A 71,777-nucleotide genomic window follows, 5' to 3' on the forward strand; every position below is an offset into this window, starting at 1 on the left:
CGAGCGCGATCGGGAGGAATTAAACTAATAACAGACAAAAGAAAAGACAGTCTTGATGGTGGACACCTTTGCCAGCGCGAAGGAGCTATGACCATATTTGGTATCGGCGACGGACGCTGATTTCATTGACCTGCGTTTTGTTCTGTGCATCATGAACGGGGTTTTTGGAGATTAGCTTTACGACAGTTTGGAAACCGGCGATTGTTTATATTAGTATTACACTTTGATAAAAAGAAATAGCGTTTCTCAGCGTCATGATGTCTTTGTGGGTCGTAAAATAAGTAAAGGATATCGACGAAGCCTAATAAAAAAAAGTCGCGGAATAAAATTTTGATACCCTGCGTCTACAGGATCGTGTGGCAATGACGGCTGTATTTTCGAAGCAAAATAAAAAAGGACAATTACTGCTTTTTTTATGAACCACGAAAGAAGACAGTTAATTTGCGCTTTGAAGTGGCAATATTATCTCTCAAACAACAAAACAGCGCAGCTGACCGGCAAAGGTGGTTCCGGGGAATCATTGCAGCCGCTTCTCGGTCAGCCTGTCGTAAGAGGGTCTGCATTTCACGTTATCTTACGGCTTAAATGAAGGTGTTTTGCTATTAATACCTCACATGATTGAGACACGCGGCACTGTAGTAGAAAATCTGCGATCATACTTGGTTCTTGATGTGTCCTGCGGAAATACATGGACAGGGATACACAAAATTCGCGGCTTTGAGATGTCACCTGACATCATTGCCATGAAATAACGCTGAAAATGTGAATAGAGGGTGAAACAGTATTTATTGTCAAGAACTCATTGACCGCTGGCGGCTGGGCCTCAGTGGCACCCCCGTGGAGGAGTGATGGATGGCTTTGCTTAACAGCTTGGATGCCAGTGCCGGTTTTTCTTTCTCAGCTTGGTTTTTCTTTCAACCATTCTGAGATGAGTGCAAAACTTTTTATTTCCTGAAAGAACAGAAAGTGTTCCGCTTGCTGGCCCCTTGTGTGGTGGCTTTTTGATCCACTCAGGCGATTTCTTCTGGGCTGTGCAGGCATGAAAATCGTCATGGTGGTTCTCGAAGCTTCGGAGTGTATCAGAATCTCCGCCAGCTACTCTTTATGATTAAGTTGACTCGAGGCCCAAAATGTATTTAGTCAAAACTGCGGCTACGCCCTTGGCGGTCGTATCAGATACCGCAGCAGGAGCACATGTGGCTTTCTTGCTTCGCTTCCGTGTAGAAAGCTGCGGCTCTGAAGTTGCTATTTTGAGGGCGCTGGGTTCAAGCTGCCAGGTGCGTCTACATCGGCTCGCAAGCACCTTGGAGTGGCCATTCATAGAGAAGGAGGCGCGCTCATGTTGGGTGGATTAGTGGTTTTTCAGGAAATAAAGGGGCGCAGTAACTGTTTAACTTCTTGGTGGGCTCCTCTTCCGCGCTGCAAAGGAAGGAAGGAGGTGGATGTGAATGAAGAAAGGCTGAGATAGGCGCCGTAGCGGAGGGCTCCGAATTTCGGCCACTTGCTATATTCAACGTGAAACGAAATGACGCCGCCGTGGTGGCTCAGCGGTTCTGGCGCTCCGCTGCTGACCCGAACGACGCGGGTTCGGTCCCCGGGCACCGCGTTCGAATGTTCAATAATAAAATGGTTGTGGTGGGAAATGAAATGGCGCAGTATCTGTCTCACGTCTCGGCGGTCACCTGAACCGCGCCGTAAGAAAAGGAATAAAGGAGGGACTGAAAGAAGAAAGGAACAAAGACGTGCCGTAGTGGAGGGCTCCGGAATAATTTAGACCACCTGGGGATCTTTAACGTGCACTGACATCGCACAGCAGACGGCAGCCTTTGCGTTTCGCCCCCATCGAAGGGTGGCCACCGCGGTCCGGTTCGATCACAGGTAGTCCGGATCAGTAGCCGAGCTCCACCCGCCGCGGTGGCTGTGTTTAGGCCGCTCGGCTACTGATCAGGAGTTCCCGGGTTCGAACCCGACCGCGGCGGCCGCGTTTCGATGCCCGCGAAACGCTAAGGCGGCCGTGGGCTGTGCGACGTCAGTGCACGTTAAAGATCGAAGCCCTATAACTTCGGTGCCTGTTTCTTCCTTTCTTCTTTCATTCCCTCCTTTTATGCCTTCCCTTACGGCGCGTTTCAGTTGTCCGGCGATACGTGAGACAGATACTGCGCCATTGTGTTTCCCTAAAAACCAATTTCATTTCAGCCGACCGTGTAAATAGTTTGTATATATTACTTCTCCCTCTATCCTCTCTTCCTGTCCCCTCACCTCTTTCATTTCATTTGTCCATTCTACATGCTATCCTTTATTCCCGCTGCCCCAGCTCAGGTGCTTCATTATCGATGGCAGATGCCGGGGCTGGCAAAAATCTTTTCCTTCCTTTTTACTAATATTTTAAAGAAGAAACACTACCACACCCAACAGTCGAGCGCCCTAACCACCGAGACACCGCGGCGGGTTGGTGGAATTTTGATGGAGGCGAAACTCTAGATGATTGTGTACTGTGCGATGTCAGTGCACGTTAAAGAACCCCAGGTGGTCGAAATTTCCGAATACCCTTCACTTCGGCGTCCCTTATGGCCTGAGTGACTTTGGGACAATAAACCCCCATAAATCAAAACGAAATTATACTGGGCACTGTCGATTTGAGGCCACGATTGCACTGTGTCGTGAACAGGTTAAGCAATCTGAAAAACTACGCACGCAAAAGCAGACGTTTTATCAAGAAAGGTAACGCAATGTTAGCTCCGGCGAGGTGACGTGCGGCTATTCTTCTTGAAACGCGGCTTGAGGATTTGAGGTCGCCATGTTTGGCGCGCCGAGCAGGCATGATTTTATTTATTCAGCGAGATTGCCCACATTCTGTATTACTTTGTATAATAATATTCATTTTTAGGCAGATTGCGACAAGGCTAACTCGTTGAATATTGTGATTTTGTTAATTTCCTAATTCATTAAGTGAATAACTTGATTAATCATCACCGATTTATTTGACCGATCAAAATGTCGAACGATTTGTCGATTCATTGGGTGATTTGAATTATTGATTGGGCGATCAATATACTGATTGACTGATTAATTGTTGCGCAATTTAGTATATGGACATGGTTGAAAATGGACTTGTCCTTGTGTGTTTTTCTTCGGCCGTATGCCTTGTTTTGAACCGCTTGAAAACCCTGGAATCTTTCAAGTATAGTTAAATACAGTTAGTTGTAAGGCTCGATAAAAACCGGAGTAACTTCCCAAACGCCAAGAGATGTTCAAAACGAAAAAAAATATGAGTTCTAAGGCGCGTTTTCTATTAACTTTTTGTTACTATTTCAAGTCCTACTTTTATTTTGGGTAGTGTGTTAATTTAAAGAAATGCTTCAGCATAAATTGCACCGCTCAGTACTTCAGTAACCTTAGTATTATTGTTTCCAACAGTTGCCGCTATGGAGTCTAGCGGGCTTTGTTGTTGAATCTTAGGGTTAGTGCAGCTTTCACGATACTATCGGGTGAAAGGTTTTATTCAATTTCTGGGGACAAATATTCGTAGAGGCAGTAAAGAGCCTTCAGTTTTGTTTCGCTGGAAAATGTGTGAATAAATTTGCGCGAATCAATACTGTAACGCACACTGCGCTGCGTTTCCGCTCGTGGTAGTGTTGAGGAATCCTCCTCATCAGCCTATAAGGTCGGGAGTTGCAGAACTTTATTCAGCTTTCTTAGTCGAAGAAAAATAAAAAAAAACTTCCCAATTCTGAGGATTCAGCCTTGCGGCTTGTATTTTCGTGAACTGAATTGTGTTGATTAGTAACGCGATGCACTAGACTTCAGAAAACAGCGCTGATTTTTAGTCTTCAGGTCCACACACTACGAAGTGGCAGCCCTAGGAATTAGAAGCCCTTGTAAAAATTTTCTGGTCTTTCAAAACTTAGGTTCACTAAACATGATGGAGATTCCACCGCTTCGAAGTTTTGTTTATGAGCTCAAAAATTCCCCTTATAGGGTGACGTATCTAGCGTTTAAAGCACAGAGGAAAGTTTTGCGTTGCATTACCTCGGAATTGTACCTAGTGTTTCGCCTAAGAAGTTCCGCAAGCGTTAAATCTAGTGCATCGAAGTTCTTTTTGAGTTATACGGGTACTTTTTTTCGGCATAGCATAGTCAGTGGTGTAGCGCGTCAGAATACAGCTAAGACGTGCTAACTACTAGGATGGTTACGTGTCAACTTTCTATCTATTTTTCTTAGTTTCTTATTTATTGAGAAGCTTTTAGAACACCGTAAGGTCACTATCGATTTTTATTATTTCAAAAACGCAATTACCCTCGGCGCTGTTGCCCAAAACATTTTGCCCATTTCTGAAAGGTGCGCATATTGGAGGGGTTGCATTGCGTGAAACCTTCTCGAAAGCCGATGTTTTTTGTTGCGATGTCGGCAGTATTTGTTGGGCGACAGCGCAGTGGGTAACTGCGGATTGGAAATTATAAAACCGATATATATTTTACTCACACTGAGCTAGAAGCTCCTCAGTAAATAAGAAGACTAACAATAAAATCGAGAACACTAACTATTTAGTATTAATTAACCAGCCTACTAACTACCGCCTCTTGTGTCTAATGCGCTACGCCGCTTACAATGCAATGGTGGGAAAGCGCTCTACTAACTCAAAAGGCCATTTTTTTTAAAAGTGCAGAACATCTTAGGTGAAACACACAGTATATGTGTACAGCCAGCCCTTCGGTTCGTTTGTCTATACTGGACGCCAGTATTTGTTTGATCATGAAAAAAAAAAGATTCATTGGTTTCGTTGCCCGACGAGAAATATCGACGCTGAGAGCGCCTGTCCTTGAAAGCTGACTTTTCCTGACGGACTCTCTTCTTGATAGGAAGACCCCCTCCGGCTATGCGAGTCATTCGCAGCTACCAAACAGGTGCACGTGCGCAATTTATGCACGAGGGTTCGATGCCTCCTTCATCAAGTCTTAATAACATCTAGCCTATTGTTGAATGCTCCGTTTCTTCGCATGTCTGAAAAATATACCAAAATAACAGGCAGTTATTTTGTTGGAAAATTACAAGTGACGTCCTGTCAATAGGGCATGGGCCGGGAATAAGGGGGTATTTTGTATATGGCGAGGAAGTGAATTCATTTGATGCATAGGAAGGTAAAAATATAGATGCTACAAAACTAAGTCACGAGAGCATAAAATGATGCAGGAAATCATGCATGTAGGGGACAAAAAAAAAAAACTTCGCACTGCACCCGGACGATACCTCGGTGAGGGGTCTAGGGCCGCCGTCCGAGGGATGAGAGCAACAATCTCATTGCACTAAGTACCAGAGAACTCATCAGAAACTGAAATGATGGTGGGACAGTCACGTTGGCTGCACGGAAGAATCAGTAGCGTTTTTGTCCAGAATTGTTGGGTATTATTGGGGAATCTGCGCTGTCAACATGGCGTACCCGTCTGTAAACTGGGCTAGCAAAATCTGCTCTTATGGGCCTATCGGGTCACAATTCAAAGAAGGAAGTGACCTAGGCACACGGGTCTTATTCGTTGAGTTCTTTGTCTCGGGACGTTCCATACGCGGCCAGCTTGTCTTCGATATAGAGCACGAACCGGTTTCAGAACGGAGAGGAAGCTTCGGCACAGGATCCCTCCCGCACAGGGCGGGAAATAATATATTGTGGTGATATGTGGTACTGTGTTGCAATCTGTGGCGTTGTGTGTGGGGTAGCGTTTATTGCATGGCAGGCTGCTCTGGCGTTGAGTATGTCCTTGTCGCTTCGTTCATTCCTGAAAGCATGGTTTTTGCTTTTTCTTTGCAACAGTTCGCTGCAATAGCATTCGATACATCTGACTCTCGTAAGGAAATGAAAGAAGTACTTCTACACGTCGCGGTCCAGCGAAAAAAAAACTGAAAACGAAAAATCAGTAAAATAAATGAAGTCGTCATCTTATCCCATTACCACGCGTCTTTCAAGAAGGTTATGATGAAAGGAGAATAGTTCCGTGTTCTGTAAATTGTTTGAATTGTTAAGTATGTAGATACTAATTCAAACCTGATCTTTTGACAAAGCAGATGCGGAAAAATAGAAAAAAAATCTGTCGCACAAAACTACCTGCGATATTCCTTTTCATGGAATGCCCTAAATTGCGCTGTAGTTTACAGCCGTTTGATATTGAAAAGGACAAGCACTGCTTTTCTTGTATTGATCCCATTCGAAAGAGGTGACGGCATTCCTCTCTTCCCATCCTCCGCTTTTATTCATTACTGCAGAAAATTGCATGTAGCGAGGCGGACTTTGTCGTCATTTTCATGAAAGCCATGCCTCTCTTAATCGTAAACGTCGAAATAGACATTCAAACGAATTAGCAAAGCTACACTCAAAACATAAGAGGAGTGTAAAGGGAGTAAACTGTCTTCTAGCGCCCTCTAGGGGACAGCATACTTTCTTTTTTTTCCAATTAGGCGTATTCATGATTACAGTGTAGTACACGCAGGTTAAACTTCCCCGCAAACCAACATCTGCTATCCCCCGCATTGACGCCGTACGTGCAGAGAAGCCCCGCAAGAAAGAAGCCAAGTTAGACACTCGTGAATACGGCGAGGGACGTTCCCGCCGTGGCCGGGATGGCGCCCCCAAGAAGGCGAAGGAGGAGGCCCCCGGCTCCTGGGCCGAGGCCCAGCCGCCACGAGGCAACGTCGCCAATTAAGAGGAGCTGCCGCAAGAGGTAATGAGCCTGACGCCGTTCCTCCATCCCGCGTCCGGCGCCACTAGCCTTTGTCCAAAATGTAAAGCTCGGGAGGGTCGCGCAGTTCCCGGAATCAACGGATGGTTGACTTGAAACTAACGCCGTCCACCACCAGTGCGCACTGGCTCTGCTTCTGATTCGTTCAAAACATCACCGGCACTCCTCTATTAGAAGTGAAATCACCAAAGGGCTTTCCGTGGACACGCACGCTGAAGGTTCGATTTGTTAAAAAGGCGTGAATGGAGAGGAGGAACCGGTGAGGGAGACCAAGAGTTTGAAGGGAGGCAAGAATGGCAGAGTGAAGGATGTTATCATATGCCTTTGTTATGTCTGTAGCGATAACGGTTCGTACAAGGTGACTCTGCGGAGAGTGGTCAAGCACGTCAGCAGCCAAAGTAGCAAGGCCGTCCTCCGTTCCAATTTGTGGGCGGAAACCAATTTGGGAATCTGGGTAACAATCATGGGATTCCAGCCACTACGACAAGCGTGCGGCTAGAATGTTTTCATAAAGCTTGCAGATGGTAGGCGTAAGGGAAATTGGACGAAGGGCCGAGAGAGATACTGGACGCTCACCTGACTTGGGTATTGGAACCACAATAGAATGCTTCCAGTCTCCCGGCATGACGCCAGTAAGCCACACTTCGTTAAAAGTATCAAGTAGGGTTTGCAAAGCCCTCCCTTCCAATTTACGGAATAAGGAGTTAGGTATGCCGTCGTGCCCGGGAGTAGTAGTAGTTTTTAAACGTTCAATGGAGGCCAGCAGCTCTGCCATGGTGAGGTCAGAAGTAATCCCATCGGGGGGCTCTGTTACCGATAAGTCAGGTGGAGACGTAGCGGTGCAGTCATGGTTTGGAAAAAATTGACGGGCCGCTTGTTGTGCAAATGTGTCCTCATCCACATTTAGCGCGAGACGAATGCTCTCTGTGTAATCTGCAACCTGAGAAGGGCGCTCCATGGCGTGAAACACTCTTCAAAGATGTCGATTGCCCTGCGTAGAGGACAGGCGGGCACACCATGCAGCCCAGCGTTGCCTACCTAGCCGCTTTGCATAGCGCCGCGCACGTGCGGTAGCGCGGTGAAGAGTAGGAAGAGCCGAAGGGTCATCGGGGTGACTAGTAGCGTAAAGATCCGCCTGGCGACGAAGAGCCCACAGATTCAAGATATGTATGTCCGGGTTTGGGTCGTCTTCATTTACAGTAGTGGTAATAGTGTGAGTAGCGAGAACAGCAGAGAGAGTAGACAATGCTGAAAAGGGGTTGAATGTAGATAAATGATTGTCTGCGTGTAGAGAGTCCCATGATGTTATTCTTACAGTGCGGCGGATTTTCCGTAGCCACGTAGGCGTGAGGGAGATAAAAATAGGGCTGTGACCGCAACCCCAAGTATCATAATCAACAGCCCAACGAGGGTTACCGGGGCCTAACCACCAAATCAAATCAGGTGAATACGGGCCACCTCGTGGGCGGGTAGAAGTATTCGGGTGGTTTAAAAGTTTAAAGGAATGATCCGAAAAGCTCCCTTCGATGTGTGCACCCCTTGAGGAATCCGATGGGTAACCCCACGAAGTGTGTGCGCCGTTGAAATCACCACCAACTAGAATAGGGATACCCGAGTTGGTAGAACGTAGAAAACGAACCCATCCCAGATTGGGAGATGCGGAGCCAGGACGACTATAAAAAGAAACTAGAATAAGGGGTGTGCGTGCAGGTTTTACGAGAAGGGCGACAACCTCTTGACGTGTGTTGCACCACCGTGAAAGGTCGAGCGGTGTGTGTGGAACTGAACTGTGAATATAAATTGCAGATTTACCTGGGCTGAGGTAGGAGGCGGTGCAATGGCGATCAGGGATAGAGGGTGAATGGTATGCGCAGAAACCTGGAAGGCGTGGGAGTGCATTATGCTCTTTCAGTAGGAACGCCCATGCCCTCAGCTTTCCGTCGCGAAGGCGGATGTCCACTTCAGAGGCCTTGTCAGCGAATCCTCGACAGTTCCACTGCACCACCACCGATGATGATGCGCTATCCATGACGAGGCCGAAGAGCTTCCACGATGAGGGATGTCACCTACTTCATCAGCGCTAATATTTTATCCACTGTCGGGGTAGTCACGGCTAACAGGTGGTCGGCACCTGATTGTGGCCCAGTGCTGATGGTTGCTCCCGAGTTATTAGAATTCTTCGAGAGGATTGAGAACGACGCTGTTCCCGGCGCTGGGTGAGTTCGTCTAGTCGGCGGCGAGCCTCCGCGATTGCGTTGTCTAAAGCTGTGTCTTCATCTGTGGTATCCACATGTGATGGATGCATTGGACGTTTTGGCGTACCATTTGATCCGGGAAGGTGAGCCGCTTGTGCATATGTACGCTGGTGAGGAGACGTATGGTGAGCAGCAGGCTCAGATAAAGGAAGTTCAGGGAAGTCGTTGTCGTCACATGCGAAAGCTGCAAAGCGATTGCTTGTAGGAACATCCATTTTTGCAGGCGATTTGTGAAACTTCTTCGCTTGCTTCTTCTTTGGACAAGCGGGGGAGCGAATGTCATGGTTCGGCGATTTGCACAGGGCACAATGAACTGTTGGTTCATTCATGTCGGCCACAGCTGCTGGATTAGGGCAGGTATTTTGCATATGTCCTCCTTTGTGGCAGTGATAACAAAAAATACGACGAGGTCGGAAGGGCTGCGGTTTGACGATCGCACCGTAGTAGGTAAGGTACTTCGGGAGAGTCAACGGGCCTTGCAGGATGAGCAGGTATGAGCCTCGGCGACCCATAGGCCGTGCTTGCAGTACAACATGAGTTGAGCAGCGAATATTTGCGCGCACCTCCTCGGGAGGGCTCGTGCTGTCGACATGATAAACCATGCAGCGGAGTGTGTCAAGACCAGATGCAAAATATATTTGCACCGTGACATGCTTGCTGTCATCCAGGGGGATCCGCGTAACTGCGCAAAGTTTCTTGGCGTCCATCAAGGATGACAAGTTTACCGTGATGGTGTTCGATGGGCGATGGACGACAAATCCGCAGTAGTTCGAAGAGCCAAGAGCGTGGTCAATTGTGGCTTGAACATTCCGGGCAGGGATGGCAGTCATATCAAAGCGCAATGTAGGCTTGATGGTAACTCGGAACGAGTTCGCAGCAGGCGGAAGAGAGCCTTGACTCACGGGAGGAATCTGTGGATCAGGCTCAGACGCTGGTGACGGCCCTTGGTGAGAATACTGAACTGGCGCGACGGGCACAGTTTCTTGAGGGAGTGCCACGGGCACGGAGGCGGTAGAGCAGTCCATGTCACAGGCCAAAGTCGTAGCATCGGAAGACGGCGCAGGATGGAGGCCCAGAGGCGCTGACGATTGCGTGGACATGGAGGCTGCGTCAGGTGGCAACACAGCGGGCATCCGCGTAGCTGTCGTAGACAACGCAGAATCCATGCAGACGCGTAGCGCGGTCTCGCTCGGCAGCGCCTGGCTAAGCCTACCTTGCCCCTCAGGGTTCCGGTTGGGTTTTCTCACTTGAGAATGCGCCCACCGTGCCGGGAATTTCTCCGCAGGGGCGTCGTCAGCATTCGGTCTCACGAAGGGCACTGTCCGACCCACGCCACACGCGAGAAGACAGCTAAAAGCGAAAACACAGACCTAGAAGCAGACACGCAGCCACCCACTAGGTCTTCGTCTTCTTCCAGTCCGAGTAGACCTGCCAAGTTGGCGCGGAAAGCAAATAAGTTGTGCGGCAAAGCCGCATTTCACGTTAGCAGGAGATGCTATGCGGAGAAAATCCGACGAGGAAATCATGGAGAGATTACAGTCGGCAATCTCATTCCCCCATATTTTACCGTGGGCACTGCTAATTTAAGCAGCGTGTTTCATTTAATAGTTTACACACTTTTTAATAGGCTTTCTGAGTTAGAAGCTCGCTTTTTCGGCATAGTATTGTCAGCGGTGCAGTGCATCAGAGAACAGTCGAGACGTGCGAACTATAGAAGGCTGGGTAACTAATACTGAATAGTTAACTTTTTAACTATTACTGCCAGTGTACTTTGTTATTGAGATGCATGTATCCCACCGTTAGTAAAACCCATGCTATTTTTTTAGAATTTCGTAAAGGCGGTTGCCCTCGGTGGCGTGGTCCAACAAATTTTGGCTATTTCTGCGAGTTACCTGCACAGGAGCGGTTGCTTTGCCCGCAAGCTTCTCGAAAGCGCCTGTATTTTAGCGCGATGTAGCCAGAATTTGTCTAACCACAGCGCCAAGCGCAAACGCGCTTTAGAAATTATAAAAATTGTTATAGATATTTTTCATCGTGGGCTACACGCCTCTCGATAATTGAATCGCCTAACGTGTAAAGTTAATTGATTGACTATCGCAATCTTAGTAAACGAACCTGTTAGCTCGTATTAGCTTTATTCTGATTTACTACACAGCTGAGTATGTTATGGCGAAAAAAAGCCTAACTCAAGAAGCCTATTTTTTTAAAATTGTGTAATATCGTGAAAAACCCTGGCCGATTGCACCGATTGAACGTCTGGAAAATCTGTTCCTGCTCTGGGGGCTTTGACGCATGGCTTAGATGCTTTCTGCGCGAACTGTGCAGATCTACGGGGCACTCCAGGTACAGGGTTGGTCAAAAGTTCCCAGGCCACAGGGTCTTCTTTGAAGCGGTATAGTACGGACCTTCACACCGCTATGGGTCTAAGAAGGCTCTGAGAGGCGAGAATGATGCCTCTCCTACGCCATTAGGCTTCGAAGGTGCTGTAAATGCCACGCCACACTTGTAAAAGCAGACCACGTGGCCTGGAAACTTTTGACCAATAATAATAATAACAAGTACAGGCTTTGACCAAGCTTGTACTTGCAACTCTAGCTCTCAGTAGTGTTCCTGTATATGCTCCCGCAGGGAGCATATACTCCCTACGGGAGCATATACAGGAACACGAACACTAGCTCTCAGTAGCTCTCAGCAGCAACTAGAGCCATCTGTCGGCAGCATATTGATAGCATACACGGTTGCAAATGCGCTGCAAAGGCCTGTGCAATAGTTCCTCTTCTTGCGCCCACTAGTTCTGACGGACACTGAAATTCAGTGGTGAGTGCCAAACGTCCAGAATTCCTTGCGCTATTATAGAAAATTCAGCGCCATGCAATACGTTGTGGGAGCGACGCCGACTAAAAGCGGGTGCCCAGAGTGTCTAGGCTTACGCGGGGGAATGTTAGCATGCAGTGGAGTTTACCACCGCTGCCCACGTTCAGCGAAGCGGATGAACAATTGCGTCCGCGAAAATGCGGTATTTTCTTTGAGTGATCACATGGTCTCAAACAAAGGTTTTAAGACTTTTATTGGGAGATTTGTGTCGCGTGTTTGTTTTTTTCCTTTGCAGCAAATACGAAAAAGCTGTAGGTTATTAACTTAGTTAAACCAAGTAGGGGTGCGAAATCATGTGTTTAGCCTGGTTGGTTCACTGTTTTGCTTTGCTGGGTCGTTGGCACTTCTACCGACAGATTAGACTCAAGTTAAGCTCTGATCGAGGTTAAGCTGATCTGATCTCTTCGCGCCGCAGATGGAAGTTGATGAATATGGCGATGTGCAGTGCACAGCGTGAGAGTGTATTGCTGTTGAACACGAGGAATGGTAGGCTGCTTAAGTGTAACAAATATCATGTCAAAGAAAAGAGTGGTTTGCATAGTGCCCTCGTGCACACAAAGCACCACACAAATGTGACAGTTCACCGACCATGACACAAAACTCCCCTTGGCGAGAAGCCAGACCTTGACGGACAGAGTCGATGTGTGGAGTTTAAAAAAGGAAGATTTTGCAGCAGGTTGAATATACATCCCGTGAACTCGCTTAAATAAACTCGAATCCATAAAACCAAGGTAAGGCTGCCGATACACGGTCACAGGGAACAGAGATTCTATTAGTACTTCTGTTATCTGCCTCCTTTACAGGTCAGACGAATATTGCAACGAGAAGCGAACAGTCAGGAAATGAAAAATATCAGCAACGTTCTTCAGGAAGTCTCACAAAACGCCCTCTCGGCTATGACCAGTCGAAGCACTAGAGGCAACAACTCAGTCGTCTTCTAAGCACCGCTAGCATAAATGGGTGGCTTGCAGATTCGAAGAAGGAAAACCAGGATACAAGCTGATGGACAAACGAGTGAACAAGGCCAGCTCCTCCAGACTTGAGAAAAAGAAACAAATAGTCTCGACAGATAGGCTCGCGTTGAGAGCGCAGAACAAATGTCACGAATATCCTGCGCAGTGCTTGAACCCACTTCCTCGCATAGTGCGCCACTTGCAATGCATAGCCGTGTTTAAGAAGACGTTGCAGACTTGTGCCCGAGTAAAAATCGAAAGCTCACCGCTTATCCAACCCTGCGTTTGACGCCGAACAGAGATAATTAGTGACTCCCAATAAGGCCCATTATGGCGGACCTGATGAAGGTGTACCCCAAAACCGAGGGAATCAGAGTCCCAGCTAACGCCACCAAAACGTTTAGGTTTCATTTCGCAGTAACCCAACAGGAACCAGTTAATTTTTTTGATGTTTAGAGCCGCGCCAAACAAGTCAAACAACTGCGCTGCTAAATGCAAAGGTTCAAGCGCAGTCTTCTTATCTGAACAGAAAACGGCGACGTCATCAGCATATGCGAAAGTTCTAATTTCCGACTAGTCAAGTGAAAATCCTAGAATAGCTCGAGATCTGATGATGCTAAGGCACGAAGGTTCGAGGCATAAACCAAATAGCAGAAGTGAAAAAGGGCAGCCTTGCCGGACATACTAGATTAGTGGAATTGGTTTGCTCAATTCATGATTAACGATCAATCGTGTATGGGACGATTTCTGGCATAGTCTAATGCCCTTAAGCAATGCATCTCCAATGTGTGTACGTTTAAGGACTGCAAACAAGAACTCATGACTCAACATATCAAAGGCCTTCGGAATATCAATGTGAATTAGAGTAACCTGACAGGCCTGATATTTTACAGACTCCAACAACAAACGTGAAGTATGTTTGAGTTTGGATGCCCGGTCACGATAGACACGCGCCTAATGCGAAACTATAAAATCCAGCCCCTAGAGCTGCGAGCGGGATGAAACGATTTTTGCAAATATTTTATAGTCTACATCACACAATAAAATTGGAAGTAGAACAAGCCAAAAAGACAGGCACCAAGAATGAAGGAAACGTTTTGTAGAATTCGCAACTGAAGCCATTCTGTGATGCAGTGTTTTTATGGGACATACTTCAGCGAATAGTCAAACGGGGCGTTAAGATCTCGCCTTACCGTATAAGGCTCTTGCCTGTCCTTAAAGACTCCGGTATTCCGTGCGATATCATTAATGCTGATTGAACTTTTAGCTTGTGGAAGAGCCGCATGATGGATCAACACGCGGAACCACCTTGTTCACATAAGCCTCTGTTCAGTGAAAAGTGCGCCTTGGTGTGGGGTGTTTGCGCTTCATTTTGGCAGTAAATGCTTGGCGCTTTTTGCTTCGCAGGACCGACCGTCTGAATGGTTGCCGATTTTTGACGCACGTGTATGTCTACCACAATTTTGATGTGCTGGTGAAGTAGCAGTTTAGGAAGACATGAGAATATGTTTCGGTATTGCATAAAGTATGTATTTCCGAAAGCACTTGGTAGCCTAGCGGATTTTATTTCGATGCAAATAAAGAAAAAAAAAGATAGAGCTGTCGTGCAGTGGGCAGCGAAGCTGATCTATTCGCGCCGCCAAAGGTTTGAATCCCAGTGGCGGCAAAATTTCTTTTAATGTGTAATTTTTACTAGGTAAAGGTCAAGGCTTCAGCGTTGAATCGGCTTTTGCAGCTCTGATCGGGAAGATGAGCTTCCGCACTAAAAGGCAATAAGTGCACCATCTGGTTAGATCTCACGGAGAAGCGCTTTAGCTATCTCATTCTGGTCTGTTACTGTGCGTCCAAAGAACGAGAGCCTGTGTCTGCTTCAGCGAATATATAGGCTAGAAGACTAAGGTCACGATGCCGAGTTCGTCTAGCATATAACGATGCTAATTAGAAGGAGTTCTCCAGACCGAGTTTTACGCGTATTATCTAATAAGAGAGACATTCTAAGAAACTTTTTTTTTAATCCATTAGCGCCCAGTTTACTTTACAAAGTACACTTGGTTTTTGAGCTATAAAAAATTTTAACCGAATATTCAGATTTGGCTAGTTTGCATGTAAGGCACCAGGTGTTACAGCAAGACACTCCTAATCTGATATATTGGCTCGGTACCCTTTCTTTCGATCTACGAGTCGTCATCATCCCGGAAAACGTGTGCTGTTCGAATGGATGCGGTGGGTACTGCTTTTTTTCTGTGTTTTCTGCTGTTTTACGCCGTATATTGTATAAATAATGGCATATTCAGCATTATGAGGCGTAAGGTAATCGCTACCAAGCACAGGAAGCATCTAGAATGATCTATTTTGATTAGAGGGGTAGATAAATCGCGGTGTACTTTGTATAGTACAACGTGCCTTCGCTGGAGCTTAGACTTGTTTGTTGTTGTAGGTTGCCTCAGGATGGGTCCCGGTGTTTTCTTTGGAAAAAGACCGTTTTGCCGGTTGTCTGAGGCTCTCGAGGTTGCCGCTGATGTTGCTGTGCATGCGGAAGAGCCTGTAGATATTGTTATTGTGCCTCCTGAGCCTAGCGTGGATACTGATGTGGAGGAGGGAGACGACGACGGTACAACTGATACGGTGGTAAACGACGTCTCAGGTGACTAGAGAGATCCTTTTACATACCTTGATTCAAAATCTAGAGAAACATAAGCCTTTATATTGCTTTCTAGGCACGCTGGAGTTACATTGCGGTGGATGTGAGGAAACTCGGGACGATGCAAGGCCGCGCAACAGAAAAGCAAAGGTCTAGCGTCCGCTTTGGAAGAACAGCCAGCCAGAGTATCACTGGGCCACTCCAACTAGGGGCACTAAGGAGAGAGAGTTGAACCTCAAGTCTTTATTCTTTGGAAAGTCTCCGAATGAGGTGTTCAGCACAATACTCGATGATGAAGTTCTGACTCATATTGTAGTGCATACCGGAAAATATGCGAAGGAGAATAATGAGCACGGTTTTGTCATCAACATAGAGGATGGTAAGAAACTCATTGGAATTCTGTTGCTTAGCGATATCACAAGCTGCCCAGCCAGCGAATGTACTGGTCCCTTGACGAGGACGCTTTGGTTTCGTGTTTTGCAAACTGCATGAGCCGACAGCGATTTCTGGATATAAAGCGCTTTTTGCACCTAGCAGACAATGATTTGATTCAGAGCACAAGTGACAGAATGTTCAAGGTGAGATCGCTAATGGAGCTCCTGAACAAAAAGTTTAGACAGCACGGAATTTTTCATGAAATCCTGTCCATAGATGAATCAATAGTAAAATATTTTGGGCATCACTCATGCAAGCAGTTTATCAGGTGGAAGCCAATACGCTTCGGCTACAAAAACTGGATGTTATGCAGCACCAATGGGTACTGCTATGCATTCGACACATACTGCGGCAAGTCCATTACACCTGATACAAGGCCACTGGGCTCGCGTGTCGTTTCTTCTCTTCTTGAAGTTGTACCGACGGCAAGCGAGCATGCTGTATTCTTTGAGAATTTTTTACCAGTCACAGCCTTCTCGCGTCTCTTTACACTCTAGGATTTCGAGCAACCGGGACTATTCGAGAGAATCGTCTGAATGGATGCCCTCTGCTTTCTAAGAAGGAGATGGAGCGAAAGCAACGTGGAGAATAATGCTTTTGTTTTGATCCCGAAAACGAGGTTCTTTTAGTGAAGTGGAGAGACAGTATCATAGTGACGATGGCGACGAATTATGACACCATTGAACCCCTGAGCTCGGTCAATCGATGGTCATCTTCCGAAAAAAAGAGTAAAGGTTCTGCAACCAAATCTCTTCAGCAGCTACAACAGTGGCATGGGAGGTGTGGATCTTAACGATCAAACTGTGAACAACTACAGAGTTGGCATCCAAGGAAAAAAATGGTGGTGGCCCCTATTTACGCAGATGATCAACATGGCCGTAGTCAACGCATGGATAATTTACCAACTTGTAGGAGATTCACAGCTTGACTTACTCGCATTCACCCGCATCATAGCGAGGCACTACCTGCGTCTTGGTGTGCCTCACTGGATCACCAAGAGGTCTCCACTATATGTCCTATCTGCCATTATTCTCAATCCACACGGACATTTTCATAACAAGCTGGACAAACAACTCCGCTGCACTGTCTGTCACAAAAGGTCGAAATGGTCTTGCGAAAAGTGCAGTGTTACACTCTGCATAAAGCATGGTTGCTTCAATAAGTTTCATGCACCGTGCAAACTTTCACATTTGCCATGGGAGCGCCCAGTGTACTTTCTAAAGTACAGTATCATAACTTGTGAACTAATAATGGTAAGGCCATGAAACTTTGCACGTGTTGTTATTTACTTCAGGTAATAAGGTGTGCAAAAGATAATTGAACTCCTATTAGTAGTTTCTCCGTGGGCCTTAATGGGTTAACTTCAGATCGCATAGTACAAGTTGACAGATTAGAAGTTTTACATGGCTGTTGTACATTATTCTTGCATCGTACTGTCGTTTCTTTACATAGTTGTGGCATTTACTCAAGTGGCACCTGCACTCTAAACACGAATACTCCTACCGAGAAATAAACTGGGAGTAAGCGCTCTTATGGCGCTCTTCCTTTTATGTAAGCGGTTGTAATGAGAGACAGCTTACTCCCTTCTTACTCCTTCCTGTTTATAGTGTGCCCTTGGGCACATTTCAATTTCGGCACTGTGCCAGATCCCCCGTGTTGACAAGGCCGGATTTGTGAGACGCTGTATAAATCCTCAGTTACAAGTGGTGCCAGTCTTGTCATTTTCACATGCCTGCTTAGTCCCCGTTTCCATTTGTGAAGCCTTCAGAATATGCTACAAATATGAACCAACTGGTCCAAACCAAAATATTACTTAAAAGCTTAGATTTTTTATGTTAATACCAGTCAGCTTTTTATTACATCCTTCACTGCTCTGTTCAGCATGCAGCAGTGTATCACAAAGTAGCACAACAAAAAATATCATAGGGTCATGCTTAACTAAAAAGAATTGCTCCTGCTTTTCGATGAAATTATTAGCTAAAGGCGCACAATGTCAAGCTTTTACCAGCAGCACCCATATATCATTTCCATTTTTTTTTACATTACTTCCTAACTGCTTAACAAACTTTTTGACAACTATTGCTAGCAGCGCACAATGCTGCAGCGAATGGACATGAAGCGCAGCATAAATTCTCGTGGCACTCGCCTCTCACTGGCTGATTTTAGCGAAGTAAAGCGCATTTTTTTTCTTCACGGTCCAGGCTTCTTCTGGAGCTTTGTTATAAGCATTAGAAAGCGATAAATAGCCGGGCATCCTGACTGTAGACCCGACGCACGCGTGCCGCGAGCCGCACAGGAGCTTCAGACTGATTTGAAAGTGACGAGTAGCTGGGCAAGGAGAGCTGCTGGCTTACAGGTTGAAGATCCCAGCCCCGCGCGCGGGCTGCGAACCACTTCGGAAGCAATGAAATATCCTTAAAAAAAGTTTTTGAGGAAAGGAGATGCCGCAGTATTTGTCTGACATCTCAGCGGACAAGGGAAGGGAGGAAGGTGGGAGTGAAAGAAGGAAGAAAGTGGTGCCGTAGTGGAGAGCTCCAGAATAATTTTGACCACCTGGGGGTCTTTACTGCTTGTGTTTTCGGCCGAGTCGAGCTGCGTGTATTGAGTGCACTGAAGAGTTCTCCGTAGCCGAGAATGGCACCGAAAATTATAAAAGGCATTACTCTCACGTCACACTACGCAGCTGATCGCTGGCAAGTGCCCAATCTCAATCCGGCGGTCTCAGCTACTCATCACTTTCAAATTAGAGTTTGTTGCTAGATTGTCAGGGGAATCAGGGACCATGAAGGAAGAGGAGAGAAGGTGCTCTCAACTAAGCACTCAATCGGAGGTGAGTGCCGGGAGAATTTCAGTCCGATGATTCTCGCGACTGCCGGTGGAACAGACACTGCCTTTGTTTTGGCCCTTATGCACTACCAACAAGGAAACTAAGCGTCGTGGGACAACGGTCGGGCTTAAGTAACTTACTCTAATATGACGCGACTTCGGTTTAGTGTCTCGCAAGGGAAGCGCCGTGCTGCACAGCCTAACGAAAACATGTTCTCTGGACGAAAAGGCGAACAAGACACGCGCAGCAATCATCGCGTTTGTTCAGTTGAAACGGTTTCCATCAAAATAACAGTCACTGAGTTCTCCTGTAAGGCTCACTGATCATATCTCATGCTGGCACAGCTTCTGACAAATGTCGTACACAACAAGCGCAAAGGAGACTATTTTGTACTAAAGAAATGGTTATGAAACACCATGATAGAAACAGCGAAACCAGAGAGAAACCCGTGTGAACATGAGCGTCGCCATTAAAAACGATGGACTACTGGCTTCTTGGCTACTTCGGCACTTCGACCATGTACTGCACTTTACACTAAATTAAACTATACAACAACATATACTTATTTTATTTATTTATTAATCCTTAGCCCTGCATTATAGCTACTTTAAATTTTCAAACCTATTAGCGCTGCTCGCAACTAGAAACCGGAGCCGCGCGGCGCCAACGTCGGGGAAAGCGCGATAGATAGCGCCAACAGCGGAAATAGATTGCAGCATGGAGGAAAGAAAAAAAAAAAGAGGCCGTCACGTGACATTTTTCGAAGCCGAAACGAGCTCGGCGCCAAATTGTCCGGGCGCGCTTTTGTTTATTTTTATTTGCGCTCTTGTTTACGTTTCTCCTCGTGCGCGTTTCAAACCACGCGAAGGAGCCAGACTAGAGAGACTCCAGTGCGAGTGCCGCTTGACTTCTGGCCGTTGTTCATGTACGGGAGACGTCGGAAGCGTTCGTTTGAGACATCCAGCTGCTTCCAGTTATTGCTCTTTTCCGTGTCGTCTCCGCGCCGTCCCCGCTCTCTCGTTCGAACGAAACAGTCCGGCCTTGCATGGCCATAATCAAGTAGCATTCGGTAAAGGCACTTATCGCAACTGTGGCAAGCGCGGGAAGCAACTTTATTACGGTGGTCCACCATGGTACGTCGTTTATTGCCACTTTTGCCTGCTTCGTTTTGCGAAGACGGAGATATGTGTCCGTGGGTTTCTTCCAGGCTGCACTTTGCGAAATATACTGGTATACTTACATCCGGCTCATCCTAGACTCGTACGAGTTAATAGCAGGGCTTGAAGGTTAATTTCACCAGGTAAGGTGAAGGACAAAAAAACTAGTTCAGTGAAATTGTGTATAAATACACAGCTGCTGCCAAAATATAGCAGAATAAAACAAAACCAAATCTTCTATATATATATACTTTGAAGAGCATGCTTTTTGTTCTCATTTTTTTATATAAACTGTTACACATGGTGCCACTGAAATAGAACTTATAACTCTGTGCCGTGTATCATCTTTAATTCTTTTTTTATTCTGTCTGCCTTGGATTGCGCTGTTTATTTCATGATACTTCTGAAAGAACTATCCCACTTTAATGCAATGTAAAGTACTGCCTTTAAATTTAAGCTTCCTGAAAAGCTTTAGAACATGGCTACCCTGGAAGCTTTCCGTGTCCAGCTTGCTGGCACAAGGCTTATATTTAAATGGCCCTCTGCAATACTTTGTACATGAGAACATCATGATTTTCGAATGGACAGCTGTCAAACGTGCTCATGAGGTTTTAAAACAATCTTTATTTGCTGGAATGAATTTAGAGCTTCATGCCTGAGATCCCTGAGCAAGGTTCTTGATGTCGAGATGTTTGCATGCTGTGTTCGCATAAATGTGGTCCGTATACTGGCCACACTTCAATCACGCTCTCTGGCGGATAGCACAATCCTCTCAGTATTATGCTGAATGAGTGTGCGCGTCCATGCTTTTGGCTAAGTCGTAAACAATGCTTCCATGCACGATAACACCGCAGCCTAGTGTTCAACCCGCCTTTTAATGCTGCTCTTGTTGATGAATATTGCAATCTCTATATTGCATATGTTTGGGAAGCTGGCTGTTTCAACAATGTCTCCTGCTGCAGCAGTGAGTACAAAAAGAATCCTGGAGTATTTTGTTTTTGGTCTTGAATACTGTATTTTTCTTCATAGCAAGTTTTCGTGTGGCTGGCCATGCCGGGAAAGCTTTCTCATGCATCAGCGAGGATTGGCAATTATACTGAGAAGTCTGAGTTCTTGACCCTGAATGCAAAACTTAGCATCATAACATATTCATAATGATGACCGCGCCAACAATGACATTTGATCCACAACTTCAAGAGCCACTCATAGAGGTGACAGAAACAGAGAGTGCCGACAGTGGCTATAGGAGCACGGCAGGGAAGGATTTATGGTGGGGGGGATGTCATCCCCATTCAAAAACCTGACATTTTACATAGGAAAACCGTGCCGAGCCCCTATTTCTCAACAAAAAAATTCCAAGAAATACATGTTTCATATGAGTGAAAGCTCGGAGCGTAAACGCAGTGAAAGCTCGGAGCGTAAACGTCCATACTATTAATACGCGAAGGGTGGCAAACGAAACCATATGGGGAGTTGAAACATTTTCGCTGTCATGAAGTGCGAAAATGCTTCGCCTTTTTCGCACTTTTTTCTCATGACCTCAACAAAGCAACTGCTGAACCTGCTACAGGAAACGGATCTAAAAACAGCGTGCGACCAGAAATACAGACTTAATCTCGATATGAACGAATACACATGAGCCCGGCACGTCCCAAAGGCAAATAGCGTGCACGACACTTCAGACAGGCATGCGACAAAGTTTCTATATACTAAGAACAAAGCGAGCGCCGCTGCTTCCTTTGCAATATCGCTCTCCGCCCATGTCATGAACCCCGCCGCTCACACAAGCGCAATCGTCGAAAAACAAAAATACCAGTTGTATTATAACCAACACCAGTTGCAATCGCTGGAGCGTTGCAAGAACACACATAACTAGCAACGAGGTTTCACTGCTGATCGAAACGGGAACGCGAATAGCACACGGCACGCACAAGGCACGAAACATTCGCACAATACGCCGACGACCGCTCTGTAGTGCACGCCGTTTCGAATCACTGGTGAACGAACAGGGCGAGTGAACAGCGGCGGCCTCTCGACGGCTCCGAGCAGCACTGCAGTAGACGTTGTCGTTGAATGGTTGTCGCCGAAAGCGTTCAAATCCGGGCACGCAACAAGAATTTTGCACTAAGATATAGTTGAACGCCGTCAACGTCAGCCTGTGAGCACCACCAAAAACATAAACTCGAGCAGTTAACGAAAGTACGCCTACGCTGCACCTCAAATGGTATGCCGCGGCCAGCTGCTGCCGCCCGGTTTGTAAACAAGCTGCCCGGACAAGATCGCCTCCCGAGCGAGAAAAAACCCACGTGATTTCCTCCACACTTTTCTCCCGTGTTGTTGTATAGAAAGTGCCTCTCCTGAGTTTTCCTTCCTCCATGGATTGTAGCATAGAGGAATTTTCCTTCCTCCATGCATGGAGGAAGAAAGTTTTTTTTTTTTTTTTCCTCCATGCCTCCATGGATTGCAGCTTCTGAAGCGTTTGGAAGTAGGTAGGCTGGAAATGCCGATTGGTCGATGGGATTCGCTTCTCCGTGACGTTTTTTTGCTTCGCTCTCATTCTCAACCGGATAAATGGATGTATGGGTGGATGGATATGGATACGGCTGAACCCTTTAAATCGGGCGGTGGCTCAAGCCACCTAGCCATGACTTAAGAAATTTTACTCTTGTCTTGATTTTAGCCACCAATCAGATAACCTTCGCTTGGTTACTTCTACCCACTTAAAATCTACTTCCCCTTCACTGTCCTTAAACCCCAATGCCTTGGTTATATCAGCCCCGCTGCTTTTCACTGTAGGGTGAAGCCCTTTACAGAAAAGTATCAAGTGTTCAGCCGTTTCCTCCTCCTCTCCGCACGCAACGCACGACGTGTCTATCACGTGGTACCTAACTCTAAATGTCTCAGTCCGCAAAACTTCATTCCTGGCCCCAAACAACAAAGAGCTTCCCCTACAATTATCAAAGATATTTTCTTTGGCAATTTCCTGCTTGAAGATCCTGTATGTTCCAAGTGCCGATTTCGTCAGCATCCCTGTTTTCCACATTTAGAGCTCTCTCTGTTTCTTTAACCCTTTTCTTAGCCGATAATTGCTGATTTGCCCCCCCCCCCCCTTACTGCTGTCCAGATATTTGGTTCTCAATTTTCTAGTTCGCTTTCTCCATTTCGTGTCAACATTCTTTATATACAGGTATCTGAAAACTGTCGTAGCCCACTGCCCATTCGTAGCCCGTCCATTTGAGCCGTGACGTTATTGTGACTCCTAGTACTTATATTCTTTTACCTCTCTGACTGCATTGTTATTTATGTTGTATGTAAAATTAAGTTGCGTAGTCTTTTTACTGATGCAGAGATAAACTGTTTTGTCGAAGTTAATAACCATTTCCTATTTGTTACACCATTTTGCTAATAATTGTAGATTTTCGTTCAAAGTAAGCTAGTCAGACACAGATTTGACAGAATTAAATATAGTACAATAATCCGCAAACAGCGTTTCGGTCACAGAGGGTTAGAGAGCTTCTGTGAGGTTTTTTATACAGATATTGAAGAGTTCTGGACCCAAAACCGATCCCTGAGGCACACCTAAGTAAACTTCTAAGAATCGAGAGGTTGCTCCATCGATGTCGCAAACTGCTTTCGTTTTGATAAACGTGATGTGACCCAACTGATTATTTGGTCCGGAATGCCTAATAATTTCATTTTTGTTGCTAGTTTATGATGAAGAACTTTATCAAAAGCTTTGGAATAATCTAAAAAATTATGTCGACCTGGCGACCACAATCAAACACTTTGACACTTTTACCTACAGTGACCCCTAGTTGTGCTGTAGTGGAATATCCTTGACGGAAGTCATGTTGGGCTTTGGTCATTATTTCCGTCTGGTCCGAAAAATTGTTGTGATATTTGGTGAATAAATGTTCTAGCACTTTTGTAGGAGGTGGAATTGAGAGAAATAGGGCGGTAATTACCAACTTGCAGTCGGCTGCCATTTTTAAAATCCGGAATCACGTGGGAAATTTCCCATTCATCTCGTACTATACCCGATTCAAGAGTCTCATTAAATATTATTATCGAAAACTTGGCTAGTATTGCAGCGTAAATTTTAAGAAAGGTAGTGGGAATATTATCGGGGCCGGGGGTTCCTTGGTGTCTAGCCGCAGGAGTCATTCTACTATTATTTCTCTGCTAATGGTAACACTTCTTTCGAGACTGTTCAGACAACAGTCGTTAAACGTTGTATTAGATTTAGTAAATACGCTTTGGAAGTAAGTATTAGAAGCATCAGCTATCCCCTTTTTTTATCTGTAATGGCAGAGTCGTTGATGATAATCTTGTCAAGTTTTCTAATTCCTTTGTTTGACAGAAACTGCCAAAATTTACTGGGATTTTCTGTCACGAAAAAAACCAAGTGTCTCACCATGGAAGCCAGGTTGAAACTCTTAGTCGTAGCTGCATGTTTGCCCCTACCAAAAACGCACGGCACCATACTTCTGTATAATGACGTGGTATGCAGCACTTTTTGGTTGAAATCAGCTTCACAAGATATGGACATTGTTGCTGTCTTCTACACTTTAGCGTTAGGCTAAGATTAATGAAAATGACTCTTCAAACATTCTTTTTGGAAAGTTCTTTCGATTCTTCGCTCTGTCAGCATTTTTCGCAGCTTGTGTTGCCGCACAATGCCTCTTCTTGCGCTATTAGAAATGAAATGCTCACACAGCTGGACAGTTTCTGTGTACCTGAAGAGAGGAGAGTGGTATTCTGGTGCATGGCCTTCAAGAACTGAGACGACTGCCAGTCGAGCTCTCGAGCAAGGAATCGTTGGTCGTGGCGGTAATTTCGATCCATCGATAGCGGACCACTTCTGCAAATCTTTTTGTGCTTGGCGAAATGTCTCCATGCATCAATTCTTTGTGGACAAAAAGTATCTCCTCTGGACGAACAGTGACACGGGAAACGTTCAATGCACCATGCTACTCCTGTCCCTTTCACTTTGTATGGCTACGGACTGACCATCCTCGCAACAACTTCAGGCTGCAAAGCAGGTAATACCATCAACTCAGGATACACGACACATGAGCCTCATTTTAACACCACAATGTTAAGGATCCCATTCGGCAGAAAATCCGTTGTCGAACGGCATTGTGAGAAAAAAATCTCAGGAGAAGCAGCGTAGGTGGGTTACCCAGGTTACGTGGCCTTGTGGCGTCGTCACAACCTGCCCATCGAATTGTAAGCAAACTGGCTACCGTGGTAGGTGGCAGTTAAATTAATGATTGGTCGTGAGAGGTTGCTTGGTAAGAGCAACCTCGGTAGCACAAGCCCCACCAGTGGCAGCACCTGCCATCGCAGGGCAGTGGCGCATCACTTAACCGTTGCACAACGGTGCCAGGACTGATATAAGGACTTCCAGGGGTCTATGAATCTAAAGTCGAGATTGAGCAACTCAGCATATATGGGCATTAACCGATTACAGCTATCGCGCCATACTCTTAGGGCAGAGCCTAAATGTCCTCTGCAATTTTTTAAGGCTAATTTATTTTGGTTCTTGGTCATTGTGGCCATCCAGCAGGGCCTGCGTCATCAGTGGAAAGCCATGAATAATGATAAAGGACTAAAATAAACAAACTAAAAACGAAATGTCATAAATATAAGGTCCCTGTACTGTCCTGTAGCTTTCATCAGGCTAGCGGTGGCTACTGGAGACTGAAAGGCAAAAGCTTAGAATGATTTGAGAGGGAGTATTTCAGAGCGCCCTGAAGCTAAAGCTGCACAGAACATCCAGCTGAGTTTGTTCCTGTTCTGTACGCAGGTTTTCAAGGACGGGGAGGTGTTCCTGGTGGACGGTCGTCCGCTAGACAGATCCAACTGGATGCGCTACGTGAACTGCGCAGCCAGTCCACAGGAACAGAACCTGGTGGCCTTCAGACGTTACGGCAACAAATACTACCGGACACCCAAGGCCGTGGGCGCCGGCGAGGAGCTCCTCGTGTGGTACGGCGCAGCGTTTGCTCGGGAGCTGGGGCTGCTCGGCAAGCCACGAGGTTCGGGGCCGTCCGCGAAAGGTGAGGGTCACGTCTTTTCATGCGTGGTACGAGCAGTCGCAATTGGATGGGGTGATCTGATTTAGATTTTTCATGGAGAGGCTGATGAGACACTTTGCATCCCGAATGGTCATAAGAAATGCATCACTCCAAAAGAGCTGTATTAAAAGGATAGGGATGTCAAGCAGAAGTTGGCTGGAATGTACAATTAAACTCGTTCAATCACAGAGACCACATTCACCAGCAACGGAGCTTTTATAATTTAATAATGAAAAAATACAGGTGTCGCCCTCCACTGCCGATTTCGCAAGCATAATGCATGCGTCAACACCGAATTCCGGGGCGGATCCCAGAGGCCACACCACATCACTATTCACTGTAATACAGAGGTAACCCGCTCTTTTCGGTAAAGACATCTTGAGTTTAAATGGATTGGCGGGAAGGCTTTTAAATACAATGTTCTCGGCGATGAATGCGTTTTTATGGGTTGGTAGAGCGTATTTCGGACGCGTATTTCGGAGGTTGTGGGTTCGGATTCCATTGATGACATGTCGTTTTTTCTTCTGCTTTCTAATAAATTATTTTAAAAATAATTACCCAGTTAATCTTCCGTCGATGAAGATCATAAATTAAAAAGACACTCCTTGGTTTCAGTGAATGTTGGCTTCTTTCATGTGCGTTAATTAGAGTGTGCGAATATCTGCGGTGCTCACCGCTGCTTGTTGCTTTCGCAGCGCTAGTCGAGGCATGGCAGAGAAGGCCAAGTGGCCCGTGCGCCGCGGGGATAGAAAATCAACTATTACAATTTAGTTAATCAGCTTACTAGTAAAAGCAATTTACCAGTTGGGAGTTGAGTTGTACGCTGCAGGTGGTATTAACCTTGCTTGTTCTGCGGGCAATCTCCACCGTAGCGTGACTTATATGTTAATAATGACATAAACCTTTCGGATCAGTTGTCTGGTGTCCGCTTTAACTCGTATTACTACGCGTCAAACGCCATACTGTTACCTCAAAAAGCCTATTTTTTAAAAAATTAGTGTCAAGCATTCCTGAAAGACCTGGTATATTGCCTGCCACGTGGAGCACCTAAAAAGCCCCAATTATCAAATAATTCCCTCCGCGTATGGATCTCAAGGAAGCGCTGGGCAAATTTTTAATAGGTCCGGTAGGTTTTCGGGGTCGCCGCCTGCAATCATCGCGTCCCGTCGGCATCATCACTGGCATGAACGCTTACTTTCTGAGCTTTTTTGTCAGCTTTGGAACAATCGAACCTTGAAGCAAGTGCCAGGTATCGTAGTAGCTTATAAGAACGGTCAGCGTTCATGCAGTTGTCCCCGATAGTACAGAGGCGCGCTGGTGGTCCTTCGCACAAGCAACTGCACGATGTGATTAAAACAAAGCTCCTCCTGCGGTAGCTCGAAAGTGGCCTCAATTTCGAGACATATTCTCGCGTCGGCTGTCCAATCTGCAAATTCCGGTTTTTGAGGCTGATATCCACCATCAGCTGTGGGTATGCCTGGCGCTGGAGCCGACGAGAATCTGGCACCTGGTGCGGCAGCGGGTCTCTCGCCGGCCAATACTTCGTTATATATCGCTTGGAGTCAGGGACCGCATCATCAGCTTTATTAGAACTGCCAACATTTTTCCTTTATTTAGCCATCATTATCTTTCAACCATCATTACATACCCTTTTTATGCCCTCAGGAAATAAACAAATATCGATTTGTAAAACGAAAAGACAAACAAACAAGAAAGCCGTGGTAACTCTTCTGTGCATGTCTGTAGACGTGAGTTTGAGATGGCTGGCGATTAGTGCTGGAACTATAATTCGTTTCAGAGCTCTCCACAAACTATCTGCTTTTTTTCCCGCAGAAGGCGGAAACAGCGAGGTCAGATCAAAATGTGTCTTCTCCTGCGGTGCATGCGGTGAGCTGTTTTCAGCGCAAGATCTCTTGGAGAAGCACAGGCGGCGCAAGCACCCGCAGAGGCTAGAGGGGAGGCACCGCTGCGCCCACTGCCCCTATTCGAGCGATCGAAAGTAAGACAAGATTTGAACTTTCCTCTCGTATTGGTTTTGTTATGTGAGGTTTTAACTGGGGGATAAATAAGTTATCCCCGATTAACCGCGGCTCATACGGTTCAAAACTGCCCGGACCCTACCCCGTGATAGCTCGCGCTACCGAGCGCACGCCGACCACGTTGGGCCTTGCTCTGTGTGGGAAGAAAGGAGCAACACTCTGGCTGACTCAAACAGGCATTTATTGGTACAGCAACAATAACGTCGGCTAGCAACAAAATATGCGAAGGAATTGAGGTCATCCGACTCACCATCATGGTTTCGAGCGAACATTCGCCCACGCTAGGGCAAGCGAGAAACTCCGAGGCCAATAGGGACGAGCTAGCGGGAGGGTGTTCCCAACACGAGGCCTCGCTCCGCTAGCGAAGAGCGGAGCGCCGCGCCGATCAGTCGGTACGCGTCGAGTTCCCGAGCCGAAGATCGGGTGCTATATGCTGTTGGAGATGGCGCTTTGCTCCCACCACTGGACACCAGTTGTTGAATGGGGGTTCAGTGTCACTCCCGACGGGACCACAGGTCAGGAACGACGCTTGCTCCGAACTGCGCCACCACCACCAGGATAGGACTGCCAACGAGGTTAAGGAGTTGGATGATCGGAGGAAGGTTACTGGAGGGTTCATTTACAATATTTACATAGATAGAGTCAAAAAGAACTTCTCTCCGAAGAGAGGATACTAAAAGGAGGCCTAAGGAGCCTTAAAAGGGAGCATGATCCCTAAATGAAGCACGATTCAGGGAGCGCCCAAATGGTGCACGATTTTTACTGCACTCGCTGTCCAGTTTTATACTGTTCTTGGTCCCTAGATTCCCCAGGTTGAGGACGTCTCTGCCAGGGTGGGAGTGGTCTGTCTTATATTATCACGCACAAACACGCACCACCGCACACAGGGACATGCCCTCGTCATGTGTTGAGCCAGGGAGAGAGGAGGATGCCCTCGGGTCCACTCCGACTGCGGAGGGAGATGATCTCGTAGCCAGCGGAAAGATTCCACGCACCGCCGTCACCTGTTCTTTAGATGTCAGTCGACGCCCCGGACAAGAACGCATGGTCGGGTCCAGTAGTCGGAAGGGTCGCTTCGTTCCTGGCGACGCCTGCGAAGGCTGGCGGACGACGACCGCTAATCCGCCGCCGTTTTTTCACACAGAGCGTCTTCTACTGGGAATGAGGCCGCATTAGTTCCCTCAACTTAGTCACGGGCATTTGGGAAAAATAGTTGCCGTTGGCTCGCTGCGGCGGCCTCTCCGCTTCGCCCGGAGTCCGCCCGGGATCCGGGGTACTCGGGTCGGAAACGTGGGAGGATTCTTATCGCGTGGCTCGGGACCATCCCGAAGAAGCTTAGTGATGGCTTCCTGCAGGTGAACCTTGCCGAAGACGCTGCCAACCCAGAAGAGCGGGCCCCCGAATGTAACAATGTAATGCCCCGCGCGCACGTGCAGCAAATACGCAGTTTGTGGCACTCGTTTCGTTGCGACGGCGGCGCCCTTCCTTGTTATTTAAAGTAACTAGAAATTAATATAGAGTTAATATTAATATATAGAGTTAATATGCAGATACACCTGCGACTTGCGACAAAGGTGCTCCAATATTTATATTCAAAAATGGCAGGAAGAGGTGAGGGAAATAGCTGGGTATTACTGCAGGATAATGTTACAACCGGATGGTGTTGCATTATTGAAAAAAGAATACTCCCTTTCTTTCTTCTCTCCTTCCGGACGAAGCAGTGTCGGTGAGAGGTGGATCCGCGGCCCCGTGTGGTAGCATATACGCATGCAGTGGGCTTCTTCTAGTTTTTCAGCTCTGCGTCATCAGTGTGGTTAACATGCTCACAGTGTCTACTTTTTAATGCCCCTTTCATTTGCTTCCACGTAGACCTAATGTCGTCAGACACGTGCGGACCCACACAAGCTGGCGGCCCTTCTTGTGCCAGGTGTGCGGGAAGGGCTTCGCACGGCTAGACCATCTCACCGGCCACCAGCTGGTCCACTCGGGGGAGGGTCCGCACGAGTGCCCGGAGTGCGGACAGCGCTTCAGCCAGGCGTCTTACCAGACTGGCTGCTCACCGCAGGGTGCAGCACTGTGTGGACGGCGGGGGCTGCCTCGCACCTGTGTCCCCGCTGCGGGAAGTGGTTCAACCATAAGGGCCACCTCAACACCTGCTGACAAACACGGGGGAGAGGCCCCACGTTTGCTCACAGTGCGGCAAGAGGTTCACGCGACTTGTTGATGTCGTGAGACATCAGAGGGTGGTGCACGGCCGCCAATACCAGCTCCAGTCCCCGCTCTGCGTGAAAGGCATTGTGAACATGGCCAACATGAGAATACATGTGTGCACATGGCACAGCTCTGCTAGGGATAACGAAGAGCTGTGCAGCGATGAGTGAGGGACTCGGTGCAGGTGGAGGCATGTAAAAGGCTCCTCTTGAGCCCTGTCTTGTGTGTTTTTTCGTGAAATTTTAACATCTGTGAAGAATTACACAAACTAGAATTTGTTTTTAGCACAGAAAGACACCACACGAAGAAACTAACTTCACAGTACAAAGCGCTAAGAACTCGGTTTTTATTGACAGATCGCTTGCTTTTATACAGCAGCTGCTCGTATCACATCACATCACATCACTTTATTTTCCTTAAAGACCCCTTTCGGGGTGTTACATAAGGGGTGGGGTTTACAAGAAGCAGGCGATCACAGAAGTCGAAAATGTGGATGGACAGGTTATGGCAGCGACATGGTGGGAAAGGCCGTTCCAGTTAGTTGCTGTTCGTGAAAAAAATGAGTTCATGAAGGTAGTAGTACGGGCTCGTGGACGCAAAACTTGGAGGGTGACCGATGCGATGGGATCTGCGTGGTGGGGGTGCGCAGATGTATGGTTCTTGTCTTAGGGGCGAATAAAAAAACTTGTGATACAAAACAAGACTGGCAATGCGACGGCGAGCAGAAAGATCACACAAACCTGATTGTAATCTTAGAGATGATATGCTAACGTCGTATGAGTATGAAGAGTGAATAAATCTGGTAGCTCGGTTTTGTACAGCTTGATGGCATTTGTTAAATATGCTTGATGAGGGTTCCAGATGGGCAATGCGTATTCCAGTTTAGTTCTGATAAGTGAGATGTATGCTTGTAGTCTGACGTGTTGAGGGGCTTCCCTCAGGTGACGTTTTAAGAAACCTAATGTTTTATTAGCTGATGATATCAGATTAGTTACGTGCAGTCGCCAAGATAAATCATCAGAAATGGTGATACCTAAGTATTTGTAAGACTGGACAAGGTCAACAGGGCAGTTAGAAACGGAATATTCAAAAACAAAAGGGTTGCGACGGCGGTGAAAAGACATGTACTTACATTTGTTGGGGTTGAGTTTCATCATCCACTGCGAACACCAGTTTAGTACGAGGTTTAGGTTTGCTTGAAGGGATTCTTGGTGAGAAGGGTTAGTTACCGAACGATAAATAACGCAATCGTCAGCGAACAAGCGGATATGGCAAGATACGCGCTGGGGTAAGTCGTGAATGTAAATGAGGAATAACAAGGGACCAAGGACGGAACCCTGCGGGACGCCAGAGGTGACTGGGAGCGGGTTGGAGGATTGGTTATTAATGTAGGCAGACTGAGAGCGGTGCGTGAGGAATTCGTTAATCCACGCGATGATGTTTGGATGTAGGTTTAACTGGGAAGGCTTAAGAAGCAAGTGTTGATGAGGTACTTTATCGAATGCCTTAGCGAAGTCTAAGAAGATGGCGTCAGTTTGCAGATTAATATCAAGGTTGGCGTGAATGTCATGACGAAAAATGGCTAGTTGAGTCTCGCACGAAAAACCCTTACGGAAACCATGCTGTGACGGATGAAAGAAGTTATTGGAATCTAAGAATTGCATGATTTGGGAGTAAATGACGTGTTCCATGATTTTGCAGGGAATACTTGTTAATGAAATGGGTCGATAATTAAGAGGTGAATCAGCATTACCTGTTTTGTGCACGGGAACGACCTTCCCCACTTTCCAGTCGTCTGGAATGGTTCCTTCGGAGAGTGATTGCGAAAACAATAAACAGAAAATACTGGAACAGGCTGGGTTAGCGTTTTTCAAAATTTTTGGATTGATGTCATCTATGCCGGTGGCAGATGAATGTTTTATTTTATCTATTATGCACGAAATTCCACTACTGCTGAAAGTTATGGCGTCCATGGCTGTAGTAATAATAAGTGGTAATGTAAAACATGGTGCTTGGGATTCGTCGGTGAAAACAGATGAAAATGCAGAGTTAAAGATGTCTGCACAGTCGGAATCAGCCACGATTTCACCAGCATTGTTAGTGAGGGTGATAGCGCGCGATTCCTTCAGGTTTATCACCTTCCAGAATTTCTTGGGGTTATCAACTATCATTTTTGATAGTACTACTTCGAAAAATGAACGCTTAGCACTTCCAATCTCGGCCAAGTATGCGTTCTCAGCTTCATAATATTTTTCCCATGCATGGGGGTTTGCGTGGCGTTTCACTGTACGAAATGTGCGTTTTTTCTTGTTTTCGAGCCTTTTCAGTGTCTTTGTGAACCAGGGTTTCTGATTACTCTTTCGTAAACTGCATGATGGAATATATTTATTTGTTAGTTCGATAACTTTATGTTTGAAAAAGGTCCAGTTCTCATTTACACTTCTGGAAAGATAGGACGTTTCAAAGACCGACAGAAAGTTCGTTATTTCAGAGTTGATTGCTTCATAGTTTCCCTTATCGTAGAGCCTAATAGTTTTCTGGGAAGTTTGTCTTAATTCAGGTGAGAAGTTAAAGGTGGCATGGATTACTTTATGGTCGCTGATTTCTTGGAGGCCTGTAATGAAAAGACTGTGTAGATGAGTGGTCAGTATGAGATCCAGAGTGTTCGCTGCTTCCCCTGCGACGCGTGTCGGTTCCGATACAACTTGGGTCAAGTTAAAATTAAGGCAAACGTCAATGAAGTCATTCGGCTCTTCTTGACTAACTATGGGCTGAGGTTGGTTACTCCAGTCGATATTGGGGTAATGGAAGTCCCCAAATAGTAGGATGTGTGCTTTAGGGTGCTTTAATACTAGTTTGTTCAGAACATTGTGAAGCTTGCGGGGAAAGTCGGGACTTTTGCGAGGCGGCCTATAACACACACCAATTAATAACGTCAGAGGTGAGGCGCGGCACATAATCCACAGCATTTCTAAGTCTGACGCGATATCAATGGCAGAACAAGACAATTGTTCGCTAACTGCAATTAGGACTCCTCCCCCACGAGAATACTTGCGATCAGCGCGAAAAAGATTAAAGTTGGGCAGGTCAAACAGAATTTCTGAGTCAGTGATATCGCTGTTCAGCCACGTTTCGGTCAATATAAGTAGATTGCTGCCTGACGAAGTTACAAGGTTCGATACGATATCGCGTTTCAGCAGGAAGCTGCGAACGTTAATAAAGATTACTGATAGTGAAACGTTGGCGCATGGCGTAGGTGGGGGATGAGCTGAGGGCGATGATCGGCAAGGATGAGCTGATTGCTAGGGTATTTCTCTTACAGATTCTGAAAGTTCATCGAAAACGTAACGTTTGGGGCCAATATGCAAAGTTTTAAATCTCAGGGAAAAAGGCACGGACTTCGCCCTGGCAAAAGCGACAAGATGTTTCCGGCAGTTTTGAACGCGGCGCGAAAAGTCTTCACCTACGCTGTAGTCTGTACCTTTGAATTTAGAACCTTTAGAAAGAATTGATTCTTTAGTTTTAAAGGATGTAAACTTAACGATAATTGGGCGTTTCCTGTCCTTAGAGTGTCGTCCGAGGCGATGGGCGCGTTCAATGTCGTTAGGGCTCAACTGGGTGTCCAGGTGGTCAGAGCAGTGGCGAATGATCAAGTCTTCTGTAAGCGAATACGTTTCGGTGGGGTTGGTATCGGGTAAACCATAGAAAAGTAGGTTATTGCGCCGAGAGCGATTCTCTGCGTCATCTAGACGAGCTTCCAGCACACCAACTAAACGAGACGTTGCAGCCGAAGTGGCCTGAATCCCCTCCAGATCATTGCGGAGTGTAGACAGACTTTCGTAGTCAGTTTCTAAGGCGCTGAGACGCGTAGTTAGATTAGTCATTTTCAGGTCTATTGAGAGCAGTTGACCCTTAAGCTCTTGCACTTCCTTAACCAATTCTGTCTGGCCAGTAGACATCTTTTTTAGTTCGCCAAGGATTACGTCTAGCTTCTCGGGGCCGGGATTGCTCTCAATGTCACCGCACATCAGTAATAGGGACCGAACAACATGAAAGCACTCAATACAGGTAGCAAGGCAACACTGGGGGCTCGGAAGCTGTACGAAAAAGTAGTTGCTGGTTTTTTTTGTGAATATAGTTCGATGGTTACCAACCTGCATAGCGAAGAGAAGTGGGTTATGCAAACGTGTTGTGGCACAGCCACCGAGCCCACAGGGTGCGGTGGATGGTCGCTGCTCCTTTATAGATGGCACGGTGAGTGTTGTTGCTGACGATGGGGCCTCCCAGTCTGCCCTGAGTGTCAAGTTGACTTGAATCGGCGGGTTGGTAGTTGCTGCGCACAATGTCCTTCCGTCAGCCGCGCCGCGCAACGGCGCACGCTCAATCGCGGTCGCCCAGGTAGCGCAAAAGACAGCATTGAGCAAGAGCCAGATGATCGAGGGCGAGTGCACCTGCATGGCGAAGACAAGTGGGTTATGCAAACGTGTTGTGGCACAGCCACCGAGCCCACCAAGTGAAAGAAACAAATTCACTCCAGTCCTCCTCGAGGGATGACGGGATCTCAGTTGATCTGATATGTTCGTGTGTGAATTCTTTTCTTCCACTTTGTTTATATGAGCAGCTGGTGTATAAAGGCAAGAGATCTGTTGATAGAAACCGAGTTGTTAGTTAGAGCTCTGCCCTGTCAAGTTCTTTTCTTCCTGTGCTGTCTATCTGCGCTAAAAAAAATTCGAGTAATGCACCAACTAGCCTGCAAATACGTTCTCCCAAGTTATAACAACCAGCCCTACAACAAGCCTAACTCATCCTATGCAAATATTGTGGAGCAATTAAGTACACTTTGCAGAATGCTGAGGACTTGGGACTAAAGCTAGCGGCATTGCGATCTCTCGGCAGGGTCGATACACACGCGAGGGAAAAATAATAGTTTCCTTTCAACAAACATGTTAATCCGGTGATTTTCTGCAAGAACTAAACAAAAATATTTCTGTGACGAATTGATATATTAATATACAGAGACACTAAAACGGGCCATAAAAAATGCACTTGCCTGAGGTGCAGTGATGTGTGGTGCACTGCGTTTTCTAAAGAACAACAAAATGGAAAACCTGCACGAATTTTTCATTAGCGTAATTTCTCAGTCAACCGTGACTGCTTAAATTTTTGCCTCGTGCTGCATTCAGTCAGTTCTTGACACCTATGCGCATCATACCCACATTGAAGGTGTTATGAGGTACAGCGACCATAGGCGGCTTGAGGCTGTAGTGCTTGCCCATGAACTGACCCCATTCTGTTCGCTTTTGTCCTGTTTCTATTGTGCTGCTTGGAAAGTGATGCTTTTCATTGTTTCATTAAAAGGCGTGGTTCTGCATGTGCCAAAAGGTACGAGGAGAGGTGGGGGGGGGGGGGGGGGGGGTGCCAGGATAATTCATCTTGCACCATTTTGAAAGTTCACAGTTTTCTTTTTTCACACTTCATTAGAAAGTGTCTGTCTCATGCCGCCGTTATTGTATTGTTCGCGTTGCACAGCCCACTATTGTTTGCATTCGATGTTCAATCTGCTCGCGCTGTGCTACGTTCTGTAGCTCCTGTATTTGACAATGCAACTGAGTTGTGGCATGTTTGGCATTTGAGTTTTTATTCTACTTTTCTACTGTTGCTTGCGGTTGTGGTTAGGAACACTTTCTGAGCTGTATATTGCGTTTGTGTTTTTAACCTGCCCTGTAGCGTTCCTACAAACAGCAATGTCAATAAAAAGTGAGTAAAAAAGAAAAGCACATGCTCTTTGATCCGCATAACATATGAATCTGACCGCCAGTATGTCAGCACCATGCATGAGCTATTTATACAGCTTTTTTTTTCGGAAAAGCTGAGGCTAATAGTGAAGAAACAATGTTGACTAACACCAAAGACGGAGAAGAAAATCTGGCTGGATCTTGCTTTCAGTTTTCCTGCGGTATATGGCGTGCTTTACGCTAGGATTCACAGCAGATCATCTGCTCACGTATAGAATCTCGCCAAGGTAAGTGTCGGAAGCTTCTTGAGTGAATGATTAAGAAAAGTTGTTTGTATGGCAGTGTGTGCCTCGCGTGCTATGTTGTAACAGGCACTACAACCTCCGTATACGACCTGACGCAGAACTACAGCACCAATAACTGAGCTCCCTCTTCCTAGACGAAAGTCTGGAGGAAAACTGATAACTACTTGCGCAGATTCTCATCTGCCCTTTCCGCTCCATAACCCAGGTCGCAGTTCTAAAGAAAATCGCCGCTTCTGACAAAACTTATATACTTGAAAGGTTCACCAGTTTCACTGGCAGGCCAGCACGAATTGATGGCATCCCTACCCGGTACATTCTGAGGTGCGATCAAGGCGACGCACATTTATCTCTCGAGAAAAGAAAAAAATATCTTTGCAGATATACACCCGAGGAACCCGATATACACCCGAAGGCTTCATACTCATCGATACTTCACAGAAACTATACCGCAAATTTGCAGAATGCTTTTACTATTGTTGTCTCATCAAAAAAAAAAAGCTAAACTGTGCTACAGTTTCGCTGAAACATTCGGCTAGAGCCGTGATGTTTTTCAACTCGCCTTCTTTTCATCTTTCTTGACCGGGTTTAGTTTCTGTGCTTTTTGCGTCTTCTTTCAATAGTTTTTGTTCTGCTTTTTTGCTCTTGGCTTATGGATTCCTACGACAATGTCTGCAATGGAATTCAGTTACACGTGAGTACACTCTGGATGGGATCAAAGTAAAGGCTCTCACCATAAAGCTTATTGCGTTTACAATATGCCACGTAGGCCGCAAAGGCCTGCGAGAGCAACGGTAATCATCTGCTTTTTAAATTTGTCCCTTTTACCCCTTCCGTAATCCCTTAGTGGTATGGTGTAGGTTACCACAAACTGTAAGGATGTTTCGGCACCTTCCCTCTTAACTACTTATAACCCGAACGCAGGTTCGCAAAGAATAAAAAAGATTGGTTGGAAGGAAATGAAAGGCGCAGTAACTGCTAAACTTCTTGCTGGACACCACAAACGCGCTGTGAGGGAAGATAGGGAGGTGGGAGCGAAAGAAGAGAGAAAAAGGGGCCGTAGTGGAGGGCCCCAGACTAAGACCACCGGGGGATCTTAAATTCCCCTGACATCGCGCAGCACACGGGTACCTTTTGCATTTCGCCGCTATCGTAACGCGGCCGTGTTTAACCGCTGTACTCCGGCTCAGTAGCCGAGCGCCCTATACCTACTAAGCCACTGCGGCGGGTGCTCAAAAAGGCGCCCGTGTGCTGTGTGATGTCGGTTCTGGTTTCGATCCCCAGGTGGTATTATGTTGTTATCCTACCAAAAGATGGCACATACCCACACTGCGGGATCGGCCAAGAATCGGGTGGCTATTCACCTGTACTCAGGTAATTAAAATAATTATCTTTCTCTCTTTTTCTTTCACTTCCTACGCGCGCTTGAGAACTAAGACAATTATAGCAGCTTTAATTTCCTGATATTCAATTTTCATGTGACGCGTTTTTCGGTCTCTTGGATATAAATGGTTCACATGTCGTTTCCCTCACATATCACAGCCGACCACGACTGTACCTTCGACGAAAATCCCGCGGCAAAAAGAAAAAAAACAAACGTTGACGGAACGGGTGTCTCGAGTACGCCGCAATTAATACGGGCTATTCCTACGGCAAGATATCTGCGTGCTTTGCTACAAGCGTGCATGCCTGTACCGCCGCACGCGATTAGACGACAGGCACTGCCGGGCGCGCCAATCGCAATGCTGGGACCATCCGCCTCGCTCGAAAGTGATCGTACAACTCATTTCCGCCCCACGTCCGCCTGGCGGAAGCAGCTTCAAAACGATCGTACGACGGCTCTAAGTGAGCGAAGCAGCTCCGGCGCAAACTGCAGCTTCTTTTCCCGACGTCGTCCACCTCGTAGCTACCGTCGCAGTTTCTCCAGCTATTGTAAATTGCCATCTTCCTTATCTGTTCGCGGCAGCGCTGCCGCCGTATGAGGAGCCAGTACAATTAAGAGATAGAAAGAGAGGCCTATGCCAACGGCAGCCTTATGTACCCGCACACGAAGGCGAGAAGGCGGCTTAACACATCGTTAAGGCTAAAAAAGACCGGCGGTGGGCCGCCATGCATCAGGCAACGAAAGCAGCGAGAGATGAGCGGGGCGGGAAATATAGGCGGATGAACTGGGCGGCCCGTAAAGCAGTGTTAGAAACGGCGACAGCCAGTCTGGTTTAGCAAAGGCGACAGCAAGTCTCGCCTGTTGGCAGCCAAAACTTATGCTTCTACCGGGTGGCTCCGAGCAACTCGATGGTGATCGTTCCTAGGCCGGCTGTCAAGGATTACGCGGAATAGACACAGGTGTCAGCTGGTTCCAATTACTGAGCTTTGCCCGGTCGGAGTTAGGGACCCGAAAGAGCAGATAGCTGAAGTTTGAGCACAGCCGGGCCCTTTCTGAAGTCTCCGACGCCGCCGCATTTAGCAAGCGGTCGTCATTTTCCCCAATCGCCGTGACTATGTCGGGGAACAAAAGGGGCTCGTTTCCGGTGGCTCTCCGGCGCTGTGAACACCGCGGCGGGCTGGCGGGCATCGGCCCCAACCATCACAGGCATCGCAGGAGAAACGACACGACTTTTCGGCCCCGCTTCCCGACCTTGCGTTTTAACGTTGCGCGTCCGTCGTCATCTAATGAAGAACAGGTGTCGACAGCCCGTGGGAACCCTCGATTGGCAAGATAAGATCACCTTCCGCAGTCGACGTGAACCCGACGGCATCCTCCTCTCTCCCAGGCTCAACGTGTGACGTGGGCGTGTCTATATATGTTCGGTGGTGTGAGTTTGTCGGAACAAGTGAAAGATTCAGGCCACTCCCACCCCGGCGAGGGCACCTTAACCTGGGGAATCTGGGGAAGATGAACGCTATAAAATAGATCCTGTTTTGCTCTGACGCTTGTAAAAATGTAAACAAACCTACTGTGCAGTTTTCTCCTTAACGGAGTCCGACAACATCCTTCTAAGACGGGACATGCGGCGCTGAACGAGTCAGTCTACTCAAGGGCCCTTCCGTCTCCAACTCTGGTGGCACCGGTGCCATTGAAGCGCAATCCCCAACACTGGTGGCCTGCGATGGGCTTGAACACCCATCCCGAACAGCACTAGAAGCAGCGAGGAACGCTTTAAGCGCTGTTCACCATGAGGAGAAATGATCCAGGGCGGCGGCTCCTAAAGCTGCGAAAGCAGCCAAGGGGGTCATATATGCGCGCTGCCCACGTCGAAGACTACAAGCAGGTGAACGCAGCGGCTTGTCCAGCAGCATTTTGACCTGGCCGATACTCGAGTGCGGCTAACGCCATCTATAGGGCGTTCTACGCCATTTCCTGCAAAGCATTCCATGTTGACGACAAGATGTACTACGAATTTTTTTATCGAGTACCTCGCGTGTACAGCGGCCACGCACTCTCCAAATCATCAGATTGTTCCTGACATTAGGCAGCAAATGTAGCCGTATTCTATATATGGTGGAGTACTTGTCGGCAGCCATCTGGACACTACAATTCCTGGCGTATATATCTGTAGGGAAAATCGTGACAAATTAAGAAGCGCTTACCCGAAGGGTATATGACGACTTATAAGCGTTCGTGGTATGCAAAATGATCAACGCATTAACGGTGCTTACATTACAGAACGGTGACTGTGTTTACATTTTGCTATGTTTTGAAGAGCGCTTTATGATTTGTGAAATCTGTACGCACGAACTTGAAGGATTTTGTCGCACAGCGCGCTTGCGAGCACGCAGCGCTCCGAGGGCATTCGTACTCTTTTCGTCCCGCCTCATGTTTTCGTTCTAATTGAAAACCTGTCTTCGCACAATATTTCGTCGTTAGCAAGGCAAAATCGCCAGAAATTTCGTTTCATCAGGGTAAGTGGCGATTGGCATTTGTGATAAGTTTGATGTTTTGGAATAGGAAGCCACGCAGAGAATCTAGCGTGCTGTAAACGCAGTGAGGCATGAATGTCGAAATGCTTCGGGTGTGCCCGAGGAACATTAAATTGGATAGTAGTTCTGGAACGGCCTATGAAATGTTTTTCTAAGGTGGGTGTTAAATGCCCGAATCGCGTGTAGATAACAGGCTGTTCAGTACGTGTTTAAAAGCGAGGTATGTTATTTGTAAAATAATTTGCTGCCATTCCTTTTCCCTCGACTGATGGCGACGTCTACTGCCGGTTCCTAAGGCTAACTCCGCCTTTCAACTCTGAATGGACCCCGTGACGTCAAGGGCTGTCATTGGCGCGTCATGAACACATCGCACCATGTAATTGCTGTGATAAAAAGGCAAGATATATCACTCTTGGGCCTTTACGGGAACCTCCATTTTCTCGGCGCAGGAAGTAGTCTTTTACGGGCATGTTTGTTCGGGCATCCTGTGAGCAGTGGCAAAAATTAGTACTGCACTTGCCATATAAACCTTTTCCGCTCGTAACGCATGTGTCTCTCCTTCGGCTGCACCATCGAATCCTGGTGGGCTCAAACCGCATTTCGCCTGCCATCCACGACTGAACAAGCAATAGCAGTGACAGAAAATAAGACAGTAATGGCGCCACATGACAGAAAACATGTAATGATATAACAGATAACGAAACAATAAATTTTCAAAGTTGTGAACAAGTACTAAGCACGAGTTATCCCCTTACTCATTTTTTTGCGTCACAACACCACGAGAATCAATGATTCCGACCTCAAAAATGTGTTTAATATGTGTTTGTAGATCCACACTTCTTACGAACAACGTCAACTTCAAATATATCATTCTCGAAGAAAACAAAAGGCTCGGACATCAAAGAGTCAGTGTATAAATGTACGAACAACAACACAACAAAACATCGATTTGCTAACAGAACGCCATTACGTCGAATGATATTACATCGGCAAACATAAGACGATGAAGTTAATTGGTAACGAGAGAAGCATCGTGCACGTATATCAACTTCCAAACATGACCACCACGTACACGGTCGCTTACTTGTCAGCACTTCTTACGTCCTTCCAAGTTAAATTTGTATTTCTTGTTTTCATACGAAAATAAATTAAACTCGGTATTAAACGGGTTCGTTTTGTTTATCCTCCAGAGGTACAGGTGACGGTAGTATGGAAGGGAACATGTTACTGGCATATAACCATGTGATTTCCTCATTATAGTCTAAGTGACAACAATTTTGTTTCTGCTTCCTAATAAGGCTTTCTCTGGACAAATAATACCCGCATGACATTTTCAACCAAGATGCATTTATACAAACAGTAAAATTGGCTCTTCGTAAGCAAACTGGCTGTTCAATTTCATATCGGAGCCACACCGCCGAGATTCGTCGTGCGCCTTGGCCGTCTTGATTTTCTATTTTCCTGTCGCTAAATGTAACAGTTGTTAGCCGCCTATTCGTTGCATATTTTCCGCTCAAATCGCCTCCTTAATTGACGCACTTCTCTTCCCCTCGTCCCTGGGTGCCCACTCCCACCTTGTGCATCATAGAAGCGCCGGTTTGCTGACAAAATTGCTTCCCTCTTTGACCACTAGGTGACGTCACTGAGATGAGCTCATCGTTTAGCTGATTTATAACATTAACATAAAAATATCACAGCTAATAATACTGATGACAGTACTTATAAATAAAATAATGATAACTGGCAAAGTTAAAATAATCAAAAGTCTAATAAAAATATTGCCAGTTAATTTTTATATATTAAGTACTTTTTAACTGTTTTATTTATGTGTTAATTTCGTAAATCAAATTTTATACATAGCAATAATTTTAACGCGTGCACTTAATTAAGTTTTATTTATGCACAAAGTACGAAGTTCAAATGGGATATTCAGAAAATGTCGTCACGAATGCCTTGACAAAAAGAAAGTCGATTCACACCCACATTGAAACTCTCTTACTAACCAAGCAGAAGCAACAAATGAAAACGTATTTCTATAGCGGTTATGAGGCAGAACGTTGAAACACCCCCCTCACCCCCAGGCCCCCATCCTTTGGATCCACGCGCAGGGAAGATCAGTGCACGTGGCACCTTCGAGGTGCAGATGCCCTTAAAAGAGCCCAATCACATGCTGGCCGGTTCCACTCAGGCTGTGGCATAGGTAGTGGCCAGAAAGTACGTCCCCTGTTGCCTTTTCCACAGTGGCAAGCCACCTTTCACAGGAACCGCCTTTCACAGATGGTAGACAAATACTGCGAAGGAGGGCATGAGACGTCCGGGGACAAGTTGTTAAACATCACGTTTCGCATGTACCCTTCTTCGTGGTACTTTGCCTTCGAGGTTTGCCGCGAGAATCGTGCTTCACTTTTCTCCCTGTATGTCTCCATCTGTATTAGTGAGGAAGCTTGAAAGTCGGCATTTTCTTCCAACCGTTAGCAACAGTAAGGAAACCGCACGGTACAAAGGAGCTTTCTGGAGGCTTCATGCTCTTTAAAGGGGCTCTGAAACGCCTTCCGATGAAAGCACATTAACTCACTTAATCACTGCACTGTGTTGCCATGAAAACCAGAGCAAACGCAGCAGACGACCCACAATCACACGTCAAAGTTGGCGACCCTTCCCGGCGACCTTTTCATGCTCGCACCCTCCTCCGTCCCCCGCAGCTGCGTAGACAAGGTGAGAGGTGGCGATTGGTTAGATTCTTTCAGACGTCAGGCAGCTACCGTGGCCGCGGCCAATAAGCCGCTTAGCTCCGGCGGGTCGGGAAGCTCCGCTCCCAGAGCGGGGGTCGGCGAAGGAGCGCCTACCTCCCAGCGTGGAGAAAGTGACGAGAGGAGAGGGAAAGGTGCGAAGACGCTGAAATTCAAATTTTAACTACAGATAACTCAACTTCTACAAAGCACATTTAAAAAATCTTTGCTGGACACAATCCGTGAATCGGCGTGCTTCAATATCCCAGGCATGTTGCAACTTTATTAGACTCCCCTTCACAGCCCATTTAACTTACGGAGCGGAGCGCTCTGGATGCCTAACTGCGTTGCAGTTATCCTGAGCGACGTGCGCCTGAGTCGTGGCTCCGTACAGTGGCCAGGGGACGCTGCGGAGCAGCGCCGCACTCAGCGCCGCCGTGGCAGGTATGACGACACTGGCGAAGTGAATGCGCTGACCGCGCTACCTGCTCCAAGTTTCCGCCGCGTTTTGTGTACGACCGCCAGCTGGGCTCTTGGGCTGCATCATGTGCTGTGCTTTCCAGTGTCGCAAGAAGTGACCTTTTCTGTTTTTATGCACATTAAAGGCTTATAGCAATACTTTGTTCCCGCCGCTCTGACGGGCTTAATCAGTTGCGTTTTATTTTATTGCGGAAATTCACCCTTTGGCATCAGTGGAACGTAGCATTTCAGTGAGTAGCGCATACCATGGTTGTTATGGGACGATTATGGTGTATGAAAACCCTTTGCCTCTTGAAGGCCTCTTGGTTGCATAGACTCGGCTAACTATAGTAACTGGCAAGCGTTTCTATTGCGTTTTTTGTATACGTTCGCGAGGTGCTTAGTGTAGATGCTTGTTTACTCTTTCTCCACGAATTCACAGCTGTCACTCTGACTATAAAATAACGTAAAATAAATCGACGACAGCTAATTTTCAGTACGACGAGTGTGTGCACGCCGCGCAACGCAGTCGAACGCAAAAGTTTATCTGACATGGAGATCGTAAAAAAAAAGTCTGTTTGGCACTCGATCCAAGCATGCAGCCAAAAAAATGGAGCGTGTTCTTTGCACTTCCCTGCGCGACCTGCACAGTGCACCTTCCAATGCCTGGCCGCACCTCCAGCAGGCGAGGAAATCCAGCTTTTTTTGTGACCTTGATGTTCGGGTAACTTTTGTGGGCATCACTACGTCTTATAGGCAACAAAGCTTACGGGATGTGAGTTCTCGGATTAGAAAAAAAAGTTGTAGCGCCGCCTCTCAACCCAGTTGCAAAGTAATATTATGAGTGGAAGTACACGCCCTGTCATACATTCATACATTTGAGATGATATGTTTGCGTGACAATGCCGAAATAACCCCCGCTCCCCCCGCCTCCTCGTATTCTGTTGCCTCCTGATCGCGACGGTACGTACGTGTTTCAGACGATCACGAACGTCAAAGGAACTAAAGCGCGGCGAGAAGCCGCACAAATGCCAAAAGTTTGGTTAGACGCCTAGATTAAGAAAGTAGCTCTAGTGCTATCAAAATTCTAAATGCATGCTGCAGGAGTTTTAACGCGTGCGTAATTTGAAAATGTAGCTTTAAATGCACGCCACTAAGACTGACGTTGAACGTGGCACATAATGTTGATTTGACTGTCCACACTGCTTCAATCCACTTCTAGGTCATGCAGCCTACCCGAAAACTTGGATCGATAAAAAAATTTGAGGCTCCGAGTCACGGGGCCAAATACAGTTTAATCTAGTTTTCTCTGCACGGACGCACCAGATTAAGATTGCTTTCATAATACACTGGAACTGCAGATTACTTGTAAATGACTGCAATGACATAAAAGACATTGTAAACACAATTCCTCTTGTTGCTTTATATGTGTAAGAAAGCAATTTAGGTCCTCAGCACACAAAGGTTCTAAAGAATTGTACTGTATTCCGCCGTGACCGAGAGGTGGCGAGCAAACTCTCGGGAGGCGTAGCCATCATTGTGTAACCTGGAGCAGCAGCTGAAGCCATAGCAGCCATTGTGGTTGCTTACAAAACCATTACAATTTGTTGCATATATCTTCAACCACACCTCGAAGCAACGCAACATGAATTAGAGAACATTTTAGAACAGCTACCGGAGCCATACTTGGTAGTTGGAGATCTTAATGCGCAATCTTGTTTTCGGGGCAGTGAGAAAACCGATAGCAGAGGTCAAGCCACTGAGGATTTTGTACTATCCAGCAATATTTGTTTCTTGAACACCAGTAGAGCTAATTATTGCTCTCCTAGTTAAGGAAAAATGAGTGTTTTATATTTGCCTTCTAGCGCTCCACTGATTTTTAGAGATTTTAAATGGGATGTTTTAGACAACCCCTATGGAAGCAAAAATCTGCTGAAAACTGCCTGTAATGCCCACCATTAGTCACCCCGACAAAACCACGGCGTTGGAAGCTCCATTTAGCAGACTGGCAACTTTTCAGAAAAGAAGTCACTTTAGAAAAAGTGTTTTAGAAAATCTTAATGCTAATGATATAAATCAAAATTTCACAAATTGTATTCTTGCTGCCGTTGGCTATCCTTCAGTCTTCAGGATAAGTACGACAGAACCATCAAGTGTGGGGGACACGAGATTGCACAGAAGCAAAAAATAACAAAAAAAAAAACTTGGGGCATCTTTCGCAGATAGCCCACGCAGGAGAACCTTAAAAACTTTAAAAACGCAGGAGCTAAAGCGCGGTATGTACGTCGCAATGCCGAAAAAGCATTTTGGAAGAGTTTCATTTCCTCGATAAACCGCCAGGTTTCATCGAAAAAAATGAGGGAGGCGGTACACTACTCCCTGGTCACTACTCCCTGCTCACGGTTCCTCTTTTGATAGCCCCTTGTGTAAAGACAAATATAAAAGACCAAGCAGATATATTAGGCGAGCCTTTTTCCAATGTATCTAGTTCCTCTCACTGCACAGATTCATTTTTCAAATATAAAAACACAGCTGAAAAACAGAGTCTGCCGACAACGGGCAGTGCTCACGAAGCATATAATAGCCAATTTACACTACAAGAAAATAGCAGCGTACTTTCTTCAGGTAAACAGACCAGGGCTATATGATATTCATTACGAAACGCTTGGCCTTCTGTCCAGACCCGCTGTAGACTCGCTTCTGAAAATTTTTAACAAAATATGGGTATCAGGAGAGATACTGGAGACATGGAAAAAGCCATTTTTGTACCTTTATTGAAGCCGGGAAAGGCATCTGCCTCCCCTGGCAATCACAGACCTACAGCACTGACAAGCATTATTGACAAATCCTTTGAAAGTGTCCTGAACATTAGGTTAATGTTTGTATGTGAATCTTGTATCTTATTGACATCCATCTGTGTGGGTTTAAAGAAGCATGCTTTACAACCGATCATCTCGTCTGCCTTGAGAAAACAGTCCGAGAAGCATTTATACACATGCAACACTGCCTTGCAGTCTTTTTCGATTCAGAGAAAGCCTAAGACACCACTTGGAGGTTTGGCATTCTGCGGCACCTTATAGACTTTGACATCCGCGGTAGGATGCTAAAATCCTTGAGTGACTTTCTGTCCAACCGTTTCTTTCAAGTACGCCTAAGTGCCACTCCTTTTAAGAGCATCATTCAAGAAAACGGTGTGCCTCAAGGATGCATATAAGCACTATGATCTTAAGAGTAAAAATAAATTCCCTAGCGAAAAAAATTCCAAAGGCTATCCTGAATTCAGTCCATGTCGACGATCTTGAGATTGCTTGTACGTCCTGTAGCGTTACATCATGTGAGAGGCAAATGCTGTTGACAGTTAATAAACTAACAACAAAGTCAGTAGCCGTTCTGTTCTCGCTAAGAGGACTGCACACTCGTCCCACTCTTTATCTGAATGAAGTCACACTACCAGTAAAAGATGAGCACAAGTTTTTGGAATACCTTTTGACAAAAAGTCACATTCCTGCCACACATTAGACACCCTCAAAAAGATGGCTTCTCGATCCCTGAATATATTAAAAGTACTATCCAGAAAAGACTGGGGCTTAGGACTTGTCTTTTACAAATTTATCGCTCTGTAGTAACCTCTACATTATGCATGTATAGCTTATGGGTCAGCGAGACCATCGTATTGTAAGTAACCGGATCAAGTACATAACCTAGGTTTGCGTCTTTTCACTGGTGCATACAGCAGATTACTCATAAACAGCCTTTATGCAGAAACTAACAAACCATCACTTGCAGACGGAAGTCACGCGCTTATACATTATAAAAAAATTGGCTGTGGTTTAGCTCTTGCTAACCCTAGTTGAACTGCGAAAGCTTCGTTTCCTCGGCACGCCGTCTACGCAGCGTCTCATTCCGACGCTCTCGTGAACTCAAACAGGTCTCTTCCGCAGTTGAAGAGTCACTCCGGGACGTGGCACGACCTCTTTTAGCCGCATCTTCGTTACGACGCTTCCCGAGTCGGTGCGGCGCACTCTTCTGGCGTCTATTGAGCGCGTTGTCTCTTCCTCGCTTCGTTCTGTCGTTGCTGCGTCTCTTCCGCGCTCTCCACAACGACTGCAATACTGCTGGTGCTTCTGCTGTTGCTGATAGGAAGAAAGAATAGTAAAGTGCACGGGCCTGCCTACTGGCTCAAGCTGAGCCACGCTCGCTGCCGCGTGCTGAAAGTAGGAGAGCTAAAGGATAGGAGAGCAAAGAGTGAATGAAAAGACGCGCCGCGCTAATATACCCAGGGCCGATCCCGGAGGCAGTGCAATACCGGGTCGACCCGTGTCAGAATGCTTCAAGCCAAGCACTCCGCTATATTCTAAAATAAGTTTAATATCTTGGATCCAAGGACCCGCAGCAGATATTAAATCAGATATCAGATATCATATATTACAATACACTGAGGCGGAGCGCATATGTATATATATACCATCCGCGAGGCGACACCTCATCTCCCTCCACCCAAGCGGAGCACATCTGCTGCAGCTAGCGGCGACGGTATCGGCGTCGCTAGGCAACGGCGGCTGAAGGCCGTTCGTTGGCCGCGGCATATGACATACAGCATACGGCGCGACGAGCCGAAATGGCTGGCAGGCTGAAGTAGTAAAACTTTCGCTTTAAAATCCGTTCACTACCTAACACATCTGGCCAAATAGTGACAAAGTACCCATATAGAACACTGTTTAACAACAAACCACAAAGTACCAGGCCACACGTCTTGCGTTTTGAAAAGATATGCCAAAACATCGGGGTACTACACGTTACCTGGAATTGCTGGAAGACGAGATCAGCGACCTCCATATTACACTTTCCCTGCAATCTGTGGTTTCACTGTTACGCACTTCCGCAAAAAACAAATTCCACAACAAGCTATAATACAACACATTTTTACACTCAAGGAAAAATACAGTACTTTCACAGCTTTTAACACATGGTTCAAAAACAGATGCTTACTTTGGAAGCGCAATGGTACAAGGAGGAGGAGGAGGAGGAAAGGCAGGGAGGTTAACCAGAAGTGTAATCGGTTTGCTACCCTACACGGGGGAAAAGGGGTGAGGGGATAAAAAATGAAAAAAAAGGAGAGTCACAATGAAAAATCAGCGTTGGTTAAAGTCGGAGCCTATCATGCAGGCTAGAAGTTCGCAAGAAGCGGAGCAGTGCCTTGGAGGCCTTCACCGCCGACGATCGCCGCAGCCAGTGGCCGAGAGACTTCATTTCTGTCAGTGGGCGTGGATCTAGACTCTCCAATACACGGCAGAGCGACTGCCTTTCGGCGTTGTAGGCAGGGCGGTCACAAAGAATGTGGGATATAGTCTAGTCATACTCACAGGTGGCACATGCAGGGCTATCAGCCGGATCGATTAAGAGCAAGTAATGGTTGGTGAAAGCTACATCAAGCCACAGGTGATACAACAAAGTTTCTTCACGTCGTGCTAAGCCAGATGGAAGTCGGAGATTCAAACCTGGGTCCAAGGCTTTTAAACGTGAATTGGAAAATTGGCCAGAATTCCACGCGGCAAGCGTGATGTCCCGCGCAAGTGCGCGAAGCCTACCCGCTGCGTTCATCTCGAAAAGGGGATCTATAGAATAACGCCGTCGTGGTGAGCAGTCCGTGCGACCTCATACGCGTGGTGAATGCCTGCTATGCCGCTGTGCCCCGTAGCCATTCGTAGATAACGTCGTGCGCTTTATTTATGGCACACTGATGTAGTTGTCGGATTTCCGCGACCAGTTGCTCATGGACTCCACGGCGAAGAGAAGCTTGTAAGCCTTGGAGGGCAGTTTTAGAATCGGTGAAAGTAGACCACTGCTGAGGGATCACGGCGCAGAGTATACACTTCTCCTAGACTTGTATTTGTTCAGAGGCAGTTAAGGGAAGCGGGAGAGGTCGCTGACAGTGACAGTGGTGCTTGTCGTCATCAATGTATCAAACGCTACGGGAAGTGATCATTGGTCGTACCCTGAGGTTAATCGACTAATGTAATTCTCGTTTTACACCCTTGCACCCCAGTGATCTCCAGGGGTGCAACTAAGAAAAACTACCCATTTAACATCCTGGATCTTGAAGCGGGGTGCAAAAAGGGTGTTACCTAATTACACACACCCTTTTCACGAAAATCGTGGGAGCTGTAAGGGTGAATAGATGGCATTCTGTCCTTAAGGGTGCAAAGTGGTTTACGGTGTACGAATGCACGCATCGTTGTTCGGCAACGAATGCGTTCATTTAGGTTTTCGTTTTCGAAACTTTTTCTGGGCATTGTTACTGTGTCGACGTGTTTCGGTATGGTCGCGAACTACACCGGAGTATACCGCCACTTGCACGGTGCTTGTTATTGTGAGGAAAAGCACAAGAGAGTAGAATTTTCCCGTGGTATCATTTTTTGATGGGCACAAAGAACCCACATGAAACGTGACTTGACGATCACATCATTTCAGCCCAAGACGACCGTTTTATCGGCTATGCCCGCGTTTTCGCTGCGTGGTGTGAATTCCGAAACATTTTGTATTCATTTTTTATGCAGGTATACAGCGTAGCATGTGCCATATCATTTTACAAGAAAGCCAAGAATGACGGCGTGAGCGCGTTACGCAAAGATAAGAGTCCGATGCGTACAAAGGTTTACAACAATTTCTCGCTTTTTAGCGTAAAAATAGGCGCTGGACTGGCTGGCACTACTATGGTCACTCACTGCTATACTGTTGAATAAGCTACGCCACCCGATCACCGGGCCAATTAGCTAAGCGGATCTGATGGTTTCCTTGTCCGTTAGCTTTTCAGCCATGTGGCAGCTTTCAGCGTCAAGGTCTCACATGGCTCAGCACAGTACACCGGCCCAGTGCCCATGAGCACACCTGGGTGGCATTATAACTGGCCAGCTGCAGGCAAAAGAGCGTGGCAAATGTAGATTACTACACACGAACACAACGCAGTTCACTCTGGGGGAAGTCTTCTTTGGCGCTATTTCTGCAAAACGAATGCATAGCGAGACAAATTGGTCATTCTGAGCGGCCCCTTACTTCAGATTCTGCTGTATCTTCGAATTCGGGCTCATAAAAATGAAATATTAAACTATTAGCGAGGGTTTTTGGAACAACGGTAGCTGGAAGGTGATTTCTTTATTGCACATTCTCTTCCTGAAACCATGCGCCCACTGTAAACCAGAGTTAGTGTGCACTGGTCTGTAACTGCATCTTCAAAGCTCTTCGCCTGCCAAAACAGTTCGCGGCTGGCCGGCAGTCGCAGCAGGACAGTAAGTGTAGACAAACTTTCGATGGCCTAGGTGGTGACGAGTGACGAGCCGATCTAGAGCAGTCTAAATATTTAAATGAACAGCGCCCCCGCTTCCACTATACGGCATGCCTTTGTGATTTTGGCGACGCTGACATTAATTTCGAAGGTTGCTCTATTTCGAAGGTTGCTCTACCGGTTTGTTGGGCCGGTAGGTCCAGACAGCTGAGCAGGGCCGCCTACAAGTCCTCTCGGGTAGGGGAAGGGGTTAGGGGCGGAAGAGAAGGATTGTGTTGACATGCCCAGACCATGTGGAACTTGTCAGCCACCTCCCCACAGAAAGAGCAGAGGCCAGAGAAAATGTTTGAGCACTGCCGGGCACAGTAGAGTGTTAGTAAAAAGTCTAAGCAGTATTCTCTCGTCCGCTTTCCTTAGCCCCTTGAAAGGAGCCGGGTACTGACGGTGCGAGTACCGGTAATAAGCGGAGATATCTTTGAAAGTTAACAGAGGATAGGTGCCCTGGTCCAAATCGGAAGGGTCTACGTCGGGGGCCCGGTTAGTGAGCGCGCGGGCGACCGAGTTGGCAGCCTCATTCCCTGGCAGGCCCTGGTGGCCTGGAGTCCAAATGAAAAATCGGCTCGTGGGGTCCTGATCCCGAGCTGCTCTCCGAAGTATTCGTTGCGCTGTTGGCGTTATCCAGCCCAGTTCATAATTCTGGCAAGCCCCTCGCGAGTCGGATATGATGAGTTTAGATTGAGCGTGTGAGGCGGCTAGGGCGATTGCTACCTCATCCGCGTGGGCTGTGCTAAGTGCCTTACAACTGAGGCCGTTCACCTGTCTTCCTTCGTTAACGACTGCGGCCGTGTACCATCTTCCCCTGGAATGATGTGGGCCCGCAACGTCTACATAGAAAACGCTCTGTTTGGAGCCATAACGGCGGTGCAGGGCATTCGCCCGCGCCTGACGCCGTCCATTGTGGTTCTCTCTGTCCATTTTGGTAGGAAGGGGTCGAACACATTCAGGAAAGGGTACGAGTGCCAGAACTATGGAGAGGCGCTCTTCGTACATGTGGCGCAGAAACAATGGTCCCGTGGCAACGCGGCGCCACCTGGTTCAGAAGCGGTGCTGCCTCCGCGAAGAATTTCCACTCGAGAGATGTATACATACCATGTATGTATGCTCATACATGACATGGCTCATACCTGATACCTGATTTAATATCTGCAACGGGTACTTGGACCTAAGATATGAAACTTATTTTTGGAATATGGCGGAGTGCTTGGCTTAAAGCACTCTGGCACGGGTCGGCGTGGTATTGCACTGCCTCTGGGATCGGCCCGGGGCATATTAGTGCAGCGCGTCTTTTCTGACACTCTTTGCTCTCCTATCGCTTACCCCTCCTACTTTCAGCACGCGGCAGCGAGCGTGGCTCGGCTTGAGCCAGTGCAGGCCTGTGCTCCTTCCTTTTCCTTCTTCCTCTCAGAAACATCAGTCAGTCAGTCAGACACTCGAGAGAGGGTGCATGCGCTGAGGCAGCAGAATTAAATTCGTTTTTGGGGGAGGAAATGCCGCAGTATCAGTCCCACATATCGGCAGACAACTGAACCACGCCGAAAGGGAAGAGAAAAAGAAGAGATTTAGAGAAGAAAGGGAGAAAGAGGTGGCGTAGTGGAGGGCCGCGGAATAATTTCGACCACCTGGGGATCTTAACGCGCACTGACATCGCACGCCTCACGGGCGCCTTTGCGTTTCGCCTCTACCGATACGCGGCCGCCACGACATTATGATATTTATTTTTATTATGCGAAGCATACTAGCCGCACAGCCGAGCTCTTCTTTGCTGCGCCGCGCGCGGCCGCGCGTGGCCGCGTAGCTACCACTTGACCTACATCGGAGCACCACGTGATATGACGTCACGACAGCTGTGAAAACTGGGGCTCAACTCGTGCGCTCGCTTGCGGACGCGCAGCCTCCGCCGGCGGCCTAACTCCCGCTCCTACCGCTAGGAGATACTGACGAGATGTCGGCCAGGGAGAGGGCGGCTCGCCAGACCGCAAAGCGCAAGTTACAAAGAGCCACGGAAACGGGAGAATAACGAGAAGTACGGCTTGCCAAGCGACGTATGCTTCACATCCTAGGCTTAACCATAAGCTAAGCCAGGCGATTTTTTTTTTTACAAGCGGGAGGAAGTTACGTCGTTGAGACAGGCCGGAACACACCCGGAGCCGTGAACTGCAAAGACGCCGCCGTTGTCGTCTTTGGCGATATCAGAAGCGTTTCTTGAGGAGCCCTGAGAGGTGCGCGCAAAACTAGCTTCACTCGCCTTGCGCGTCTCCGGACGATTGTGCCTTCTCAGAGTCGTCTTGCACGCGTCTCTCCGGCGGCCACTGTTCGACCACCTGCAAGGTGTTCGGAAAGCCACAGCCTGTATGCGTCTCCGAGGTAAGGCGAACGCTGACCGTGCAGAGCGACCAGCAGTTTTGCGTTTAAGTCAGCCGCTAGCCCCGTGACGTTCGCTGGCCGCTCTGGGTCTCCCCATATTTGCAGATGGACACTTCAAACGGCCGTTCAGGACGGATTGTTAGAAGAGCGATCCAATCTCCTGAGCGCCCCTGTGCAAACCTGCAGTGACAACATGGCGGCGATAAGCATCGAGGGAGACGTTAACCATCATAAGCCACCCACTTCTGCCATGCAGGAAGAAGTGTCTGAAGCGTTCAAGTAGGGCCCGCCGGAGCAGGTTGTGGTCAAGGGCTTCTCTATGGCTCTCACCCGACGTGACATAGCCACGCTAATAAAATGCAAATGCCTTAATGACAATATCGTGAAATTTTACCTGGCCGTGATCGCGGAACGCTCCGAGAGGCGAGGCGGTCCGCCCGTGTACGCGTTCAGTTCAATTTTCTTCACCAAGCTCTATCGCTGTGGACCTGGCGGCGCGAAACGCTGGACGCAAGGCGCTCACCTCTTCTCTTACGACAATCTAATGGTGCCCGTGCGCTCTCAGGACGCCTCTCACTGGTGGCTCGCCGTGGTGGATTTCCGGACGCCCGAGATGGTCATCTACGATAGCCTGGGCCCGTGCCAGAAGTGTGCTGAAAGCATCGACGCATTGGCCCAGTACCTGGAAGAGGTGAGCCACTTGCCTGACTGCGACCTGGACTGGAGCGGCTGGCATTTTTACCCACGTATAGTGCCGCTCCAGAAGAACACCAGCGACTCTGCTGTCTTTATGTGTCGCTACACCGAGTGCCTGACCCGGGAAGTACAGATTTTGTTCGAGCAGAAGCACATGCCGTACTTCCGCAGGCGTATTGTGTACGAGATTTTACACCGCAGGCTCCTTTCAAGGTGAAGCCTACTTGCAACAACATGAGTCGGTTCAAGCGTCCGTGCATCCAGTATATGGCTTTTGGTTGGCTGTACGCATGTAGCTTAAGTGCGTTTTTTATTGTGATTTGGTGTAATTGTTCTTTTGGGGTTCGCGGCCATTGTTGATTTCTTTATATCTACTGCCCCTGGGTATTCATTCTGTATATTTCAGCGCGTGTGTAACCGCTTGCCGGGGCACTAGCGTTCGTGCTTGTTGGTTTTTCATGTCGATAGTGTGCAATTAGTTTTGATTACTGCCGATTGTTGAATGTGCATTGGTTGATGGTAGAAAAGTTATTGGAAGAGACGGAAATGGTGGGGGCGAAGACGGTGCAGCGGAGGGCTCGGACATAATTTCGACCGCCTGGTGTTCAACTTGCGCCGACACCGCACAACACGCGAAAATTTTTCCATCGCCGTAGTAAATATCCGGTTGTCATTCTTGTAGATATTTCATTATTGTCTTTTTCCAGATTACGTTCAGATTGTTTGTGCCTCTTGCTAATTTGTAATAATTTCTTCATTGATGTGCGACCGCTCTGATCAGTGTTCAGTTCCACGTTTTGCATACGTTTTCTGTGTTGACAGTGCGTATGTAAAGCTATTCGGATTGACTGTTAGATCTGTTTTGCTGTGAATAATTGACGATTGTATTCTTCGCAATACGTATCTATTGACACCAAAATAAAGCTCCAGTTTGGTTAGAGATTGTGCGAAAATTCTTGGTCACACCTCGGAGTGTGCGCATATTCGAATGTAGACAAACCTCATCCGTCGTTGATGTTCGGTTGCTTGCCAATGGCTGGTAATCTTCGCTTTTGTAGCTTATTTGTTTTCCAATTCGTTTGATTCTTTATAGTTTCCATAATTCAATAATTTTTTTTTACAATTTTCATGTCGCCTGTCGGTACGGATGCTGCCAAGATTCCATCCTTTGGACACGCGAGGTAGTGCTCTCAAGATGCGCTCTCCAGCTTTTGCTCGCCAAAAACGGTGAACTGGCGGAAGTGACGCCATCCGCGGATAGTCGGCCGGCCGTCCGGCTTTGTTGGCTTGCTAAGTTCCATCCCGCGCTTTGGTGAACGAAGGATCAGCGCAATGTTCTTCCGGTGCCGCTTGATTCCTCCAGTTTGGTTGTTCTGCGAGACGAACTTGCGGTATGCAGCACGCCTCTAAGCTTCCTACACAGAATATGTAATTCTATTAATATTTCTCCTTTGGTCATTTTATTTTCTGACCGTTTGTAAACTTTTTGCCTTTTACAGTTAGTTCACATCCACGCCGAGCTACAGCCACTTTCAGTGCTGTTTTATACCTGTTTTATACGGGCAGTCTAGCCGCGCTCCGCCGTTGTCACACAGCTTGCCACAGTTCTCGGTTACGGCCTCCAACGGCCCCTGGGTGCAACGAATGAAGCAACGCGGTGATCGGCGGAGCGAAGCTGGTATTTTTGCAAATGTCTTAGTTATTTACAATGCAGTGCATGTACAACGCCGAGTTCCGTCCGACGGCGCCGTCCGGTGGCAGCATTGGCTCCACCGCTTCGTCTCCCGCAAGCCGTCCGCATTATGTTGTTTCTAAGGCGCGCTAAAGGCAATCGATGTGAAACCTGTGATGGTAAGCCGCTCCCCGCTTGCTATGCGCTCACTTTTCCTTGCTGCAAGGTAGATTTTCGAAATTGAAATTTGCGTAAGTTAGCGCCGTATAATATCGATTTACTTGGCGCCCCCGGAAATGCACACTCGCATTCTGGGGTTGATTATGTTTGTTGTTTTAATCTTTGTGTTATAGCCAATCTGGACCAAGGAGTGCTGTTCATTGAGAGGTGTGCGTCGCTTGTTACGTGTAGATGCTCGCTCGGCGCTCGTTGTGCTGACTATGAGTGGGAAGAGAAGACTACAAGGGATGCAACGAAAAAGAGAACGTCTTTGAAGACGCCGCAAAACCGCATAGTACAATAAAGCTTTCTCCTCCTCCTCCTGAAAACCAAGTTTTTCTCTCTTGTTCTTTCTTTATGAACCTACTTCCTCTCTTCAACGTCGGATAGTTACGCCGGTACATACGCCCTTAAGCTGCCCATATTTCTGGTCTCGAGGCTGGTGGTACTTTATTTGCAACAGGCGCAGCTAGCACTCTTTCTGGTGGCATGGTTGTATTTACAGCGGCGACGAGAAGGGCTTTTCCGAGAAACGTAAAAACTTATATGAATTTTACTTTCGGTGGGCTGCAAGCCTCTGAGCAAAACAAGGAGCCGAAAACTATTAGCTAAAAGTTACCAGTTTGGAATTAGTTAACCAGACGCCTAGTTAACTGGCTGAATTGTGTTCCATTGCAGCTCAGTGCTCACCCAAACTGTTCCGAAGAAAGCGCTCGTCTAATTAAAAAAAAACCATTTTACCTGCAAACATTTCTTTTTGTGTAAAAAGTTCGTGTATATTAGCTCTCCCCCTATCCTCTCTTCCTGTCTTTTCACCTCCTTCATTTCATTTCTCCATTCTGCCTGCTATCCATCATTTCCGCTGCCCCAGCTCAGGTGCTTCAGTATCGATGGCAGATGCCGGGGCAAGCAAAAATCTTACCCTTCCTTTTTTATTATGAAGTTAATAAACCACTACTACTAAAAAAATGTATAAGGAAATCTGTTGCTGGCTGCGAAACTGTCCAATATCCTTTAAACGTCTGACAGAAACATACTAATTTTGTTGCCTGTATGGCGAGGTTTCCAACCACAGTGTAGAGAATTAGCTGCTGCGTAGCCTAAAAAAAAGTCAGCACGCTGTGCCCACGGGTGTTGGTAGGGCAGCATGGGTTGGTAACCTTAGTAAGGCTCCTAAAGCGCAGAGATTTTTTCTGCCTGCCTCATGATCCGGTCATATTCAACATTTGCGAGTCGCCCGCCAATTAATGCTACCACGCTGACGGGAATGGAAGGCTTTGAAGCTTCAAGGTTTCCAGAATTTTTTTCTCTTCTACACATGTACTGGGGTATTTAATTTGTCGCAGTGCCTTGTAAATCTTTGTCTTTCATGCAATTCGCTCCGCACATGTTCCTATTCAAGTATACAGATTGGATTGACGGCAAATTTCCTTCTTATGTTTGTTTATGGTTTATGGATGTCTAACGTCTCAAAGCGACTCAGGCTATGAGGGGCGTCGTAGTGAATTGCTCCGCAAAATACGGCCACCTGGAGTACATTAACTTGCACTGATATCGCACAATACATGGAAGTCTACAATTTCTCCCCCATCGGGATTCGACCGCCACGGCGGGGATCGAAACCGCGTCTTTCGGGCCAGCAGCCGAGCGCCATCACCACTCAATCCCCGCGTGCTGCCCAGTTTTCGACAACATATTCCCGTGGCCTTTCATTCCCTCTGCTGTCTGTGTGGTGTACACAATAGTCAGATACACCTAAAGAACCAAGCAGCTTTCCAGTCATCAAAGGACTCCCTTCGGGCCCATTGTGTCGGCCGATTCTTATGACCCTGCTAGTGTGACAAAGCAGGTAGTGGTAGATGAAAGGAGATAATCTCATTCCCATATGGTCGAGGAATAGACACCTTTCTCCATTGTGATACCCATTCCCTTCAGGGTCATGAGAACCGGCCGATACCATTGGATGGAAGAGGGTGCGTTGAAAAAGAAAATGAAAATTGGTTTTGAGGAAAGGAAATGACAAAGAAACCGTCTTCATATCTAGGTGGACACCCTATCCGCGCCATAAGGGGAGGTTGGTTGGTTGGTTGTGAAACTTTATTTCCAGCGGATATAGAGGAGCGACACGAAGTCGCCCCCCGCTTAAACGGCGGCCGCTATCCCTTGGGCAGCGGCGGCGTCTTCAGCCAGCTGGAGGAGCTTGATCTGTATCCCCGGGTCGGGGCTGAGCGATAGAGCCTCCCAATGAGCAGAGTCGGTAATGAAGTGACTCGCGGGTAGGGACTGCGGGCAGTTCCAGATCATATGGCTTAGATCGGCTTTCGCATCACAATTTTTGCATTTGTTTGAGTAGAGTCGTTCCGAATAGAAGCTACACAATTGGGGATTTTGATAGGTGTTAGTTTGAAGTTTACGCCAGGCTTTGGTCTGTTGCTTGGAGAGCGTTTTATCTGCTGGGGGGAATCTGAGTCTTGCAAGCCTGTAGTGCTGCAGGATTTCTCTGTAAGAAAACAACCTGTCCTTGCCAGAGTATAGGGCGGGTGGGCTGCACGACCCAGCTCGGCGGGACAGTTCTCGAGCTGGGTTATGAGCCGCCTCATTACCAGCAAGGGAAGCATGAGCAGGCGTCCAGATTAGGCGAATGCGCCGCGTGGGCTGATAATTTAGCAGAATCCGTGCTGCTTGTGGGGAGATTCTTCCAAACGTGTAGTTACGTATAGCCAATTTTGAGTCGCTGACAATGGTTCCTGCCGAGGATCCCACAATGGCTAGAGCAATGGCTGTTTCTTCTCCAACATGCGTGTGCTGAGTGCGTATAGTGCCCCCAGTTATGAGTGTACCACGTTCCGTGGTGACCACAGCTACCATCTTGTCAGCCGAAGAATCTGCCGCATCTACATATACCACAGAGGTATCATTAAGAAAGCGTTTGCCTAATGATTTGGCTCTCTCTGTACGACGTTCAGCGTGGAAATCTGGGTGCATGTTCCGAGGTAGTGGAGGAATGACCAGAAGCTGGCGTATATGTTTGGGATGGTCAGTTGTGGGTCCGCCTTGTCGTTCGTATGTTATGCCTAGTGTGGACAGAATGTGTCTGCCAGTTGGTGTGGCCGATAGTCGTTCGTACTGCGAGACGGTTACCGCTTAAATAATCTCGCTTAGGGTGTTATGAAGACCGAGACCTAACACTTTCTCAGTCGCTGTGTGCATGGGTAGCCCAACTGCCTGTCTGACGCATTTTCTGATTATGGCCTCCACTTTTTCTTTTTCAGCTGACTTGAGATGTAGGTAAGGGCATACGTAAGCTATGCGGCTTATCACAAAGGCTTGTACTGAACGGAGAGTATTGCTTTCCTTCAAGCCCGAGTGGCGGTTACTAATGCGGCGAATGAGTCGCATAATTTGCGGCGAGGTTCCCTGAAGCTTCCGAATTACGTCACCATTGAAGCCGTGTTCTTGTAGAATTAGACCCAAGATTTTAATTTGGGGCACTTGAGGAATGGGGACTCCGCGAATACTGAGTTCGATGGCCGGTGGGGTTTGCGCAAGGGATCTGATGTTGCGGAATATAATAATCAATCAATCAATCAATCTTTATTTTTTCGGTGCCCAGGAACAACCCAAAGGTCTTGGTGCTGGTACACCATTCACACGCACAAAATGTACATTTATTTCACTACAAAGGAAGACACTCAGGGGAGGTAATGCAGCAGTCAAGGCGATAGAAAAAAAAGACACATAAACTAGGCGCGACAGCAAGCATGAAACAAAAAAGCGAGAACAAGGAAACAGCGAGAACAGCGGTAAATGAAAACAACTAGAACAGGCAACAGACATATAAATAACTAATAAAACAATAAACAAAGAGAATGAACACAAGAACGACCGATAACAGCCAAGTACAGCATATATCAAAATACAAACAAGAATAAAGCCAATACTAATATGAACGAATAAGAGATCTCTGAAATACAAGCTAGAAATACAATCATACACAATAAGAAATGTAATTAGTGAACGCGTTACAGACAATCAGGCGTGAGTACACAGTATTAAAGAAATAATATTAATGAAAACAAGTACATGTGATGTACAATTAAGGAGAGAAAAAAATAATATAATACCGGTGCAAACGCACAAGTGTAGTAAAGACAAAATGCATGAAAGGGGAATTTATGTATGAGTAAAAGAGTGCTGAAAGTGGAACGTCACGGACATTCAATATAAAGGAAGGGAGAGAATTTTCGAATATATCAAGGTGAGGACAAAGAGAATTAAACAACTTTTGCATTCTGTCCAGAGGGGAGAGGGAGTGCAGGAGCGCAGAAACTTGAAATGGTCCGAATTCCCTTATGCTCTCTCGCGGTACACGCAAAAGGATACGCGCTAGGAGCTGAGGGCATAGAATGTGACCATGAAGAAGTTTATACAAGAAAATTATATCTGCCCTCACGCGACGGCAGCTAAGAGAAGGAAGCTGCAGTGAGTTACTCCGTCTGGGATGAGAGCTAGAAGTTTTGCAAGAAAACCGATGTTGAAATATGCGTAAAAACTTTAGCTGAACTCTGTCGATTTTTTCACAGTTCGACTGGCAAGTGCCGCTCCAAACAACAGACGCATATTCCAAAAGCGGCAAGCATATGGAGAGGTAGAGCTTTAAGAAAGGGAGTTGGGATCGAAACTCTCTCGAAAGCCTGCAGATGAAGCCGAGTGTACGCATAGCCCGTAGAGCAATACGTTTTGTATGAGAGGAGAAGCTGAGGCTACGGTCGAAAAGTACGCCGAGGTCATTAATTTCATCAACCCTGGGCAGCGGCCTACCATTCACAGAATAAGAGTAGAGAAGACTGTGCGTTTTACGCGTAAATGAGACAACCTTGGTTTTAGATGAATTGAAAGTGAGCCCATTCTTCAAGCACCAATCAGAGAAGGCGGATATGTCCGATTGCAATGACAAGCAATCATGAAGAGTATGTATTGCCTTGAACATTTTTATATCGTCCGCATAAAGGAGAAACGAGGAGTTTTTGACCACGGAGGAAACGTCATTGATAAAAACAGAGAACAGAAGCTGGCCTAATACCGAGCCCTGAGGAACTCCGCTGGTTGGAGTGTAAACAAATGAGGTCTGTCCATTTACACTGACAAAGCAGGACCGATCAAGACGATAGTTGCGTAAGAGGGCTCCAATTGAAACGTCGATCTCAAGCAGCAGAAGCTTTTGAAGAAGTAATGAGTGAGTAACAACGTCGAAAGCTTTGCTCAAATCACAGTACACAGCGTCTACCTGACTCCTCTGAAGGACTACAGCTGATGTATATGTCATAAAAGTCACAAGGTTAGTTGTAGTAGAACGACCTTTTATGAAACCATGCTGATTATGTATGATTACATGTTTGAGGTGGAAGGAAAGTACTTTGTGCAAAGCTAATTCAAAAAGCTTAGAGGTTGCACAAAGAAGAGAAATGGGGCGGTAGTTCGAAACATCACATTTAATAATAATAATAATAATAATAATAATAATAATAATAATAATAATAATAATTGGTTTTTGGGGAAAGGAAATGGCGCAGTATCTGTCTCATATATCTTTGTTCATGAGAAATTCAGATTTGGCTTGAGAGCACCGCAGCTCCCTAGGGTCTACATAGTTCCCCACGATATCTATTGCATGCTGTAGTCTCTCCTCGATTTCGGCATCATTGCCCTCGGCGGTCCACAAGGTGATATCGTCAGCTAGAGGCTGTGGTGGAGTTGCGGAACCTGCGCTAATTGGTGTGGAAGTTTCAACATTGCAACGTTGAAGAGAAATGGTGATAGGACCGATCCCTGCGGGGTGCCCTTGTTGCCGAGGGGGAAGTCATGCGAGTGGAGACCTCCTACTTGAAAATGCGCCTTTCTACCTGAGAGAAAGTCGCGGATATAGTTGAAGGTGCGGGCTCCCACCCCGAGTTCATGAAGGTTCTTCAAGATCGCATCATGTCTGACATTGTCAAAGGCCTTTTCCAGGTCAAGTTTAAGAATTATTCTGGTGTCCCGTGTTTTTGCCTCAATAATCTGATGTTTGAACTGAAGCGTTACATCCTGCGTAGAAAGTTTTGGTCCAAATCCAATCCTGGTTGGAGGGTACAGCTCGTTCTCCTCCATAAACCGGTTGAGGCGGGTATGAACTACGTGCTCCATGAGCTTACCTACACAAGACGTGAGCGAAATCGGCCTGAGGTTCTCAAGGCTGAGTGCCTTCCCTGGCTTTGGGATGAGAATGATCTCTGCCGTTTTCCATATTTGTGGGATGGAGCCCTCCGACCAGCATTTCTGCATATACTTAGTGATTGTAGCGACATTTCATCCAGGTTGCGGAAGATCTTGTTGGATACTGCATCTGGGTCAGTGGCGGATTTGCAGTTTAGTCTGCAAATCTCTGCCCTAACCTCATCCACAGTAATGGGGGAGTTGAGCTGCGTGTTTTCCGGACCAGCATAATCTGGGAAGGCTTGGATAGGAGCATTGCCAATATATCTATCTTTAAGTTCAAGGAAAAGGTCCTCTGGTGGGCCTGCATACTCATGCACAAGCTTCTGCAGGTTCTGCCTCTGGGTGGTTCTGCTACCTGTAGGGTCAAGTAGATGACGAAGCAAGTGCCAAGTCTTAGAGACTCCCATATTGCGATCCATTTCGTTGCATATGTCATCCCAGTTTTGTTGAGTAAGTTTAGCTGCATGATCCTCGATCTCCTTGTTTAGCCTAGCTATTCTTCTGCGCCGATTGCGGTTCCACCGCTGTCGTTTGAGTCGGTTCTCGAGTCCTCTCTTTGCCTCCCATAGGTGAAGAAGCCGGCTGTCCGCAATCTCCAGGTGGTCAGCCTGGTCTAACGTATGGGTGACTGCTTTGGCATCTTGACAAAGATCCTGTGCCCAGATATCTATGTCTAGTATTTCGGGGGTATCAGCTTCTCGGGCGGCTCTTTTAGCGCGGAACGTGTCCCAATCGACAAGGGTGGGGGCTCGAGCGCTACGACGATTGGGGCCAGTTGAGGTCACTATTTCCAATACGTAGTGATCGTTGCCGAAATTTTGTTGAGTGTTTATCCATGTTGGAGTGCCCGAATTTTTAGCAAAAGTCAGATCGGGAGACGTATCCCTGGAAACACTGTTACCGCAGCGGGTGGGGACTAGTGGATCTGTAAGAAGAGTCAACCCACACTGTTGTGCGGTGAGCCACAGTTTTCTACCTTTAATGTCCTCCTGTGCGTAACCCCAAGCCGGGTGTTGGGCATTAAAGTCTCCCGTGAAAATGACGGGGTGATTGCCTGCGAGCTTCAGGGTCGCCTGAAAAAGCGGGCCGAAGCTTGCTTTCCGTAACTTTGGGCTACTATAGATATTCAGCACAAACAGACTGTGGTCGGGTTTCCTAGGCGGAATTAATTCGACTAGCACGTGTGTGCCATTTGTGACTGGGGTATCGTGCTGTACTACCGTAATATTTCGTTTGACAAGAGTCTTGACTCCAAGCGTTCCACCCCACGATGCAAAGGATTGATACCCAGCTAGCTTGCTATTAGTTTGTGTCTCTTGTAGTGCGATTAAGTCCGGTCCGTCCCTATTGTTGAGGAATTGTTGGAGTACAGCTCGTTTGCGGCTAAATCCTCGGCAGTTCCACTGCCAGATGGTGTAATTGGGTTGTGGCGCCATGTTGTTGCTAGTCGGATACCGCTTCAGAAGAAGCGGGTTTGCGAATTTTGTGAGGAAGGAGCCTGCTCTCTGCTTCCTGCTGCCAGCTGCCTAAGTTAATGAATTCCTGCCGGTGTCTGCATAATTCTTCCATGATGGAAGTCATTGTAATCTGCACTTGAATGAGGGTGCTGTTAGTCTGCGTTTGTGCTTCTTCAATTTTGTGAATGGTGTCGGCTAGTGTTTGGCCTTCGGACAGGGAATCGCCTGCTTTTCGCTTAGGCGGGGGTGCCCGCGTTGATTCAGCATGCATGTCCGCTCCGGCGGAGGTTGATGGGGTAGGGTTATTGGCGCCATCGGTCTTAGGTGGTGACCCAGCCTGCATTTGTTGCTGTTTTAGAGCGGCATTTTCTTTCTTTAGGTCCTCAACCTCACGAAGTAATTTCCCTACCAGTACTTTCAGGTCTGCTAGCTCAGAGGGGTTGGAGTTAGATTTCTGGGAGGCTTTATCTGCCCAGCCTACCTTTTGCGTGCCGACGGCGTCCTGGTTCAAACCGGGGTTCCGTGGCTGGTGTGAAGGAGTCCTGGATTTGGAGGCGGACCGGCCTCTCGGTTCCAGTCGTGGAAAGGAGCTGGATCGATGTCTATAATTTGTTCGTCCCCTGATTTTGGAGCGGCTGCGTCGCTCTTTAGACTGCGGTGACTCTTGGCTATGCTGGGTCAGATGTTGGCGTTCCTGTTCCCAGCGGCGTTTGCTGACAATGTATGGAGTGCGGTAGATTTCGCGGCATTTGTTGCTGCCCAGTTCATGGCCCTTACCGCACAAGGCACACTCAGGCTCGCAGCTATGTGTCACAGGAGGATTGGCCACGCCGCGGCAGCGAGCGTTTTTCGGGTCCGGGCAAACGTCTCTGCGATGTCCGAGTTGTCCGTACAAAGAACACACTTCGTATTTTTTTTTGTAGAGGCAGCAGCGAATCATGCCACCACCGAAGCTGATCCAACGGGGAACTCGCTCACCACTGAAGAGAATGAGGACCGTCTGCGACTGCGCACCCATGCGCCGGACTCCACATATTGGAGGATTCCTTGGATGCTGAAGGTTCGCAAGGATGTCAGCGTCCGATAGATGTTTCGGAACGCCTTGGATCACTCCTTTACCACTGCCATCCGGCGTGGCGACATACGAGGTGATGGCGATCTTGTTCGCGCCGTAGATGAGCTCCTTGATGTTTAAGTAGCGTTCCACTCGTACCGCGGAATGGGTGGCCACCAGTATGGTGTGTTGCTTGAAGTTGAGTAGCATGCAGTCTTCAGATGATTCTGCCAAGGTGAGGCCCGCGGCGTCCCGGATGAGTTGAAAGATGCCGAGTTGGCCACAGCTCTCGAGTATACGGAGGCCGCCCGACGGCCGGAATATCACCTTGGTTAGGCCCTTGGGTAGGCGAGGTAGGTTCGACGCCACCGATTGTCGAGCAAGTCGTCGGCCAAGCTTTTTCGCAGAGGAGTCGGCAGAGTGCCGCATTCTGCCCTGTCCCTGGGCGCGATCGGTTCCATTGTGCGCCGCGGGGTTATTCCTTTGGCGTTCGTGACCGGAGCGTTTCGATTCACAGACGGTGAACCAACCAGATTGGTGCGAAACTTCTTCGGGGCTAATGTCAGTCCCCTCCACGGTGACTTCCATGTCCAATGTTGGAGGAAGATGCCACTCAGATAATGCGGCACAGCCCCGTCAGAGCGGGGTCGCTAGGCCTGGCGTGGGCCTAGCGGGCCGTGCGTACCGTCGAGAGCCGAAACGCAGAAAAGTCCACAGAAACAGGCAAAAAGGGACTTGCCGATGCGTCCGACGGCGTTATCCGAGCTTCGAAGCCGAAATCCAGGCAAGAGCGGTGTTGACCGTCGCTGAATTCAGCGATGGGCATGGGTGAAGCGAGGAGCGTTCGCGCGAGCGTCCGATCCACTCCACGTCCGAGCCGGTTCTCGAGAGAGAGAGAGAGAGAGAGCAATATCCGTGGCGAGGTGCACGTTGTAACGGCATGTGCGTCCTCGGAGTGCGGCCACGTTGGAATCGCAAGTTAGCGGAAAGTAAAGCTTTCGCTTTAAAATCCTACTACTGTGCGTGCTTCAGTATGGCTACCTAGGGAAACCGCTAGTCGATCGAGCTCAAACGTAGCCAGGGAGATGCAGCTTTCCGCTTTCTGCCAGGTTTAACCAGAGCTAAACTGCCTGCAATTTTTTTATCCCGCTGAGGTGGCTCACTGGTAAGAATGCTCGCCTGCTAATGCCCAGGACGCAGCGTACAATCCCGCGGCGGCCGCGTTTCCATTGATGCGAATTTCAAAAGTCGCCGTCCACTACGGAGGCTCTCCCTTACTTCAATCTCTCCCAACTCCTTCAACTTGTCTTTCCCGGTATTAAACGGACACCGAGGAGAAACTGAAGTTAGCCTGCAACGAAAGACCATGGCATTAAAACGAAAAAGAGACGACACCAACGAACACCGGAGGTTTTATACGCTAGAAAAGACCAAAAGACATAATACAGGCGTTGCTACCACCGTCAAAATACGCAAATAACATGTATGCGTAGACACCGAATTTTTGCACAGATCCCACGTTCTATTATCCTACACTGCCATTTACTTCAAAACGGCAGCAAACGATCCTTCGCGCTGGTCGCTTCCAGACTTCGATTTCACTGGCAGGAAAACTATTAATTTCATTTTGCTCTGGCATGAGCATTTCATTTCTGCCTGACAAACGTCAAAATATCCGCAAAGAGCAAGTGAATAAATTTTTACTGAGAACAATAATCGCATTGAGCTGTCTTCGGTTTCCCTTGAAACACTACTGATGAACGAAATCAATCAAGAACCCTCCTCCGCGACACTTTTCTGTCTTCCGTCCTGCATTCCTCTCTTCATCCTTTCCTTCATTCCTTCCCTCAAGTTGCGGTTCAGGTGTCCATCTGGAAATGAGACAGTGGCTGAGTCTTTCCTTTACGCAAAATCAATTTTTCTGCGTGGTGAAGCTGGGGTGTCCACCGATAATTCGGCTCCGAGGCTCGTGGTTGGTCCACTCGGCTGTTGAACCGAAGGTTCCGAATTTGAATCCAGCTGCGGTGGCTGCGTTTTAATGAAGGAGAAAAGCAAGAAGCGAATGGGTGGTGCGCGATGTTGAAATTATTCCAGGGCCCTCCACAACTCTACCTCTTTCTCTTTTTCTTCTTTCACTCCCACTTTCCTCCCTTCCCTCACAGCTCGGTTCAAGTGTCCAACGATATATAGAGATACTGCGCCATTTGCTCTCCCCAAAAGCCAGTTATTATTGTATTATTGTTATTTCATTTGCTCATTTCTCGGTGGCCACTTCAACCCCGCCGTGAGGGAAGGAAGGAAGGTTGCGAGTGAAAGAAGATAGGAAGAAAGAGGTGCAGCAGTGGAGAGCCTCTGTGCTGTGCGATATCAGTGCACGTTAATGATCCCCATATGGTCGAAATTACTCCTGGACAGATCACTATGCCACCTCCTTCTTCCTTTATCTTCCTTTCTTCTTTCACTTACTACTTTATCCCTTATCTTACGGCGCGGTTGACGTGTCCGCTTATATGAGATACAGATACTGCGCCATTTCCTTTCCCCCAAAACCATCTTTCAGTTCAATTTTTCATTTGCAAAAAAAGTGGGGTCTCCAGCGCTAGTGATCGAGTTAATGTATATTCCTTGCCTATTGCATTGTGAACGTGCTGGCGCGTGCCCGTACGGACCGGGCCGCCTTCAGACGACACACAGTGTGTTCATTTATAAGGGATGAAACGCGCGACAGACAGACACTACGGTGACACCTCACCGGCGCTATGGAGGGAGTGAAGAATAAAGTAATGAAAGCGGGCAGAAAAAAACCTCGTCCTTCAAGCAACTCTGATAAAAATTTGGAAGTTGCTTAAGCTTCGTCTTCAAGAGTGAGACGCGACAGCGTGTTGCAGCGCTGCCAAGGGGTGCACGGAACGAACGCCAACGCCCGTTCGGTGCGACGCGTGGCCCGCTGGAGAATTTAAGGAAATGATGCCTCTCTCAAATGCCTCGGTGGACACCCGAATTGGGCCGTGAGGGAAAGAAATTGAAATGAAAATTGGTTTCAAGGAAAGGAGATGACGCCTGTCTCACAATTCTTTGTGGTCATCCGTACCGCGCCTTAAGAGGAGGAAAATCCTTTCCCTTTCGGCGTGATTCAGGTGTCCACCGAGATGCGCCATTTTTCGCTCACGGCGCCGACGACACCGGCTTTTCTGCGACATGAGCTAATTAACGCTGTCGCATTAAGATAAATTTGGATTATAGAATTTCGCTCGAAATTCAATTAATTGCAGGCTATGCGGTGTGCCCTGATATCTCAATGATATTGTGCAGTTCTAGAAGCCAAAGCTTAAGAACAACCAGTGCTTCTACGACCGTTCGGCAGTACTGCATGAAGGTAAGATGTAAGCATCTGCATTGACCTAAGTAAACTTTAAGCCTTTCCCAGTCTTCCTGTCGCGGCTTCTATGCACTCATGTGTGAACTTGTATACACTGTAAAAAAGTATGTAGAATTACAGTCGTTTCTGTGGAAATTTTTTACTGGGAATACCAGGAATGTGATCAAGCAAAAGACAGATATTTTCTGTTTTTTTTTACCGCAGTTGTCTAGTCACGTGCATTTCTAGTAAGTATTAAGCAACGGAAAATGCACCTGAAAATTTTTGAAAAGTTTCATTTATTTTTTAAAGCCTAGAGTGTAGTAAACTAAATCGCATCGCTAAAATTTCCGCAGAACTAGTACTCTGTGGCGCTGCTTTGATGCAGAGCTGCACTTCGAAAGATGGCTGCCGAATGAAGATCGGTGGATTTCTTGCGGAGTCGATTGGTTCGCTATATTTGGACAGGTGAGTGAAAAAAAATCTTTGTAGCATCTCGAAAGCAGCAAATAGAGAGTGTAACTTAACTGCGTAGCCTATTCATTGAAGAGCGCGTAGCAAGCAGCATGGAGGGCTTACTTTGAACGAGGCTTTAGCCATGTGTTTACAGCGATGTCGCCGTAACATAATGAGAATCCACGGATAATGTTGCAGGCATAATGAAACAATTTCTTTATTTTAACTCAAGGATGAACCAACTAGCCCGATTTAACACTCGAAGTCAGTGTTCGTGAGTTCAATTATGAACCGTATAGAGGGCATGACACACGTATGCCCCAGACAACCTCGTCAGTTCGATTTGATATGTACGTCGCTGTGAGACATTCATGTTGCACCAGGCCTCTACTAGAACTGACTGGAATCACAGCCTGCTGGAATACATGCAGATTTTAGAGCATAGACCTGGTGCTTTTCTCCTGGCTTAAGTATATTAATAAAGAAACTTGCTTAACGGTATTTCAAAGGCTGAGATTATCTCTGGTGGGTCCTAGCAAATCGGTAAAGCAAATTAATCCTTCCATGAATTAATATTTATATTCTGTCATGTATTTTCAATATAGCACGACTGCTGGAGTCAAAGAATTAAAGCTGAATCTGGCTACTGTCGTTACTCTATAGTGGGATCGGGCAATTTCTGCAGAAAATCGCTACTGGGTTGTGCGGAGCGAGAAAATCTTATGCGTGCACGAGGGTTAAAAGCGAGACTGAGCGAGCAAAGCCTGCGTCTCATCAACCTCACCGTCATCCGATTTCCGCCGCTTTGGTTATTTCGCCTTTAGTACGGCGTTCTTGCGGGATGGTTGGTTCATTCTCGATGATGAATCAACATTTCTTCTCGATGGAATGAGGAAGCTGCGCAAGAGGACGGGGACAATGAAACGAACACTACACCAGGGGCGCAGACTGCCAACTGTTTATCTGCCCGTGGTGTGATGCACGTGTCTTTACCTTCTGTCCTCGTCCTTTTGTGCAGTTTCTAACCTTGGTTAGTTATTTTATTGTCTGGGATGATGAAGCAGTAAACCATGATGCCCCTGAGCAAAGTAAGCAAAGCCAGGTGCGATAGCGCAGTCGCTTGCTTGGTGGGAACTTATTAGAGTTTTAGTTGTGCGTCCGCAAAGGCTTGGCGTAAGCAAGGAGCTTGCGGGAACGGTAGTTCGCATGAGCAGAACGGAAGCGCTAGGTGGGGTTCTTTTTTAAGATTTACAGATTGTATTTTGATAACTTTGAGGACTACGCCGGTGCTTTCTGTTGTGCCGGATAGTACATCAAAGTGTACATACTGTACAGCCCCCGTCAAAAGCATACAGCCCAAGGGGTTTATTCTAAGCTGTTTAGTGGGACTCCGAAGCCCATCCAGCAGTCCAAAGCTTGGGAGGATTGAAGAGGCGAAGCCAGTCCTCCTTCGAGAGGTTACGGCCACTGAGGATGTATAACGAGGCATACACCAAACCTTACAAACAAACCCCTTGGGTCGTAGATTTTAGACAGGGGTGTACCTCATATCGCTCAATAATTAGACGATTAATCAACCTAACTTAGCTAATAAACTGTGTTATTTCTGCTTAAGAGGGCAAGGTTATATTGCAAAATTTATTCGTTACCATAGAAGGTTAACCTTGTTTTTAATTTTTTTTACTCCGCAACGTAGTTCGAAGTATCGAAGGAAAGCTTGTCCAATTGGCTGGCCCACATTACTTAACTATACAATGCAGTCGCTGTGCATGGTATTGGCGCCGAAATCTAGTTAATTTATACATCACCCAATACACTAACTGCGCCTGTATTTGATGCATGCATTAGAAGCGCGAGAAGCTTTTTTTTATGATTAAGTAGTGCTGAAAAGCCGACTCAACGAGCTTTCAGGTGCGTCTTTTTGAGAGTCGATAATTCGAACGATACTGCTGATTAAGAATATTTAAAACACAGGTGATATTCGAAGTTGACTGCTATTATTTTGCAATAAAACCTTGCCTCTAAGATCAAAAACAGAAAAGTCTATCAAAGTTAATCCTTTAACTACTGACACATTTGAAGCCGCCGCGGTGGCTGAGTGGTTATGGAGCTCGGCTGCTGGCCCGAAAGACGCGGGTTCGATCCCGGCCGCGACAGTCGAATTTCGATGGATGCGAAATTCTAGAGGCCTGTGTGCTATGCGATGTCAGTGCACGTTAAAGAACCCCAGGTGGTCGAAATTTCCGGAGCCCTTCACTACGGCGTCTCTCATAGCCTGAGTTGCTTTGGGACGTTAAACCCCCATAAACCAAACCAAACCATGATACATTTGAGGTATACTTAATGTCTGCTTTTCTGTACAGTCCAGCTCAGAAGACCACACCGACGTAAATAAGTACTTAAGATAAAGATCTGAAAAAGTGGCGAAAACCACCATGTGTATAAAATATAATTGGATAGAAAAAATGTATCTGTCCCGCTCTTTATCCGCCGCATTTCACACACGCACACGCACACACACACACACACACACACACACACACACACACACACACACACACACACACACACACACACACACACACACACACACACACACACACACACACACACACACACACACACACACACACACACACACACACGCACGCACGCACGCACGCACGCACACGGTAATGGAATCAGGGTACGGCATTCAGGCTTTTGTTTTTTTATTGGAGAGGGGTGCGTTCTGCCTTGGGAAACTGTGGTAGCTAGAGGTAAGGCAGAAAAGACCGTAACGTTTTGAAAAAGCACGTTCACCTTGTTTTATCAATCAATTCTCTTCATTCACATGGCCACATGTGCTGTCGGGGCTATGAGTTCCTAGGACGCATGAGCTACGAACGAAGCCGACAGCATTTTATTAGCCAGTAGATCTAAACCTCACTTGTGGAGATGAAAGTCTATCTCTAGTTCTTTAATTTTTTTTAGTAAAATGATGCCATCAGTCGGAAACATGGCACATAATTAGGCATTACAAGAGTCCTATAAAACTTCGGTTTCCGATGGTATCTGTATGACTGGAAACTCCGCCAACACATACGCCTCGTAAACAATGAGAATGTAGGAGCACCACATGCTCTTTCCACCTAGCAGTATCTGCGACTCCAGCTGATGTACAGTTTTCGTCCTGATGTACGGTCCGTCGGCTGGCGGGCGCCTCAATATGGTGAGTCAGCCAGCTACAAAGGCTCTTGCCTTTGACGTCGTAGTCCCTGGTGGCACTAGTCCTGAGGATGTCTTCGATGCGACAGCCTCCGTAGTTGGATTAGAAAAAGTTTACTGTGTCCAGCACCTCAGTGGACGCAATTACCAAGTAGCCGTGAAGAGTAAAGCCGCCATGGCTGCAACCCTTGATGTGTCCTGCCGCATAATCGGCAAAGAACGTGTCGCCATCGTCCCCCTGAGCATTCAGGTAACTGTTCTTTTTCTGCGCTCCCGCGTACCGAGTGATGCGCTTGCCAAGGCTCTTTCGCCGAATGGCAAGGTGCTGCACATAAGTCGCGGCATCATGGGGTC

General features: G+C 47.1%; 2 protein-coding genes across 4 annotated transcripts; one reads left to right on the forward strand and one right to left on the reverse strand.

Annotated features, from left to right (window-relative positions):
- Window positions 1-14,996: 14,996 nt before the first annotated feature.
- LOC144114840 (PR domain zinc finger protein 14-like) lies at window positions 14,997-35,974 on the forward strand. 3 transcript variants are annotated; one of them, XM_077648829.1, is made up of 4 exons: window positions 14,997-15,033; window positions 25,680-25,932; window positions 27,784-27,949; window positions 29,859-35,974. In XM_077648829.1, exons 1-4 carry the CDS (start codon window positions 15,025-15,027, stop codon window positions 30,211-30,213), a joined length of 783 nt encoding a protein of 260 aa, XP_077504955.1. In that variant the 5' UTR covers window positions 14,997-15,024; the 3' UTR covers window positions 30,214-35,974. The 3 variants fall into 3 exon arrangements, with proteins under 3 accessions (XP_077504955.1, XP_077504957.1, XP_077504956.1); XM_077648831.1 differs by lacking the exon at window positions 14,997-15,033 and adding an exon at window positions 15,230-15,454; XM_077648830.1 differs by lacking the exon at window positions 14,997-15,033 and adding an exon at window positions 24,200-24,912.
- LOC144114839 (uncharacterized) lies at window positions 32,076-34,657 on the reverse strand. The gene has a single exon (XM_077648828.1). The coding sequence runs from the start codon at window positions 34,655-34,657 to the stop codon at window positions 33,503-33,505; it is 1,155 nt and encodes a 384-aa protein (XP_077504954.1). The 3' UTR covers window positions 32,076-33,502.
- Window positions 35,975-71,777: the final 35,803 nt, after the last annotated feature.

Source organism: Amblyomma americanum, chromosome 1 (assembly GCF_052857255.1).
Source record: "Amblyomma americanum isolate KBUSLIRL-KWMA chromosome 1, ASM5285725v1, whole genome shotgun sequence".
In the NCBI taxonomy this organism is placed as follows: Eukaryota; Metazoa; Arthropoda; class Arachnida; order Ixodida; family Ixodidae; genus Amblyomma; species Amblyomma americanum.

Coding starts and splice junctions, on each gene's coding strand:
- LOC144114840 (XM_077648829.1), top strand. Junction 25,933..27,783: donor TTCGGGGCCGTCCGCGAAAG/GTGAGGGTCACG, acceptor TTTTTCCCGCAG/AAGGCGGAAACAGCGAGGTC. Junction 27,950..29,858: donor CCCTATTCGAGCGATCGAAA/GTAAGACAAGAT, acceptor GCTTCCACGTAG/ACCTAATGTCGTCAGACACG.
- LOC144114839 (XM_077648828.1), bottom strand. CDS start 34,657: ATGCAGGTGCACTCGCCCTCGATCATCTGGCTCTTGCTCAATGCTGTC.